Genomic DNA, 72089 nt, shown 5'->3' on the forward strand with positions numbered 1-72089 from the left:
TCATCTGGCATCAGGTGGTGATGGGCAAACTGTTACCTTCTCTGGAATGAAGAGTGCTTCATCAAGTAGTTAACATCTTCCACTTGGTAAGGATTTTAGTTCTGCAGAAGAGCTCAAAGATATTGTTGTGAATATACTTTGCATTGGGGGGGGACCAGGACCCTGCCCTCAAGGCTGTACTATTGTTTCTAGACTGCTCCTCCCTTGTCTCTGCATCCCCCCCCCTCCTGACTAGCAACTGTTTGAACCTGGCCTTTGGAACTCAGAGAAGGGGATACAGAAAGGCTTTTGTGCCCAGGAGCCCCATAGGGTCCTGCTGGGTTTCAGTATCTTTTAAAATTCATGAGGAAAGATGTAATAAGTTATATATATATAAAAAAACTCATTGCTTGAAGGAGCTAGAAAGCGTTTTATTTCTGTGATTGCATTGAACTTGTATTATTTTGCAATACAAATATTTAGTACTTAAATTGCATTACATTCCAAAGCAGTGTTGTCAAAAAGTATTTATGTTTTAGTCAGTTTTCTCCAGAAAAACAGAGCCTGCAGCAGATATAAAGATATGCAGAGAGAATTTTTTTATGAAGGTGACGTGATTATGGAGGCTGAGAAGTTCCGCGATCTGCAGTTGGCTTGCTGGAGGCCCAGAACACTGGTGACGGATGTAGTTCCTCTTCAAACCCAAAGGCTAAGTGGAGGGGAGCCAATGGCGTAGGTCCCAGTCTGAGTCTGAAGGCCTGAGAACCGAAATCATTGATACCTAAGGGCGGAAGAGGGACCTCCTGGCTCCAACAGAGAGTAAATTCACCCTTCCTCTGCCTTCTTGTTCTATTCAGGCCCTCAGTGGATTGCCTGATGCCCCTCTCCATTGGTGAGGGCCATCTTCTTGACTCAGTCTACTGATTCAGATGCTAATCTCTTCCAGAAACACCCTCACAGACATACCCAGAAATAATGTTTTACAAGGTATCTGGGCATCCCTCAGCCCAGTCAAGCAAGTTGACACATAAAATTATCTATCACAATTTAGCATAAGCTGTGTTTTGCTATTTACATATATATGTACATACAATATAGTTTTTTTATATATAAATTTATTATCAGTTTTACTGACCTTATCTATGTGATTTTCTTTTTCTGAAAAAAATATGTATGTACTTTATTTTTTAATTTTTATATTCTTCAATATATTTGTTTTTTTATACTTGCATAATCAGTTACAGAGTTGTTTTTGCAATATCTTTTTTTTGACCACACTTGCACACGTCGCTGTATTGTTTTGGAGAATGGGGTCATCTCTCAATACGTTTTATTACCTCATCAGATAATAAAGAAAATGTGACTGTTTTAAAGTGTAAATATTCCTTTTCTCTAGGAGTTTGTAGCAATTTATTATTTTGTTTGTTCATTAATTTTGAATGTTTCAGATGAAAGCACCATCAATCTTAACAGGGTTTTTGGGGTTGTTTTTAATTCAGTGATACGCTGTACTATTTATTTATCTAAATACCTTTTGCTCTTATATTCTCTCTATCCCTTAGTAGGATATATGTTACTGAGGTTGCATATGCATTTATTTTAATTCCTAAGCTCCCTTAAGGAAAAGTTTCATATTCATATTTTGCAGGAATGCTATCTTCTCAAACATTACTAAGCATATTTATTAAGTTATTTGTGTTTATTTTTCCATTAATTTCTTTCCTTAATAGATAGTTCTTTCATTAGCTCCAGCCAGTGTTCCTCTTCTATGTTCCCCTCAGATATTTGGTCATCACGGATTTTCCTGTGTAAATTTATAACAGTAGTTAGCATTGATCAATAGTAGTTGTTTAAGTGGCTTCTTTTTATTCACTCAGCACAACACTAAATATTTTTCTTTTCCAAACTGCAGATGCACTTTTACTTTATGTGATTTCTAGCTGTGGTTGTAATTATGAACTTGAGTCTGGTCTGGTTTTTCTGTTGAACAGGAAGAAATAGCCTTTTCTATGGTGATGACCAGAAGTTTTCCTCAGCACACCTCTCAGCTTCTCCTTCCAGCTTCCCAACACTCTGGGAACCTGCCATACTTGATCTCTTTGGAGAGGTATTCTGGGACAAATCCTCTAGATACAGAAAATGTTAAGAGGTAACTGGCACAGAATTAACAGCTTTCATACTTGGCTACAAGACAGTCTTCTCTAGTTTCCCAGATATTTCTTGACCTGATGCATTTAAGGACGTTTGAAATCACATTATTTTGACGTGTCTTAATTTTGCTTATAGTGGGTTGTGGAAGTTTCAGATTAGGTTTATCCTCTCAAGGCAATCTGATCTTATTGGCTCTGTATCCTTCAGAAATAACTGAATAATTGATTCTTACTAAGGACTTCTCTTGGTTTTTCAGGACCTCCAAGTCTTTAACTGTTTATTTACTATATTTTGTGATTTCTATAATCTCAATGGGATTTTTGAAGGAAGAAGAGATTAAAACATGCCCTTAGTCAGCCATTTTGAAACCCCAAGTCTCTCTTTTTTTTTTAGGTAATATTATCACAGTGAGGGAACAGAAAAAACAGTTAATAACAATCAGAGTTTAATACAGACTATGGTTCTATGAGTTATACATGGACATATAAACAGCAGTTGAAATCTAATCCCTATTAGAAGGAAATGCACATTCTTAAATGTGATTATTTTAACTTCATTATGATTAATTTTAATAAAATTACATACAGTTTTCTGGAATCCAGTTTATCATTAATTAAAATGAAAGGTATGATTAATACATCCACATTAAAAGTGTTTTTAAAAATTAAGCAAGAAAAAAATACACTAATAAAGTAAATGTGAATTTTATTAGTAAATAAGGAAAGTTAATTGGTTTGAAATAATTAGAAATAGACATATCTTAGATTTAAATTGGGTGTAGAATAGAAATCCCACAGAGAATGTAACTTTAATTCAAAAGGTAATACGGTGAGTTTTACAAATCATAACTTGAGTGTGGGTGGAAAATCACTTCAGTTTCTTTTTTTGTTTTTGTTTTTGTTCTTTTTCTGCAGTACATGGGCTTCTCACTGTTGTGGCCTCTCCCGTTGCGGAGCACAGCCTCTGGATATGCAGGCTCAGCAGCCATGGCTCACGGGCCCAGCCGCTCCGTGGCATGTGGGATCTTCCCGGACCGGGGCACAAATCCGTGTCCCCTGCATCGGCAGGCGGGCTCTCAACCACTGCGCCACCAGGGAAGCCCTCGGTTTCTTTTTAAAGTGTGCATTCCTGGTCCTCATTTCCAAATATCCTAATGAGATTCACAAGAAACTAAATTCCTAACAAGAATCCCCAGGTAATTCTAATGAGAGACACTGTTCCAAGAGAGTATGTACTCATTTTACCACTCAATAAAAGAGCTCAACAGAAATAGTTAATCGGATTTGATAATGCTGCAGCAATGCTAACTATGAGAGTAATAGTAATAATAACAATTACAAGAGCAAACAAATTAATAGCTTTATAGTTGTCAGTCTGCTATGAACTTTCTTTTAATGGTTTCTACTAATCCTTATAAAAATCTGAGTTCCTACAAATTAAGTTCATACTTCTGATAAAGAATTTAGTCTAAGAAAAGAGAAGCTATTTGTCTATGTCCTGTAAGTAGCAAGCATCAGCACTCTCTGACAGCAGAGACTTCTCCCATAATCCTCCCTGCTAGACACTTCTATTTAAAATCATAATTTTAATAGTGCAAGTTGAAAACAACATATATTTATATAATTACTATGTACCATGTTAATGTATCACATGACTAATAGAAAGACACCTTTCTGATGTTGATTCTTCCCATACAAGAACAAGGTATTTACTTCCATTAGTCATATCTTTTTTGAAGACTCTCCATAATGCTTCACTATTTTATCTATTGAATTTCTGAAATGTATTGAATGAGTTATTTCTAAATATGTAAATTTTTGTTCCATTGCAACAGAGTTTTTTTTTTTTTCTTTCTATGATGTTTCTTATCAATTTTTATTAGGAGAAGTAATTTTGGTATATGATTAGATCACCAATTTAACACATTGTTTATTTTAATTTTTTGTTACATTACTAAAATTTTCTAGGTAATGTATCTGTAAATTGTTAAAATTTTATACCACTTATGCCTCTCATATAATCATACGATAATTGAAAAAATGCATATTAATTAAGAACTGTGTCAAGCACTGCATTGAGTGTCGGAGTGAAAAAGACAAAAAGCAAAACCTTGCCTCATTAAACTTACAATTTACTGGTAATCTCAGGCATTTGCCAAATAACCATACAGAAATATAATTCCAAATTGGATAGGTTCCATTAAGAAAATACAGAAAGTTTTTTTTTCCAATATATTTATTTATTTTTGGCTGTGTTGGGTCTTCGTTGCTGCACACAGGCTTTCTCTAGTTGCACGCAGGCTTTCTGTAGTTGTGGCGAGCGGGGACTACTCTTTGTTGCGGTGCAAAAGCTTCTCATTGCAGTGGCTTCTCTTGTTGTGGAGCACAGGCTCTAGGAATGCGGGCTTCAGTAGTTGTGGCTTGCGGGCTCTAGAACGCAGGCTCAGTAGTTGTGGTCCACAGGTTTATTTGCTCCGCATGTGGGATCTTCCCGAACCAGGGCTCAAACCTGTGTCCCCTGTATTGGCAGGTAGACTCTTAACCACTGCGCCACCAGGGAAGCCCAAGAAAATACAGAAAGCTTTTAATGTATGCCACGGGGCATGTGATTAGCAGTTCAGATTTTAGAGAAATGCTGCAGTTAACTAGAAGTGTTACGGAATATTATTTTACATGGGTGGCACTATTTGAAAGCTCCAGGCATGAGGGAAAACAGGGCACAGTGGAGAGCCTAGGGCCTGGTGACTGAGGCAGAGACCACAAAGGGGAATGAGATAGAAGAGTGTATTATCTACTGCTGTGTAAGAAATTACCCCCTAATTTAATGGTTTCTAACAATAAAAATGTATTTTCTAACAGTTTTTGGGAGTCAGGGATCAGAGTGTGACTTAGTTAAGTGCCTCTGCCTAACATCAATACTGAAATTATAGTCTGTAGGCCACCTGGGGCTCTGGTCACACCTATAGACTCAAAGTGAGGAGGGATAAATCCAGTTACAAGTCCATTCATGCGGTTGTTGTCAAGTCTCTGTCCCTCGACACATGAGCCTCCTACAGGGCTACTCGACAAGGTGGCATAACATGGTGATTAAATCCAAGAAAGCATGAGAGAAAGCAGCCAAGATGGAAACCAGTCTTTTTACAGCCTAATCTTGGAAATGACAAGTCACCCCTTCTGCTATTTTATGTTACAAAGGACTCCATAAGTCCAGCCTCCACCACCCACAGCCCCTCCCTCTGTGACCCACACCACCACACACACACATGCACACTCCATCCTTCCGATCTTCTACATCTCACTGTCTATTGTTTCTGTTCCCAGGGTGACCATAAGCTGTGGCTGAACCATAAAAATCTTCACGTACGCACAAGCTGACAGTGCTTTGCAAAACGCCCATACTGTGCCCCTCTTACTCCGTGCCTGATGACTTCTTTGTTTGAACCGTTACGGGACCTCTTTTGGCACGTTCCTTTGCACAACCTGAAAGTATGTGGGAGTTAATGTCCCAAGGGATAAACTTTGAACAGTAGGATTCAGTAATTTGTTGGTAAATTCAGTCCTATTTATCCCTTCCAATAGAAGGACCCCAAATGAAGCTAGTATGGATTTTTGAGAGTAATCATGGTATTCTGCAATTTGTCTTACTTAGTGGTAGGCAGTTCAATAATCTATACTTGTATCATCTCTCCCTTCCTCCTTGCCACTTTGTCTTTCACTTCTGCTCCCTAGAAATGAACATAACTCCTCTGCCTCAGGCTCAGCTTTCTGGAAAGACTAAGCTACCAGTTTGTACTTAGAATGCTAATCTTCAAGGTGGAATTTCGGAACTGAATTTTACCCTCAACTGAAAGCAATAAGAACACCATGTAACAGTACAATCACTAAAGATTTTATGTGTCATTTGGATGAGGTATAGGTGGAAGGTGAAGAGTTCAGATCTATAATGGCTAAGGCACTTGAACAGTATGACAGCAAAAAATAATTATAAGAACTGTGAAGTGGGTTGGCTTTTTATAAACTGCTAACCATAAGAATGTACTGTAAACCGTTGTTATTTTTAACCAAATTCTAGTATAAAAATATGTGACCTTCAAAAATTAGAAGTTTGCATTCCTATATCCCTTACCTAGAGTTTCCAGGTTTCATTATTTGCTATGTATCCTTTATCTCTCACCCTCGGTCTACCTAAACATACACTCACAACAATACACATTTTGATTACATATTTATCAATTATTTAAAACTAAGTTTCTGATACTTCACACAAATATTTTAGCTTGTATTTCATTTTTCTAAAAATATATTTTATCTAATTGTAATGTAGTTATCACATCCAGAAAATTTAAGCCTCATATACAAAATGTTCTTTAATATTTATGTCATGTGTTCAATATAATAATTTTCCCCAAATATGCCACTGAATATTTTTCTAGTTGTTTTTACTTCTTAGTTCTGATCCAAGATCTAATAAAAGATCACATATTGAATTTTCTGGTCATCTAGAACAACCCATATTCCTTTTATTTTTATAACGACGTTTTCACAGTTGTGACTGTGAGAATTTTCTTCACTTACTTCCAAATACCAGGAATGAACTTGACTAAGGGCTCCAAATCCACCACTCTGAAATCCAACTCTGTGATAACACTGAGGTCACAGGTTATCTACGGGACTCCTCTTAGAGCCCATGTTGCCAGTAACAATGTCCTTTCTTGATATTGAAATTTTTCATTCTTATAGGAAGCTCTTCTCCCTTTTTTCTTGCTCACTGTCACTAGAAATTTGTCAATTTTATTGAACTTTTCAAAGAATATGCTTTTATTTGCGTTGATTTTTCAATTTCATTAATTTCTTCTCCATTCTTTATTATTTCTTTCTACTTGCTTTGGGTTTAGTTTGCTCTATTTTTCTTTAAAAATTTCTTAAGATGGGGCTTCCCTGGTGGCGCAGTGGTTGAGAGTCTGCCTGCCGATGCAGGGGACGCGGGTTCGTGGCCCGGTCCGGGAAGATCCCACATGCCACGGAGTGGCTGGGCCCGTGAGCCATGGCCACTGAGCCTGCGCGTCCGGAGCCTGTGCTCCGCAACGGGAGAGGCCACAACAGTGAGAGGCCCGCGTACCACACACACACACAAAAAATTTCTTAAGATGAAAAATTAAATTATTGATCTGAGTCATTTCTTCTTTCCTAATATAAGTATTCAATACTATAAATGACCCTGAAAGCACTGCTATAGCTGTATCCCTCATATTTTGATGTGTTCTATTTTTATCTGTATTTCATACAGACTATTTTTTCATTGGTTTTAGACTTCCCCTTTAACCTTGGGTTATTTAGAAATGGGATGTTTAATATCTAAATATTTGAGAATTTTTTAGATTTATTCCTGTTTGACTTATAGCTAAATTCTATTATGCTATTAAAATGTAGCTATGATTTCTACTCTTTTAAATTGTTTGAGATATTTTTATTGGCTTATGATATGGCCTATCTTGTTGAATATTCATATGTCTTTGAAAATAATGTGTATTCTACTGTTGGGTGAATTGTTCTATAAATGTCAATTAGGACTATTTGGTTGATAGTGTTCAAATCTTCTACACTCTTACTATCTTTCTGCCTATTTGTTCTATCAATTACTGGGAAAGGATTTTTGATGTCTCAATTATAATTTTAGAACTGCCAACTTGTTTTACTAACGCCCGTTTTTGTCTCATTTATTTTGATACTCTGTTATCAGTAATATATATATATATTTATGGTCATTATGTCTTATTGGAGAATTGACCCTTAATGATGATATACTGTCCCATTTTATTCTGGATAGTATTCCTTGTTCCGAAGCTGGCTTTTTCTGATATTAACATAGCTATTCAAGGTTTTGGGGGATATTTTCATGGCATATCTTTCTCCATCATTTTACTTTTAACTTATCTTTATCAGTATATATTAACTGCATTTCTAATAGACACAGTAGAATTGGATCTTGCTGTCTGATCCAATCTGACAATTGCAGTCTTAAGAAAGTTATATTTAAGCCATTCATAAGTAACGTGATTATGGATGTCGTTGGATAAAAACTTTACTAAATTGCTAGCTGTTTTGTATTCATTTAATTTATTATATACTCTTGCTCTGCCTTCTTTTGCATTAAATAAACATTATATAGTATATCATTTTACCTCCACTATTGACTTATTACTTATACATCTCTTATAAAGTTTGTAGTAATTTCCTGCTAATTTAAAATATACATTGTTATATTTTTAATGAATATACCTCTAATTTATCAGGTTCTACCCTCAAATGATTGTTTCACCTATCATATAAGCTCGTTAAAACTGGCCTTAATATACCCTAAGGCCAGTAGTGTCACTGTTCTTTCTGATTAAAGCTTTTGTCTTGTGGTGGAAATAAAGAGGAAGCATCAGGATGCATGTACTTGTCCCACCCACATGACTGTGTTCCCCTCTCCAGTCTGTATCACCATAGGCACTTAGTTGATTTTTCAGACCCTTTGCTGTGAGAGGCCAATGGGGTTCATGAAGAAAGAGTCCTTCAGGGCATGCAGACACCTCCAGTTTCTTCAGTGCAGTGTTGTTTCACATGGCATTGCCAGCCTGCAATCATCCTTCTTCAAGTATCTGCTCTTCTAGCATCCTACCAATTTTGTTTTGTTTTGTGTTGTTTTAAGAACGTGTTTTTTTCTGTATATAGCAGTACTATTGTATTATTTGGAACATTAGTCTTCTCTTAGATGTCACTTTCTAAGAAAGACAACTTCACATCTGACTCTGACAAACTGTAAATTCTTAAGTATGTATTACCTGCTTGAATTGTCACATAATAGTAAATGTTACACTGAAAATATTTTATGATGAAAGGTCTTTGGAACAAAATACCCTTGGAATATTGTAAACAAAGTTTTAACATATTAAACAGGGAACTTTTTAAACAGAAGTACTTAGTAAGTTTCTCACAACTTGACATAACCTTAAATACATACCTTACTTAGAATGATTGCTTCTATCATAGAACAGTCCTATGCTGAGATCTATTCCATTATTGAAATAGCTGAAAATCAATGTGTTATTGGGAGATATATAGCCAGGTGTATATTCACATTGTCAGTATGTTTTATAATAAATGCTCAAGGACTTAAAATTATTATAGCTAAGTGATTTGCCCTTGAAATTCAGGGATTACTGTTATGTATTTTGATTCTTGCATTTTATATAATAGTAAGTTCATTTGGTTCAGAGCCCTAAATGTTTCCAAATGACTACAATTTTTTCAATGCCAGCAGTTTGGAAAATAATTTCTTTGAATCTCATTTTTTTTTTATTACCCATCATCTACACTATGCCACCCAGACAAGAGAACAGTGAAGTAAAAAAACATTGTTGATTTTTTTGTTACATTACAAAGTCTTCCCATTAACATATATTCATATGGAGTTTTTTTAAGTGCAAGGACTAAGATCACTGAAAGTACAAAATAACATGCCTTAAATTTTGTTGTTGCTGGTAGATAGGCTCTGCTATAGAAATGCTGATTTGAAGGATAGTCACAAAAAGTCACAAAATCAGATATGTAAATTTTACATGGATTAGAATATATTAGCTCAAATTTAACTTAATCCTAATTTTAGAAAAGCTACAGAACTTAACAGATAGTCAAGTTAAAAGCTTATTATAATTTGTGATAAGACAAAAGATCATATATTCATACCATTCCACACTTCACAATATATAGGGCATGGAATTTCTAACACTCTTGATATCTTTGGCTTAATCCCATAAAGTTAACATTAAAAACTCCAATGTTTTTTGAGAAAAACAATTTAAACAAATATTACATATGGTTTAGGATTTACTAAATGAAAATTGAAATTCCATTCTGAAATTTAGTGATTACTGATTTCTTCAATCCACATAAAATTAATTTCAGGACACCAAGGCACAGTTCAGTCAGATGAGCACAAATTTCCTTATTTTCTCTGTTCAATGTTAGACAAGAAATATTCAAATATAAACCATACTATCTTCTGTCTGATGATAGTGTGTCAGATACAATGGTGTTCATCAACCCAATCTATTCAACCCCACTCTTTTCCTAGTCTTCTTTTACCTAAGGGAAGCAATGTAGCATGGTTCCAACAATTAGACGGAAACAAGTCACTGAGTTGAGCTTTTGGGAATGTTTTGAAGAATGGTGCAGCTCCATAGGCAGGCAGTTATGCTTTTGTCCTTAGGCACTTTATGTTTTTTCCACCCTTTCTTCTTTATGCTTGGAATAATGGCAGGTTGTTAGAAGATTATCAACCATACTATGAATGGGAGAATGGAATCCACATACTAAAAATGGCGAAGCAGGAAGACAGAATGTACCTGGGCCTTCAATGGCATTGGTCAGAAGCTGCATGTTTAAGAAAAACTTATAACAGCAACAAAACAACTAAGAGAGAAGAGGAGGATGAGAGAGGATGAGAGAGAGAGAGAGACTTAGAATGAAGAATGTTCTTTTATGTTTTTCTCCCTTGTTTGTACTCTTTCTTTGAAAAAGAAAACCATCATAGGATAAAGTGCTAAAAAAAAAATCCTCAATATTTAGTTAGTTAACTTATTCAATATGCTTTCCAGAAGAAAAAAAAAAATCATTACATGAAGTGGTTGACAGAATTGTAAAAATATCTCCCCAAGATTTTTTGTTTCCTCACTGTTCAGTAAAGCACTGATACAGGTACTGCTGAGAAGAGTCTTTCACATGGAATTAAGGTTACTAATCAATTGCTTTATATTAGGAAGGTTATCCTGGATTACCTGAGTGGACCTAATGTAATCATATGAGCCCTTAAAAGCTAAAGAGGAAGACAGAATCATCAGTCAAAGAGATGAAGCTTGAGTGACTTGAGGCATGAAAGGGACTTGACCCACTCTTGTTGGTTTGAAGATGGAGGAATGGGGCCAGGAGCCAAGGAAGGCTAGCAGCCTCTAGAAGCTGAGAAAGATCCCTGATGTCTAGCCAACCGGCAATACCAGCAAGAAAACACGGACCTTAGCCCTACAACCACAAGGAAGTGAATCCTACCAATCACTCACACAAGCCAGGATGTGGATTCTGCCTTAAAGCATCAAGAAAGGAACACAGCCATGTAGACACCTTGATTTTAGCCTTCTGAGACCCAAAGAAGCTAGACTTCAGACTGTGAAGACACTGTGAGATAATGCCTGTGTTAAGTCTCTGAATTTGTGGCAATTTGTTATGGCAACATTATGAAACTAATAATCATAGTAATACAAGAACCTGTTTAGGACATTTGCAAAAAATGTCCTGACATATTAGCCTTTCAAAATTACTTTCATCAAATTATAAGGCACAGATCAGAGATCAAAACCCTGAAAAATTACTACTAAGAACTCAGTGTTTTAGTGGAGGCAGGGAAGTAAGGATCATGAGACGCAATCAGGGTAGATATAGTGTGTGGCTCTGTGGATGGTCCTTTGTGACTGAGTTTCCAGTTGGAAGTTTGAAAAATGAATGCCAAAAAACTACACTACTTCAGAGTTTTCACTAGTGTCAGTTTCTAAAAAATCTCACATGAATTACTATAATTTCAACAAAACATTGATTTTACCAACATTTTATATTGTTGTAACTAAGATTTGAACAATAATGATATGGTTTACTGTGAAATATAGGAAATTTACAATTATGTGTTTTTAAATTTTTTGCATGTAAAAAGTAGGTTGATTGAGACTATGCAATCCCATCTATTCACTCTTTTTGTGATTATACTGAAGTGCCATTCTCTTCAAAACAGAAAAATATAGAGAGAGCTCAACTGAAACGAAAGGATTATAGTAGTATGAATTACTCATTCATATTAGTGATATATTCAATCAATCTAAAATATTAGTTGAATAACTAATTCATTGAATAACTAATTCATTGAATAACTAATTCATAATTAATAATGATTTTTATACATAAATTTACCTATATTGCCACAACACAATGCATATTTTGAATCCATTTAAATTATTTTACACACATACACAAAATAAGACTGCTGATGATTAAATTTCACCTCGAAGTATCTTATTAGGTGATTAAATAGTAGGTGGCACAGAGTACAGTGAATAGTACAAACTATTATTTCATCACTCACTTATAATAAGAAAACATTGAATAAAGAGTCAGTGTTGTATTTATCTGAGTTTCCCAAGCAAACAACAAAATACCTAATATGTAGGAACATAAAAATGCTGTTGGCGTGAACTGTATGTTAATAGTTACACAATTTAAGCAAGAACATGACCAAGGATAAATGTATAACTGAATAGTTACGTTCTGTCATTTTGATAAAAAATTTCAAAATAACACTAAAAAAAAAATCAAGCTTTATTCTTAATTATTTGCTATCTTTCATTCTCTAAACAAATATTACATGAGTACTTGCCATGTAGCAAGTATCCAAGACATTTAGGGAATGGAAACGAACAAAGAGAGTCTCTGGCTTTAAGAATTTCCTGGACATGTTAGAATGTTTGCCACATGCAATACCTGAAGATGTTTATTAGAGCTTTATTCGGCATGAAGCAAAGGGCAGAGGAGGAAGTGTTTAACTCAAGGTAAGTTGTTTATCTGATGGGGGAAAATCAGTGAAATCAGCTGAGAAAAACTGTCATGTGATATTATGGTTTAGTTATACTGAAATGGGAAATAAAAGAACATTTTATACAGAAATATTAAATTATTTTATGGTGTGCAAATTAAATTTTTTGCATTGTGGTTTTTTAAAATGGCAATGTTAATCATGAACTTAAGAAAAAATATAGGTGAAAAAAGAGAAATGAGTTATATTTTTCAGGATTGAGCTGAGGGGAATATATTCCAGGCAGTGGCAATGGAAGATGCAACTTGCAGGGCTGTGAAAACTCATGGAACTTTTGAATGATGACAGGGAGTTCAGAATCAGAGCAGAGAGGTTTCGTAGGCAGACAGGGATGAGTCTGAGAAGCAAGCAGGAGTAAGATCAAAAATGTTCTCAAATATATTGCCAACAAGTATTTTACTTCAAGCTAAGCTCTGGGAACTCAATGACAGATGTGAATTGCAGAGGAATGACCATATTTCCATTTCAGAACCATCACACTGGCAACAATGTGGAGAGTCAGAAGGGAGGCCAGAATGTGAGCACTCAAATGAAGAAAAAATGAGCATGAGCCCAATGCCAGCAGAAATAGGGTGGAGGAGAGGGCTTCAAGAAAGGTTTAGGACATAGAGTCTGTAAGACTTTCTGATTGACTTGAAATGAAGGGGAGGAACTGCCAAAGGAAGATTCAAGGACCACTCCAATTTACTGGTTAGCAAAACTTAACTTATCACACATACTTGTGATAACTATAAACTGAGATTTTAAAAAATCTTATTTATACTTGAATTTCAGAGTTAACCTAAACATTTCCTAATAAAACTTGCCTATAATTATGATTCCTTCTATTTTTTTCCTAATACTCAAAAGCAGTGATTTTACATTTCATGTAATCATGGTATAAGTGGCATGAGAAATACTAATTGCAGAATATTTACTTCAATAAGCCTTTTACTAATGTGTTTGAATATTTCAAAACATAGTTCGTGACATTAAAGAAAAAATAAAGAAGATATAGTTAATTCTAAAAGGCACCATGAAATGCAAAAGTGCAACCTATACTTAAAAAAACATTAAAACATTGAGTATTTGTCCACATACATTGCCCACTGATTTGCAGCAGCAGTAATTCATGTAAAAGCTATCATGTAATATACATGAGACTGCTTTTCTACAATCTTGCAGAAAGGATACTTGGAAGTATCCTTTTGTACCAAAACTGGAATCATTTTTCTGATGATAGGGTAAAGTAAGGTGAAGCTTTGCATTTCATGAGTAGTCAGTAAATGTAGGTGGGTGAAATCATTTATTCCTTCCAAACAGATCACAAAATGTGTTGTTCTTGATGATTTCCAACAATATTTTAAGTCCTTGAAGTAGCACACATATTTGCAGAAAAAAAAAATAATATACACATAAGCAAAGCAGGGTGAAAGAAACAAAAATTTACCCATGATCCCAATAGCGATTATATTATTATATATATATATATTATATATATATAATATATTATATTATTTGAAAGAGAGAGAGAGAGAGGATGCTAGCTAACTGACTAGGTAATCAGACTCCCTAAGCATTCTTAACCACTGATTAAGAACCACAGATTCTTAACCACTGTGCCACCAGGGAAGTCCCTCCTCCATAGTTCTTGTCCGTGTTTCTGAGGAGAAACTTATGAGAGGTTAGTGGGAAGAGGTACAGACACCACTGCTGCAGGTAGGTTCAGGGTACCATTAATACTCATCCTCTCCCTCCTCAAACACTTATACTAATTTCCTCCTACCCTTAATTATTACCACAGGATTTGGTAGCTTACCTGGCTTTATGACCCAGGATTAGCTATATAATTTTCTGTGTTCAGTGCAAAATGAAATGTAGGACTCCTTGTTCAAAAATTACTAAGAATTTCAAAACAGTGACAGCAGAGCAATAGACCAAGCATGAGGTTCTTTTAAGTATGGGGCCCTTCATTTGACCTGTGGGACTGCCCAGGTCAAATGCCCATGAATCTGGCCCTGTTGTGGCCCAAACTTAAATTTCTAAAGGGACTGAGACCTTGGTAATCACCCCCTCTGTCTGGCTGGGGTTGCTGCATCCATCCACTCACAGGTACAACTGGGTAAGTTCCAAATTTCATAATGAGAATGCATAATCATTACTGAACTGAGCATGAGGAATTGGATTAATATCAAGATTTTAGGTGTGGAAATGGTAAATAGGAGCTTAGAATTCACTAAATTATAAAACTGAAGAATGTTTCAATGTTTATGCCAGTTGAATGGTATTCTTTTAACAATGTTACTTTGTTTTCATATGTGATGGGAACCTCCTAATTCCTGAAAAGACTTGTGACTTCTGAAAAAAATAAACAATATCTTGAAGTTTTGTGACTTCACACCTACTTTATAAACTAAGTGAGCTGAAGATTGGTGTTTAAAATTCTTGTGTTCTCGAGTGGACAGCTTGTGAAAAAATTGAGGAAAAAAATAATACTTACTGGAAAATAAGAAAGTTATTTGGTAAAGTATAAAAATATTCTATTGGAGAAGTGAATATGGCCTGTACATTACTTATTAATAATAATAAATATTTACAAAGCACCTTCTAGGCACTAGGAAAAGTTCTAATTGCTTTACATGTTTTTTTATTATATGATAAATGCCCCCATTTTATGGATAAGGAAACAGAATAAGTAAATCTGGGTAAAAATTTAAGAGTTACAGTCTTAATCAGTTTTTAAAATTAATTACAAATTAATAAAATTCATGTTCTGGTATAAATTAAATTGTGTTTTGAATCATTTACTTTTAAAAATTTTGTTTTAATTTTACTCAAAGAGAAAAAATATACTCCTGAGTTTGATTAGAGAGAAAAGTGGTCACATTTCAGGAACTAGTTAATATATGATCTTTATATACAACGCCAGCACCCAGGAAGAGACTGCCTATCATAAGTTGTTTTTCTCAAAATAACAGCTTTATGGAACTATAGTTTACTTACCATACATTTTACCACTTTAAAGTGTGCAATGTTTAGCATTAGTGGTTAAGTGTTCATTGTTTGGTGTATTCACAGAGTTCTGCAAGCATCACCACTATCTCATTTTAGAATATTTGCATCACCCCAGGAAGAAATCCTTTAGCAATCTCTCCCCTGTCCTTCCTCTTCTTAACTCCTATTAAACTCCTAAGATTTTCAAAATTGAAAAAAGTCACATTGAATCCTAACCTGAGGCCCCATTTTTTGTTTGTTTGTTTGTTTTTAAGCTGTGAAAGTCTCATTTGTTTGAAGTTTATGATAATTCTGTTTTTAAGAGATTTACAATGCCAAATTGCTGAGTGTTTGATAGTAATGTTAATTTAAGTGTGTTACACTAGATATAACAAAATTCAGATTTTTCCTTATGTAGTATGTTTAAGATGGGCTGCTTGTATATTTTAACCCCTTAACGTGACTCTGCATTGAATTTCTATGGTAACTGCATTTCTGCAAAAACATAAAAACATTCAGAGGCTGTGCCCTCTCTCTCCTTTTCCTGTTGCCTTTCAGATCAGGAGAACATGTCTCTCCAGAAATCACTGGAATGCCCTACATACATTTATTATTATTGTTATTTCCATCCCCCAAATTAATATCAAAACTACCATGATAGATTTGTAAAGAAACCATTTAGGACTACTCATGAGAAAGAAAATTATCTTGGAGAATGACAGAAAAGAAAAAAAAATACAGTTAGAAGATAGGAAGTCAAATTCAAACTGTTTGGCCTAATCCTGAATGTATCATTTTCATTATATAGTCAACTTCTGCTGTGCCCACTTGACTTTATGGCTTAATGATATGATTATGCCCAGTTGATGATGAGTAGCTCTGGTCATAGGATCACCTGAAATCCTAGTCGTGTTTAAATAGAAGATAGTGGTATGTGAGAAGCTCTTACTCAAACTAAGAGTAATTTACTGTCACAGCAACCAAGATTTTGTCCCCCAACTTCAATTAGGCTATGATGTTTTATCATAATATTTCATTCCTCTCAGATTTCCTATCTTTGGTTATAGGACCAGATGGTTTCACTGGTGAATTCTACCAAATATTATAAGAAGTCATACCATTCCCTCTCAAACTTCTCCAAAACATAGATGAGGAAAGAACACGTTGAAATTCATCTTACAAGGCCATCATTACCTGATTCCAAAGCCAGACAAGAATATACAAAAAAATTAAATTACAGGTCAATATACGTGATGAACATAAATGCAAAATTACCCAATAAAGTATTAGTAAATCAAATTCAACAGTACATTAAAAGGATCATACACCATGATCAAGTGGGCTTTGCTTCTGGGATGCAAGGATGGGTCAACACTTGCAAATTAATCAATGTGATTCACCACATTACAAAATAAAGGATAAAATCCTGTGATTATCTTAATAGATGCAGAAAAAGCATTTGACAAATTCAACATCTTTTCCTAATAAAAAACTCTTAACAAAGTGGATATAGAAGAAATTTATCTCAACATAATAAAGGCCCTATATAACAAGCCCACAGCTAACATCATAATCAGTGATGAAAAGCTGAAAGCTATTGCTCTAAGATCAGGAACATGACAAGAATGCCTGTTCTCACTATTATTTAACACAGTACTGGCAGTCCTAGTCAGAGCAATTAGTCAAGGAAAAGAAATAAAAAGCATTCAAATCAGAAAATAATAATTTAAATTGTCTCTGCTTGCAGATGATATAATATTTATAATAGACTTCACCAAAAGACTGTTATAACTAATAAACAGTTTCAGTAAAGTTGCAAGATACAAAATCAATATACAAAGGTCAGTTGTGTTTCTATACACTAATAATACCTATCAGAAAGAGAAATTAAGAAAACAATCTCATTTACAATTGCATTAAAAAGAATAAAATACTTGGTAATAAGTTTGATCAAGGAGGTGAAGGATTTGTACACTCAAGAATTGTTCCATATTGAATGTTGAGCATTTTTTCATGTACCCGTTGGCCACTTGGGTGTCTTCTTAGGAAAATGTCTACTTAGTTCTTCTACCCATTTTTTAGTTGGATTATTTTGTATTGAGTTGTATGAGTTCCTTATATATTTTGGACATTAACCCTTTACTCCGTATATGGTTTGCAAAAATTTTCTCCCATTCTGTAGTTAGCCTTTTTATTTTGTTGATTGTTTCTTTAGCTGTGAAGAAGCTTTTTAGTTTGATATAGTCCCACTTGTTGATTTCTGCTTTTCTTGCTTGTGTTTTTGGTGTCAAATCCAAAAAATCATTGCCAAGATCAATGTTAAGGAGCTTTCCCTGCATGTTTTCTTCCAGACGTTTTATAGTATCAGGCCATATGTTGAAGTGTTTAATCCATTTTGAGTTAATTTTTATGAGGAGTATAAGATAGAGGTACAATTTCATTTTTCTTCATGTGGTTATCCAGTTTTCCAGACACCATTTGTCGAAGACAGTATTCTTTTCCCAGCAAAATAAGGTATCAAAGAGGTATCAGCACTTCTGTCATTATTGCAACTTTATTCAGAATAACCAAGGTATGAAAAACCTGAAGTGTCCACCAATGGATGAATAAATAAGATGTAAAATATATATGTATGTATATATATATTTATATTATATTATAATTATATATATATATATAATTCAGCCATGAAAAAAAATGAAATTCTGCCATTTACAACAACATGGATGGACCCTGATTTATTATGCTAAATGAGCTAAGTCAGACAGAGGAAGATTAAATACTGTATGATATTACTTATTTGTGGATTCTAACAAAGATAAACTTGTAAAAACAGAGAGTAGAATAGTGATTACCAGGGGCTGAAGGTTGGGGGGTTGGGGAGATGTTATTTAAGGATACAAACTTACAACTAGTAGATAAATAAATCCTGAAGTTCTAATGTAGAGCATAGTAATTATAGTCACCAATACTGTATTATGAACTTCAAATTTACCAAGAGACTAGATCTTAATTGTTCTCATCACAAAAAAAGAAGTGATAATTATATGACACATTAAAGGTATTAGGTAACACTATGGTGGTAATCATATTGCAATATATAAATGCATCAAATCAACACATTGTACACCTTAAAATTACACAGTGTTATATGTCAATAGTATCTCAATTAAAAAAGAAAAAAAAGTAATTGGTTGAATAATTTAGTTATCAGAATTGATGTATGTGTAACTTTACCACCTCAACGTGAAGCCCTGATTTCTTTCTAGTCTAAGCTTCAGAATTCAGTTTTACAGTTGTAAATTAGAAACGAGGATTTTGAAAAGTCCTACACATAAATTCATGTAGATACATATAGCACGTGCACACACACTTTGAATAGAAAATGGAATACGCAGGTGAGTAGTTTCAAAGTTGAAGATTTATTCATTTTTGGAAATTTTTAGGTAATTTTAGTCAGTTTGATATAAATATCAATATACTATATGTTGGCTGCCATTGGTCTAAAAATCTACCAGATCTTCCAGCTCCATGCTACTAATAATATCTAGTACTGTTGTGAGCTGAATTATGTCCCCCCCAAAGATATATTGAAGTCCTGAACCCAGGCACCTGTGAATGTGACCTTATTTGGAAATGGGGTCTCTGCGATTTAACCAACTTAAGGTAAGGTCATATTGGATTGAGGTGGGCCCTAAGTCCAATGACTAGTGTCCTTATAAGGAGAAAGAGACATAGAGAGGTAGACACGCAGGGTAAAGGGCCATATGATGGTGGAGACAGAGGATGGAGGGATGAAACTTTGAGTCAAGGCACGCCGAATATTTGCCAATGATCATCAGAAGTTAGGGAGATGCAATGAAGGATTCTTCCCAAGAGTCTCCAGAGGGAGCCTGGCACTGCTGACACATCAATTCCAGACTTCTAGCCACCAGAACTGTGAGAAAATAAATTTCTGTTGCTTTAAGTCATATACTTGTAGTATTTTGCTATAGCAGCACTAGGATATTAATACACATACTGTATACAGTAGTAAATAGTAGATTGGCCAGTGATATTCCAACTGGGTAAACATTTCTTTGACATATTCTTACACAGATGGGCATTCACCATACCTTAATGACTTGCAATTTATAATTTTGCTTCTGTGACAGACCCATGATATGAACTTTGGAACAACAACAACAACCATCAAAAAGTACTGGGTGAAAGAACAGTATTGTTTCTCCTGAGAGACAATTAGAAACTGGTTTCAGACAGGCTGGAAGTAGAGAATGCAAATTTTCTGTTAAAAATCAGTGGAATAAAAACATTTTATTTCAATCTCATCTTTTCGACCCCTGGCAAATGCCTAAAAGAACAAAGGAATAGTAGAAAATTCAAGATTCAATATAATAGAAAAAAAACCCTTCAATATACAAATAGAATTATACTAGCCAAAAAATGTGAAATATTAACCCAAACAAGAGTGCATGATATTTATTTTCACAGACTTCCTCAGTCTCCAAGATATTTGTACATTTCCAAAAAAAAATTAAGTATCTTATTCTGCATAATCTCTACAAAATGACAGTTAAGACATCAAGAGTTATAGGAAGGCTCTGGGTACTGTGGAATATATCCTGTTGGGACCGATATTTGCGACAGAAAAGCAGATACCTGGCAAATAATAAAACAAATTAATAATAAAAATAAATAAAACCATCTGTACACTTTCTTTCCTAGTCTGAAAATTACTTCACTGAGAGCTGAATAGAGGAGAGAAGGAAAAGCATTGCCATAGACTAAATGTTAGTGCCCCCATTCATATGTAAAAACTTAATTTACAGTGGGATGTCATTTGGAGGTGGGGCCTTTGGTTGGTGATCAGGTCATAAGGGCAGATCCCTCATGAATGAATGACACCAAACCTGCTGGCACCTGATCTTGAATTTCCCAGCCTCCAGAAGTGTGAGAAATAAGTTTCTGTTGTTTATAAGTCACCCAGTCTACAGTAATTTGTTATAGCAGCCTGAATGGGCTAAGACATGATTTTATAAGTTGAGGGGTGCTCTGGATACTCTAGCTTTCAATATGATGGGCTCTCAATATTACACTTTCCTTTCTGCACTTTCTTCTGTACTTTTGAGGGATAAACATTGCAAGCCACATATTTCAGACAACCTAGCTTTCTGAATTTCTCTTGGTTTCTGCCAATTGGAGGCACTAGATGGAATTTAGAAGGAAGAAAGAAGAAACAGAATATTATTTGCTATTTCAGTTTCTTTCAGCACCTAGAGGCTGTGACAGTAGCAGGACCATAACGACAAAAGAAGGCATCTTGCTCATGGTCTTCTTGGCATGGAACCTCCATTCTAGGAGAAGAGTATGCAGGGGTGGAGGCAAAGAAAGGCAGACCAGCTCTACAATATACAAAAATTTATTGAATTAAATGCTCACGAAATGGGTGAATTTTATAATATTTAACCTATATTTTATAAAGCCGTTTTTTTAAAGGTGATTTTAGGCAGCAGTGAATGTCAGCAACTTTGAGAGTAATTTAGCAGCAATGGTAGAGTGGGCTCCTGGTTTTTGCTTAATAGCAAAATACATTTCTAACAGTAGCAGACACAGACAGAGAGCTTACCCCTCATACTGTCAGCAGCTCTGGAGCGAAAATGGTCACATGAGCTGTAGCCTAAGGCAGTGACAGTTTCTTGATCTATGAAGAACAACCCTCCTCTTCCCTTAACGCCTTTAGCCATTCCATCACTCTAGTCACCCGTGATCAGGTATAAATTTCCCCATCCTTAAATACTGAATGGTTTTCACATCTGCCAAATGTACGCTGAATACCAAAGAAGATTTTTCTGTCACCCAAGTAATTTGTTGAGGAAAAGTTTGGAGTCAACACCTCTGAATCCATGCCCCAGATAGTCCCAGTTACCATAGTTGTCAACATCTCTGGCAAGCAGCAAAAATAATTCAAAGATGGATCATACTTAGAAAGGAAATGATATGTGCTCTATGCGCAAAACATTTTTCTTTAAATCAGTAAATGGTCATTTCTGATAAAAAGATGGTTACAGTAAAACAAAGGAATGAAAGAAATGCTTCTCATTATTCTCACAGAATTTATAGATAATATCATCTTTATAAGTAATAAGTGAAATTTGAACAATGAGAAAAAAGTATTCCAAAGAGACTTTATAGGATGTCCAAAGAATATAGGATTGAGTTGCAAAATGTCAAAATATGACAAAAAATGAAAAGCCAGTGTAGAGAATAATGCCCGTTATAGGTGGAAAAAGTTAGATGTTTATAAGTAGTTATGAGGATGACTCAGAGAGAAAGAAAGAGAGGGAGGGAGGGAGGTGGAGCAGGGAGAGAGAAAGGGGAATGTAAACATGATCACAGAAGGAACGCTAGACTTTAAAAAGGTATATCTAACATGCATTATTGATATTTTTAAGAAGAACTAAGCAAATGAAAATATAGAAAGAGTCTAAAGTATAATTTTTTCAACATTTTTCTGAAATAAAAACAAGTTGAATGTGTAGACTGAAGGGGCTCATAGATTTCCAAGAAATAATGAAACCTAACATTCATACCTACCATTCCAAATCAAAGCATATTCTGGTAAGGTTGTTAAAATTCAGGTACAAAGAAAGAATCCTAGGAGTAGGAGGGGAAAAAATCATACCCCCTACTAGTGTGAAATATCAAGATGGATTCGACATCTTCACAGTAATATTCATGCAAGGAGACAGTTTGATCAGTATCTAAAATATTCTGAGAGGAAGAATATGTGATACAAGAATTTTATAATCAGCCAAGTAATCCTTTGATTTTTTTTTTTTTTTTTTTTATTCTTTATAACTCTTTGATTTTAAAGAAAACGTTTGAGTAAAAAGGAAAAGGGTGCACGAAGTTATGCCATTTATGAATAACAAGGTCTGAAACTCCTAGGGGACAAGGCTAGGCAGTGATAAAGAAAGAAAAGGGAGAAAATGGAGCTGAAATCAACTGATTAGGTGATGAGAACTAAAGGATATTTTTTAAATTGACAGAGTAGACACCCATGCCAACCCACCCCCACTCCTGCCCAAATATGTTAAGATTAATTTTTATTTAATGAAAGTGACAGAAGCGTGAGATGGTCACATGATCAGAGCAAAGGTAGCGGGAATATTCAGCCAGCCTCCTTTGGGTTGCAGAGTCTGTTAATTTTGACTCTGTTCCCATGTGAGGACTCTTGTCAATACGCAAAGCTCATTTTTTCTAAGCTCAAAGCTTTTTCAGAATCAAGTCACCTAACACCATTCAGAAAGAACTTTAAGCAGCATCTATGTCCTTCCTGTGAAATATTTATGAGCAACTTGGATTCTGACTTTCCTGTCAAACCCACCAAAGCCTAGTCTACATTCTCTTTTAAGGACATGATGGATGTTGGAAGTGGAAATCCTGTTTATCCCCAGCCCACATCTATCTTTCTATTTTTTTCTATTTCTATAGATGATAGATAGAGAATAGAGATACAGTTAGTTTCTCACCGAGCTTATTAAAAACTCTATGTTCTTACAAGCTGTTACTTATATTATTTCATTTGATTTCCCCAATACTGTTAATAGTTGGCATCATAATTCCCATTTTACAGCATAGAAATTTCAATTCCATTAGGTTAAATCAATTTGTTTTAAATTACACAGAAATCCAGTTTTGTGTCTGGTATTAGAAGAATCTCTTTGTACTTCCCCACCCCTTACTGTAGTTGTAAAATTCATCTATTGGCAATCACATATGATAAATGATCATATGATTCCAGGGAATAAATTACAAGTGTTAAACTTAAAAATAATGGCTTGTTAGTTCCCTATCCCCACATCTTTAATGACAGAAATCACAGATCTTGTTCATGAGGATCACAGTTTTTGAAGTAAAATACTGGATTTTTATTTCTATTGCTATGACGGTATTATTATAGTAATACCAAAACAAGAAAAACACAATACACAAAAAGAAAACTACACATCAATTTCCATCATAAAATAAATGTAGAAATCCTTAGCAAAATATTAATAAATAGAATTAGCAATATATAAAAATAATTATACACCATTACCAATTGATATTCATTCTCAGCATGTAAAGCCAGTTCAATATTCAAGAATTATCAATGTAATTTACCCAATCCTAAAGAAAAAAAAATTGCATGGTCATATAATTCAATGCAGAAAAAGGGTTTGACAAATTTCACAATCATTCATGTTGTAAAAACAACAAACGAACAAAAAGCTCTCAGAAAAATAGGAATAGAGAATAACTTCTTCCACTTGATAAACAGCATTATGGAAATCAAAAACAAAAAGAAAACCAAAACCCCAAATCCCAAAGTTAACATTATACTTAATGATGAAAGACTGAATTATTTCCCTCCTCAAGATCAGGAACAAGGCAAGGATATTCACTCTCACCGCACTCATTTAACATAGTATGAGGTGTTCTAGCAAGTTCAGTAAGGCAAGAAAAATAATTAAAAGACAGATATGTAGATAAGAAAGAAATAAAATTGTCTCTATTCGCAGATGATATGCTTATATACAAACTGAAGTCTAGGAATACACATATACTCAAAAAAATACCCTTTTAGAATTAATAAGTTAAGCAAGGATACAGGATATAAAACAAACATAAAATATTAATTGTAAACCTATTTGCTAGGAATTAACTATGGGCAGTGAGATTTTTATAATCACTCAAAAATGAAATATAGAAATATATCCAAATAATCAAATATTTACAAGACTTGTCATCAAAACACTATAAAATGCTCATGAAAAAAATCAAAGAGGTTCTAAATAAATGGAAGACATTCAGTGTTTATAGATTGGAAGCTTCAGCTTGGTAACTGTTAGTTTTGCAAGGGCCATAATAACAAAATATCAAAGGCTGGGTAGCATAAATAAAATAAATATATTTTCTCACAATCCTGGAGGCTTATTAAAGTCCATGATCAAGATGTCAGCAGGGTTTTATTTTGCCTAAGTCTTCTCTTCTTTGCTCCTAAATGGCCATCTCTTCTCTGTACCTTCAGAGTCTTCCTCTATGTGTGTCTGTCCTAATTGCAAATCAGGTTGGATTAGAGCCCATCTTAATTACCTCATTTTAATTTAAATACCTCTTTAAAGACCATGTCCCAAATATAGTCACATTATCATATTGTTGTCTGGGGGGTTAAGACTTCTACACATAAATTTTGGGGAGAGTCAATTTAGCTCATAACAGTAAGGATTTCAATTATGCCGAAATTGATATATAACTTTAAAACTATTCTCATCAAAACATCAGCAAGAATTTTTGTATAGACCAGATTTTAAAATATATATGTAAAAGAACAAAGGAACTAGAAGAACAAAAAGAATTTGGAAAATGAAGAATATAGTAGAAGAAGCCAGTCTACCCAATTTTAAGCCTTATTTTTTTTCTTTATCTTTTTTTTATTACTGCTTTATTTATTTATTTATTTATTTTGGAGTATAGTCACTTTACAATATTTTGTTAGTTTCTACTGTACAGCAAAGTGAATCAGCTATACGTATACATATATCCTCTCTTTTTTGGATTTCCTTCCCATTTAGGTCACCACAGAGCACTGAGTAGAGTTCCCTGTGCTACACAGTAGGTTCTCATTAGTTATCCACTTTATATGTAGTATCAATAGTGTATATATGTCAATCCCAATCTCCCAATTCATCCTTATACTATCTTTAATAATCAAGACTGTGTGGTGTGAGTGGAGGAATAGACACATAGGCCAATAGAAGAGAACAGAAAATTCAGAAATAAACTCACAAATATGCCCAAATGATTTTTGACAAAAGTGAAAGGAACAATTCAATGGAGAAAAGATAGCCTTTTAAACCAGTGGTACTAGAGCAATCTGATAGCTTAAAAAAACTGGGCCTTGACTTGTCACACATCTTACATAAAAATTAGTATTCTGATTGTGATATTGTACTATAATCTAAGATGTCGCCAGTGAGAGAAACTGGGAAATGAGTACATGAGACCCCTCTGCATTATTTCTTATTACTGCTAATGAACCTACAATTACTTCAAAATGAAACTTTTTAAAAAATTTAAATAAAACATTTAAATCCTAACTAAGATCAACAGTCTGAATGTTGATTCATAGTAAAGCCTTTGTCAGTTTGGTGCTTGTGCTATCAACAGCAAGGCAGACTGCTATGATCAGGTGAAAAAAAGAGATTACTGTGTGTAGCCTCTCATCCTATAATACCCCACTTGAGTTCAGACCTAAATAGAAGACAGTCCTATTTACCAATCAGCTGGGGGAACACATACTGTCTATATATATATGTATATATTTCATTTTTAGGAGATTAAAGAAATTCCTAAGCTATAAAATCAAAACTATAGTGCTTAGGACTCAGAAATGTTATTTGCTAACTTCATAGTTTATGAAGATCTTTCATTATGAGCTTAAGGGAAGAAAAGAAACTAATATGTAAATTAAGCAAAAGAAAGTTATAATAAAAGAAAAACAAAGAGAAAACCCAACAGAGAAGGTAATACAATTCCAGTGGAGATCATTACAGGTACTTTTAAGAAATAAAGGTAGTAGAACATAATGATAAGCATGATTTAGAACTGAAAAATGTTGAGAATAAAAGCAGTACATGCAATTTTTAAATGGCCAGTATAACCTCCAAAAATGACAGAAACTGAGGACGGAAATTATTTTCCAAATATAATTTTAAATGATTTTTTACCAACTGAGGAAATCCTTTCAGCCTAACATTCTCCCTCAAGGGGCATTTGGATTTGAACTCCTAAAGATGGGAAGATAATTGGTATTTTATTGCTCAATATGTTTGCAACCATAATGATGAAAATATTGTTTATTTACTTTCAATTTTGAGTCAATCTTCAGGCCACGGAAAGAAGATGCTATGTTTAAGGATGGAATGAAAATCCAAGAGCTATGATAAAAATGTAACTTACACAAAGCAGATTGTGAAGAAAATTGGGTAGAGAAACAAGGGCATTAAAATTGTCATATAAAGTATGAAAACTGAATTCAAGGACTATAGAAAAATGATTGAGTTTAATTACATTGTTTATACTAAAGATAATTGACAGAAAAACCAAAACAATAACATAATTGACTAAAACAGTTGGAGAAGAGGACCTGAGTGAGTTAAATATTTATATTTGATATTGGGGGAATAATAAATGTTATCTGATATTAATAAATTCAGAAAACATATATTGTTTGAGAAGGGAAATAACCAAAATATAAGCAATTGTGAAGAACTTGTCTGGAGAGTAGACTTAGAAGTGAAGAAGTGATCTGACTCTGTTGATAGTTAATATAAAACATTCTTTAACATGTGATTTTTTAAATGAGCATATATTACTTGATAAAACCAAATACTTTAAAACTACAACCCTACTTACTTATAAGTGATAGTGATTTATATGATAGGAAGGTGCTTATTGTTGAATTGATATGAAAAAATTTAGAATAGAAGCAATTACCAAACTAGAATCATGCATGTAAACATTTTTTCTAGCATTTTTAATGTGTTAAAATGTGTTATTTTTCTTTGCTTTATACTGTTGAATTTGAAATATCACCCACCCAAGGCTCTTTGTTTTTCCCTAGTTACTTGGCTAGCGGCTGCTTCTATTTGCAAGGACATATCATGTGAATTACAAGGAAGTAAAATAATTGGCCTTCAACTAGACTAAAATTTCACCAAGTGGATTATTGTGCCCTGATAATGCCCACAGTCTAAATGACAACACTCAAAACTCAAATGTGTTCTTAATTTAATTAATTACAATTTCCAAGTTAGGAAAATTGTGTTTTGTATAAAATATTATTTCATTAAATTAGCCACAATAAAAAATAAGAATCACCTTTCATTGGGAATATACAAGAGTAAGTTTCAAATAATTTTATCATGGGAAATATTATAATAATCATTTCTAATATTTACAGTTAAGAATCTTAAAATCCTTCTGGCTTTACTTTCAAGAAAAGTCATCAGCAACATTTAAAAATGTATGCTTATGAAATAAATCATCGAATTACTCTATTTCTATGTTTAAATTCCCCAGTTCTTCTGGCAATAGAATATAAGTCACTGAAGCTTTGTTTCCAGTGGAAAGTGGCTGGTACCTCCAATCCTACCCCAGAAACCCACATTTATATAATCTGCAATAATTATCCAGGTATTTTTAGATCACTTCCATGGCTTTAATATTTACTTGTCATGTTACTTATTTTCACAGCTAGGTATCACATCACCCATCTTTACAAATATATTTATTACAAATTAAAGGATATAATCCTTCTTCTCTGACTAGTTTTCTACAATTTCTTTTTCCCAGCAACAAATATAATTAAAAATAATAATTGATCATTTGTTTTAACTTGTCAGTAGAACTTACCATTTCCTGGTAAGGACATCTTTGTTAAAATTGGATGATTTTTAAATGTGTCAAAATGATCAAGATAATAAAGGTCTTGAAATATTTGCCTTTTTTTTTTTTTTTTTTTTGCCTTTTTTAATTTAGAAATGTAAGCTATGACAGGATACAATTTCTTTCTGTAAAACACATACAAAAATGAATAGCACGTTTCAAATAGTTAACTGTTATTTCACAAGGGTCATAAAAATTAAATAATTAGATGAGGAACTCTGTTCCATTATTCAACAGGACAATTAGTTCTATCAACATTTACAAGTTTTAAATATAGATTTATAATGCAAATATATTTATAATGTACTTTTATTTTTTATAGTGTATTTTTAAAATCTTCAATTAAAATCAGTAATCAAAAGAATTTAACATTAATGATAATAAAGCATTTATTATCATTTGTTTCTTTTATTTTCATTTGTTTCATTTATGTATCATTTGTTTCTTTTATTCTTCAGTTATACTATTTCAATACTTTAAATACATGTTCAATTTTATTACCATATTTATGAATTAAAAATCTTAGTTTTGCTTAATGTCCTCCACTAGCAAGAAAACAAAAATTGAATGATACATTTCCATTTACTTATAACTTGAATTCTTTATAAATAATTTTATTTATCAAATATAAATAACTATGATTATAAATATAAGGTTTCAAAAAATGAGAAAAGCGAAGATACAGTTCATGAATTTGTGCTAATGACAGTTAATTATGCTTAAAATTTATTGTCAATTTGAACAAAAAACTATCACAAAAACAAAGTAGGACATTATATAATGATAAAAGGTCAAATCACCAGGAAGATATAACAATTACAAATATATATTCATGCAACATCAGAGTACCTAAATATATAAAACAAACACTGACAGAATTGACTAGAAAAACAGACAGAAGTGCAATAATAGTAGATGATTTCAACATCTCACTTTTAAGAATGGAGAGACAGTTACCTTATAGGGAACAATTTTTATGAGTTTTTCTTCTCTCCTTCCCTTATTTATTTTTGCAAATATAAAAAAAAAGCACAAACTGAAATAATAAAGAAAAGAAACAGAAATGAAAGAGAGAGAAAGGGGTGGAAGGAAGGATGGAAAGAAGGAAGGAAGGAAGGGAGGGTTTCTTACACAAAAGGTGACATACTATACACAGTTTTCTGCAACTTCCTTTTATCACTTAACAATTTATACTCCAAAATATACAATATATAATCCATTTTGTAGAGATCTTCCCAACTGCTTTGCGCAAGTACATAGTAATCCACTGTGTAGATATATTGCAGTTTATATAACTGTTGGATGTTGGTGTTAGAATTTTGGATTTTGGGGGTGATTTCAATTTTGTTACTAGTACCAATAATGTTACATTGAAGAACATTTGATACATGTCATTTCAAACTAATGTCAGTGTACTTTTGGATCTTTGGAACAGATTCCTGGAAGAGGGATTGATAGATCAAAGGCCAAATACAGCTATGATTTTGTTAGATATTGATAAAATCTTCTCCATGGATGTTGTCCCATTTTACATTTTGAAAAACAAAATATTAGACTGCTTTTTCCTCCTTAGCCTCACCAACAGAGTGTTATCAAACTTTTCATATATTTCAAATCTTACAGGTGACTAATGGTTTTGGTTTTAATTAGCATTTTTCTCATTATAAAGATTATAATATGAAATATATTTTCTAACAAACATTGTTCCATTGAAAATATGAAACCTACATTTGGATCTGAGTAGCCCAGGGAAGTATCCTGGGTTAATGACATAAATGGCTATTTAGTTGTAATTAATTAGGTTAATCTGAAACCATCCATTTTACTCAGGACTGCAGTTTAAAGAGATAGGAGAAAGAAAGGCAGAACAGAAGAAAGGGAAGGAAAGATGGAAGGAAGGAAGGAAGGAAGGAAGGAAGGAAGGAAGGGAGAGAGGGAGGAAAGGAGGGAGGGAGGGAGGGAGGGAGGGGTGAATTAAGCTAGGTCTGAATTAAGACAAAAAATATATTAATAAATGGGAAAGAACTGCTTCAATCAATGTAATTACCCTTGTTTGCTTGAAATCTGTGTTATAGTTTGAAGTCTGTGCCATACCTACCTTGTTAAAAAAACACTAAATTTACCTATTTTGCTCATATTCATGTTTCTCATAAACTCTGACCAGAAATTACAAATTTTAAAGTTTTACCGCATTTCAGCAGTAAAATACAATCATAACCTCAGAAATGGATTGATGTCTCTTGTTAATACATATTTTGTTCATCATATGCTGGGTAGGAGCTACATATTAGTATATATGCTCAAATTTTTATTGCATTTAACACACCAGAAGGGACATTATACAACTAATAAGAAGTGAAGTCCATGTTAAGTTATTTGATCAAATATGTTTCATGAAAACTGCCTAAGAACATCAAAACAATTAGTCAAACCCAAAATTCAATCTGAGTTAGCATTCATATTCAAAGATTTGAATTCAAAAGTAAGTTCAGAGACCAAATATTATATTTTGATTTGTTCTGAAGTGGCCATCTGCCCATATGAAAAAGCTACTGCAACCGTTTGGCAGGCAGTTTAAAGAACCAAAATAACTACTCTGTGCGGGTCAGGTTCACAGGCATCTGGGTGTTGACTTGGAAAGCACAAAAAGTAATAATCACAGCGTGTGGTACTTTACCAAGTAGCCAGCCAAAAGTGTCTGTCTAAATAGTCAAAAATTTTAGCTGTCATAAGAATCCTTTGAGGAAACTTTATAAATACCTATCAAATTTCAAATATCAGTGGCCAACATTTTTTAAAACACCATAAAGAGCTAATAAAATGTTATAGAAAAGTTATAATAATCCTGAGGTACCCATAATTTATATCCTGGCACATTTAAAAATGTTCCTTTTGTTTAAAAATGGGCTTCAAAGATATCAATAGTTTTATTTGTATATTTTATAAATATTTGTGTGCTAATCAATAGTCTGATTTTTAATTGTTTAAAGCAAATCCAATGCCACAAAGAGCTACTTTAGTCATGCCTTGCAGGAGTTCAAGGGGAATATCCTCTATCTTCACCCCTCTGCCCCTCCCCTACCTTCAAGTCTTCTCCTCACAGGTCTCTGCCTGGGAACTGTGGACCTTTGCTGTTCCTTTTCTTAGAAGAGTGGCTGTTGAAAGGAGTTAAATATGGCTCTTGGGTAAGTAAGTCTCGGTTGGAGGGCCATGAAGAAGGGTCAGCAAGAGGACAATCTCCCTTGGTGTCCGGAACTTGTAGAATAGCCTGCAATAGAGTGGACCACCAGCTGAGCTCCTTGAAGTGAGAGCTACAGGCTGGCAGGGAGAAGGGTGACCCCAGTGTCAACCAAGAAAAGTTAGATATGGCTGCACTTCAGAGAGCTCACCAGCCAGGTGATGGTCACCAATAACAGCAGGAGGATGTTCCCAGTGCTGAAATTGAGTATGGCTGGCCTGGACGCAAACACCATGTGTTGTTTTATCTTGGATTTTGTGATGGAGAGCAACCACTTCTGGAAGTGTGTGAACAGAGAGTGGGTGCCTGGGGGGTCAGCCCAATTCATATGTGCATATTAAACTCCATACATAAATAAAAGCTCTAAATTCATATAGTATGAGTTGAGGGTCTACAGGGGATGACTACCAGCCACAGCATTCTCAAGACTCAATGCATATCTGTCAAGGCTTACCAGAAAGAGATTACAGCTCTTAAAACTAAATACAACTGATTTGCAAGGCCTTGCTGTGATGCAAAAAGAAGCAGGGATCACAAAGATAAGATGGAAGAACCCAGAGACAAACAGCAACCTGGGTATTACTAATGGAAGTAGCTTATCCCTGGACTCAGTTCCTTCTATCTGCTGTCAACCCCCATCCTCAATTTGGAGGTCCTGTCTCACTTTTCTCCACCCATGGCTGTGAAAAATGCTCTATGCTGAGGAACCACAGTTCACACATCCCTGTCCCTGTCCTCAAAGCTGTGCCTAGGACTCCTCCCCACTTGGACAAGCTCATACTTAGCCCATACACTCATTGGAAAATTTCTCCAACCTATTCTGACAATTCATTTGAAAGTTGTCCATGATCTGATCCCATGAACTTAGCCCAGCCTCAGCATGTGTGTACATACTATCATGTTACTCCTGAGCACAACAGGACTGCATCAGTACCCCAACCTGTGGTCAGCTAGCAGAGCACCTTCACACCAGGGTCTCAGACAGCATAGCTACCTAATGGGCTGGGAGTCCAGTCCTTCCCAGTGAACACTATCTTACCCAAATAATCTCAGGTCCCTTCTCCTCAGGATTCTCACTCTATAAGAACCATGTCGTGGCCAAAGATATTCCTGACAGCCAATATCACACCTTGGCCTCATAACCTCATGGATATCCCTGTCACCACCTTCCATGTAAACCAAAGCCTTTCCTTAAAATATACACTATTCTTTTTTATGTCTACCAGTTTTACTCAGGATTTGATCTAGGTACAAAATGACAGTCTCATAGGTCAAGAAAGAAAAAAAAATCTTATTAACTTCACTTTAAAATATGAAAAGCAATATATGTTCTGTTGTTCATCAAAAAAATAACCCCACCCATCATCTGCAACACAAGTGTAGTCCTATGTTGTGTTTATATGCTACAGATGAATTTAAGTATGGAAACAAAACTCAGTTGGACTATTAAATCACCATTACTTGATAATAATAAAGTTTTGTTTGCTAAGATCCAGAAACTTATTTTTTTGTATCTCTTACAGAATATAGAAGATTTGACACACTAGAATTAATAAACTCAACTCGCCTTATTTAGTGAAATAAAAAGCATACTTTCAATTGCATTCCTTGTTTCTTCAGAGTAGTTTTCAGGTCCCTTTTGTGACAGCTATCATACTTATAGTTAAGCTGTTAGGGACAAAATAATAAATTCATAGTTGAGGACAACAGATTTCAACTGAAATGGAAATTTCACTGTTCTGCCTAATAGAATGCATTTATTTTGAGCATATGTAATTGCCTCTTGTATTGTTAAACATACAATGGCAATATTTTTCTTCTGAAAAAAATAGCCAAAGACAATGAGCAAAACATTTTCTGCAAAATAAAGGCAATATGCAAAAAAAAAAAAAAGAAACAACAACAGCAAAAAACTAAATACAGTTCTAAAAAGATCTAGTGAGAGGATTCAGTACTAGAAATTAGTGACAAACATAATCCACTAAAATTTTCAAAATTTACATAGCTCAAATTCTCGTCTTTTGCTAACTTACTGTGCATCTAGAAATATTTATTTTGGAAAATATTGAGCAAACTTCTTTTGCCCAGAATGAAAAACTTTAAAGTTTAAGGTGGATTACACAAAAGAACACATGCTTTCCTTTTCAAAGGAGAGTGTTTTTTTTTTTTTTGGCGGTACGCAGGCCTCCCACTGTTGCAGCTTCTCCCGTTGTGGAGCACAGGCTCTGGACACGCAGGTTCAGAGGCCATGGCTCACGGGCCTAGCCACTCCACGGCATGTGGGATCTTCCTGGACCGTGGCACGAACCCGTGTCCCCTGCATCGGCAGGCGGACTCTCAACCACTGTGCCACCAGGGAAGCCCTAAAGGAAAGTGATCTTAAGAGCTTATAATTACTTAGTAAAGGTTTTCTGAAGATCAAATGCTTTTTAAATGCCCCTTTTTTGGTAATCTCTAAATTAATTGGAAGCATGTAAAATTGTTCTAAATTAATGATAAAAAAATCAACTTCATATTTTTTAACTGGCTCTTTAAGTTTTATATTAACAAATTGTAGTTCATGATATACCTTAAAATATTCTGATAAAGTATCCAGATTAAGTTCATCCAAAGAAGAGATAATGCATTTCTACACTTGTTTGTGATAACTGGAGCAAAGACTGTGTTAAACTAAATAATGATACTTTGACAGTGTAAAGATGCAAATGTACATGAAAGTAATATTTTTCCAATGTTGAGAAGATGTATTTTATACTAGACCTGACTTAAGTCTTTTGCACAGGATATTTCTTTGTCTGGAAATGGCTTTCCCCACATAATCGCCTGGCTTACTCCTTCAATTTCATTCCTCACAGAGGCCACGCCTGACCACTCCACATCAACTGCCCCAATGTACTATGAAAACTCTTGGTCTGTTAGATTTTTTTCATAACATGAATTTTTATCTACTATGTTTATTCTTTTATTTTCCAAATATTTTATTGATTGCCTCCCTTGCCCCTGCCAGAATTCAAGTTCCTCAAGTGCAAGAACTCAAGTTTTTCTTGCTAGTTGATCAGTCCCCAAGACCTAGAATCATTTTTGGAAAATAGGAGCCCAGTACATATGTGTCAAAAAAACACTCAGGGGCTTCCCTGGTGGCGCAGTGGTTGAGAGTCCGCCTGCCGATGCAGGGGACACGGGTTCGTGCCCCGGTACGGGAAGATCCCACATGCCGCGGAGCGGCTGGGCTCGTGAGCCATGGCCGCTGAGCCTGCGCGTCCGGAGCCTGTGCTCCGCAACGGGAGAGGCCACAACAGTGAGAGGCCCGCGTACCGCAAAAAAAAAAAAAAAAAAAACACTCAATGACCTAGGAGGAATTTCAGGAAAACTTTTGTTGTCATAATCACATAAAAATACATAATGTCTATAAAACAGCAATAACTAATTAGATGGGAAGAACAGGCTGGAATGAAAAAGGAATAATGAGGCAAAAATGGGTTTAGGTGAGATTAAAAAATACTGCTAAGAAAGTAAAAAACAAAATCTAAAAATTACAGCCACACTAGAGGCCCTAAGACAACAAGAAACATTAATATGATTATAAATGTCACAGCAATAATCCTTTTTTTGGTTAAATTCCTGAATCAAAAGCAAAGTATAAAGTCTGAGTTTTAAAGATGCGATAACTATATGTACTCAGAGAGAAACAAATTACCCAAATGTTTGATAAAAATGTTAAAAAAAAATAATTATATACAAAAACTATTTAAAAAGTGATGAAGAATGAAAGAAATGTCAATTGATATTTACAAATATACCAGTCTAAATTAGGGATATGATTAGTCTGAAACCATTGAGTGTTAGAAAAAAATGATAAGAAGGTAAAAAAGAAGTTAATAAGAAATCAATGATAGTATGAAAAAGGAAAAAATTTCAACATAACAAGAAGATAATAGAAAAAGGAAATTGAGGTCATTTAACTACTAAACTGTAGACTGTTCTTTCTATGTAACTATGTTCTCACTCTATCCACTTTCTGTCTCCTATTTTTCCAACATACTTTGGACATTTTAAAATAAATTGCAACACACTTGAAAACAGATAAATTATAAGGGTTTACATCATATTTTCTTACCACAATGTTATAAAACTAGTAATTATAACAAAATGTGATAAAATATTTTGAAGTTAAAACACATTTCTGAAAGTTTGTGTAAATAGGAAAATAAAAGCTGAGTTTTTAGATTTCTTATAAATATCAAAGTAAATTATGTACCTCAAAACTCAAGCACAGGGGAGGAGTCAAGATGGCGGTGTGGGAACACGCAGAGTTAGCTTCTCCCCATGACTAGGGTGCCTGCCAGCCACTGGTAGGGGACTCTGACCCCCAAGGAGACAGGAGGAACCTCAGAGTGAACGAGTAGGATGTAGGCAGACCGATGGGGGAGAAGTGGAGCCCAGACAGGATTGGTGTCCCTTGGGCCGGGGAGCTTGCTGAGTTCCCAAGCCAATTCCCCCTCCCCTCAAAGCCCCATCCAGGCCGCATGGGTCCTGGGGACATAGGAGGGAGGCTGGGGAGATCAGGAGTGGCAGATAGGAGGGGCCCTCCAGGAGGATCAGGAGAGGAGCAGAGGGTGATTACCCTACTCACTTGGGCACAGGGAGCCTGCTGAGCTCCCAGGCTGGTCCCCTGCCCTCCAAGGCCCCCTTTTCCCCCTACTGTATTGGTCCTGGGGACATAGGAGAGAGGCCTGGGAGATCAGAGAGGCAGGCAGGAGGGACCCTCCCAGACCCCAGACCAGAGGAGCAGGAGAGGAGAGGAGGGCATTTGCTCTGCCCCTGCTGGGCTCCCAGGTGAGGTCCCCTACCCTCTGGGACCAGGGGTGGGTGGCACGCCTGGGTTCCTACTGTTCCTTGAGTATAAACCCCACCCCCCACAGCCCTCAGGACATTTTCCAGCCTTGTGGGTCCTGAGCATTGGCCCCATACACCACCCAAACCTCACCCTTGCTTAGGCCTCGCTCTCCACAGCCAAGGCCTTCCCTCCCCCACCATTTTTTTTTTCCTTTTCCCTCCTCCTCTTTTTTACTACAGGGTACTGATGTACATTCCAGTTGTTGATTCATATATATTTTTATTTTTACATTCTTTCTAATAAATCTGTTAGTTTCCTAGTCTAATTTTATTTTTACTTTGTTACTGTTCTTTTTTTTTTTTTTTTTTTGCTGCCCCACATGGCTTGTGGGATCTTGATTCATGACCTCAGGGTCAGGCGGAAGCTCTTGCAATGGGAGCTCTGAGTCTGAATCACTGGACTAACAGAGAACCTCAGACTCCAGGGAATATTCTTCAGAGTGAGGTCTCCCAGAGGTCCTCATCTCAGCACAAAGACCATCTCTACTCAATAGCCTACAAACTCTAGTGTTGGAAGCCTCAGGCCAAACAACCAGTAAAACAGAAACACAACCTACTCATTAAAAAAAAAAAATGAGATGGCAAAAAAATATGTCACAGTTGAAGGAGCAAGGTAAAAACCTACAAGACCAAGTAAATGAAAAGGAAATAGGCAATCTACCTGAAAAAGAATTCAGAGTAATGATAGCAAAGATGATTCAGAATCTCAGAAATAGAATGGAAGCACAGATTGAGAAAATACAAGAAGTGTTTAACAAAGACCTAGAAGAACTAAAGAACAAACAGAGATGAACAACACAATAACTGAAATGAAAAATACACTAGAATGAATCAGTAAAAGAATAGTGGAAGCAGAAGAACGAATAAGTGAGCTGGAAGGCAAAATGGTGGAAATAACTGCTGAGGAGAAAAATAAAGAAAAAAAGAATGAAAAGAATTGAAGACAATCTCAGAGACCACTGGGACAATACTAAATGCACCAACATTCAAATTATAGGCGTCCCAGAAGAAGAAGATAGAAAAACAAATGGTCTGAGAAAATATTTGAAGAGATTACAGTGGAAAACTGCCTTAACATGGGAAAGGAAAGAGTCACCCAAATCTGGGAAGCACAGAGAGTCCCAATACAGGATAAAACCTAGGAAAAATACACCAGTACACATATTCATCAAATTAACAAAAATTAAATGCAAAGAAAAATATTAAAAACAGCAAGAAAAAAACAAAAAAATAATATACAAAGGAATCCCCATAAGGTTATCAGCTGATTTTTCAGTGGAAACCCTGCAAGCCAGAAGGGAGTGGCAGGATATACTTAAAGTGATGAAAGAAAAAAACCTACAACCAAGATTACTGTACCCAGCAAGGATTTAATTCAGGTTTGATGGAGAAGTCAAAAGCTTTTCAGACAAACCAAAGCTAAGAGAATTCAGCACCATGAAAACAGTTTACAACAAATGCTAAAGAAACTTCCCTAAGCAGGAAACACAAAGAGAAGAAAAAGACCCACAAAAACAAACCGAAAACAATTAAGAAAATGGTAATAGGAACATACATATTGATAATAAATTGAAAGTAAATAAACTAAATGTCGCAACCAAAGGACACAGACTGGCTGAATGGATACAAAAAAAGACCCATATATATGCTGTCTACAAGAGACCCAATTCAGTCCTAGGGACACATACAGACTGAAAGTGAAGGGATGGAAATAGATATTCCATGCAAATGGAAATCAAAAGAAAGCTGGAGTAGCAATACTTGTATCAGATAAAATAGACTTTAAAATAAAGACTGTTCCAAGAGATAAGGAGGGACATTACATAATAATCAAAGGATCAGTCCAAAAAGAAGATATAACAATTATAAATGTTTATGCACCCAACATAGGAGCACTTCAATACATAAGGCAAATGCTAACAACCATGAAAGGAAAAATCGACAGTAACAAAATAATAGTAGGGGACTTTAACACCTCACTTACATCAATGGACAGATTATCCAGACAGAAAATTAATAAGGAAACACAAACTTTAAATGACATAATAGACCACATAGATCTAATTGATATTTATAGAACATTCCACCCAAAAGTGATGGAATACACTTTATTCTCAAGTGCTCATGGAACATTCTCCAGGATAGATCACATCTTGGGTCACAAATCAAGCCTCGGTAAATTTAAGAAAATTGAAACCTATTAAGCATTTTTTCTGACCACAACACTATGAGATTGGAAATCAATTACAGGAAAAAACCTGTAAAAAACACAAAAAAACATGGAAGTTAAACAGTGCGCTCCTAAATAACCAAGAGATCACTGAAGAAATCAAAGAAGAAATAAAAAATACATAGAAACAAATGACAAAACAAAATGACCCAAAACCTATGCATCACAGCAAAAGCAGTTCTAAGAGGGAAGTTTACAGCAATTCTATCTCACCTCAAGAAACAAGAAAAATCTCACATAAACAATCTAATGTTACTTTTAAGACAACTAAAGAAAGAAGAGCAAAGAAAACCCAAAGTCAGAAGAAGGAAAGAAATCATAAAGATCAGAGCAGAAATAAATGAAATAGAAATGAAGAAAACAATAGCAAAGATCAATAAAACTAAAAGCTGGTTCTTTGAGCAGATAAACAAAATTGATAAACCCTTAGACAGAATCATCAAGAAAAAGAGGGAGAGGACACAAATCAATAAAATTAGAAATGAAAAAGGAGAAATCACAACTGACACTGCAGAAATACAAAGGATTATAAGAGACTACTACAAACAACCATATGCCGAAGAAATGGACAAATTCTTTGAAAGGTACAATTTTCCAAGACTGAACCAGGAGGAATTAGAAAATATGAACAAACCTATCACAAGTAATGAAATTGAAACCATAATGAAAAATCTTCCAACAAAAAAATGTCCAGGACAGATGGCTTCTCAGGCGAATTCTATCAAACATTTAGAGAAGAGCACATTTAGAGAAGAGCAAACACCAATCCTTCTCAAACTCTTCCAAAAAATTGCCGAGGGAGAAACACTCCCAAATTCATTATACGAAGCCACAAGCACCCTGATACCAAAACCAGAAAAAGGTATCACAAAAAATGAAAACTACAGGCCAATATCACTGATGAGCAGAGATGTAAAAATCCTGAACAAAACACTAGCAAACAGAATCCAACAGCACATTAAAAGGATCACACACCATGATCAAGTGGGATTTATCCCAGGGATGCAAGGATTCTTCAATATATGCAAATCAATCAATGTGATACACCACATTAACAATTTAAGGAATAAAAACAATATGATCATCTCAGTAGATGCAGAAAAAGCTTCTGACAAAATTCAACACCAATTTATTATAAAAACCCTCCAGAAAGTGGGCATAGAGGGATCCTACCTCAACATAATAAAGTCCATATATGACAAACCCACAGCAAGCATCATACTCAATGGTGAAAAACTGAAAGCATTTCCACTAGGATCAAGAACAAGAGAAGGATGTCCACTCTTGCCACTCTCATTCAACATAGTTTTGGAAGTCCTAGCCATGGCAATCAGAGAAAAAAAAGAAATAAAAGGAATACAAATTGGAAAAATAAGGATTAAAACCGTCACTATTTGCTGATGACATGATGCTATACATAGAAAATCCTAAAGATACCACCAGAAAACTACTAGAACTAATCAATGAGTTTGATAAAGTTGCAGGATACAAAATTAATGCACAGAAATCTCTGGCATTCCTACACACCACCAACAAAAAATCAGAAAGAGAAATTAAGGAAACATTCCCATTTATCATTGCAGCAAAAAGAATAAAATACCTAGGAATAAACCTGCCTAAGGAGGCAAAAGACTTGTACTCAGAAAACTATAAAACACTGATGAAAGAAACCAAAGATGACAAAAAACAGATGGAGAAATATACCATGTTCTTGGATTGGAAGAATCAATATTGTGAAAATGACTATATAGCCTAAAGCAATCTACAGATTCAGTGTAATCCCTATCAAACTACCAATGCCATTCTTCACAGAGTTGGAACAAAAAATCTTACAATTCATATGGAAACACAAAAGACCCCGAATAGCCAAAGCAATCTTGAGAAAAAAAAAATGGAGTTGGAGGAATTAGGCTCCCTGACTTCAAACTATACCACAAAGCTACAGTAATCAAGACAGTAAGGTACTGGCACAAAAACAAATATAGATCAATGGTACAGGACAGAATGACCAGAGATAAATCCATGCACATATGGACACCTGTTTTATGACAAAGGAGGCAAGAACATACAATGGAGAAAAGACAGCCTCTTCAATAAGTGGTGCTGGGAAAACTGGAGAACTACATGTAAAAGAATGAAATTAGAACACTACCTAACACCATACACAAAAATAAACTCAAAATGGATTAGAGACCTAAGTGTAAGACTGGACACTATAAAACTCTTAGAGGAAAACATAGGAAGAATACTGTTTGACATAAATCACAGCAAGATCTTTTTTGACCCACCTCCTAGAGTAATGGAAATAAAATAAAAATAAACAAATTGGACCTAATGAAACTTAAAAGCCTTTCCACAGCAAAGGAAACCATAAACAAGAAGAAAAGACAACCTCAGAATGGGAGAAAATATTTGCCAACGAATCAATGGACAAAGGATTAATCTCCAAAATATATAAATAACTCATGTAGCTCAATAGTAAAAGAAACAACCAATTCAATCCCAAAATGGGCAGAAGACCTAAATAGACATTTCTCCAAAGAAGACATACAGATGGCCAAGAAGCCCATGAAAAGCTGATCAACATCACTAATTATTTGAGAGATGCAAATCAAAACTACAATGAGGTATCACCTCACACTGGTCAGAATAGCCGTCATCAAAAAATCTACAAAGAACAAATGCTGGAGAAGGTGTGGGGAAAAGGGAACCCTCTTGCACTGTTGGTGGGAATATAAGTTGATACAGCCACTATGGAGAACAGTATGGAGGTTCCTTAAAAAAACTAAAAATAGAACTACCATATGACCCAGCAGTCCCACTACTGGGCATATACCCAGAGAAAACCATAATTCAAAAAGACACATGCACCCCAATGTTCATTGCAGCACTATTTACAATATCCAGGTCATGGAAGCAACCTAAATGCCCATTGACAGATGAATGGATAAAGAAGATATGGTACATATATACAATGGAATATTACTCAGCCATAAAAAAGAATGAAATTGGGTCATTTGTAGAGACTTGGATGGATCTAAAGACTGTCATACAGAGTGAAGTAAGTCAGAAAGAGAAAAACAAATATCATATATTAACACATATATGTGGAACCTAGAAAAATGGTACAGATGAACCAGTTTGCAGGGCAGAAATACAGACACAGATTTAGAGAAAAAATGTATGGATACCAAGGGGTGAAAGTGGTGAGGGGGTGTGGTGGTGTGATGAATTGGGAGATTGGGATTGACATATACACTAATATGTATAAAATGGATTACTAATAAGAACTTGCTGTATAAAAAATAAAATAAAATTCAATATATATATATAATACAATTCGAAGAAATAAAGCAAAATCAAACACTAAAAATGTAAAACTTAGAATTTCTAGTGTCCAGTCAAAATTTATTCAGCATGTAAAAAAGCAGGAAAGTGGGATTAGTAAGCAAGAAAATTAAGATAATAGAAAGAAACAGAAATAAGAATCATTATGGAACTAGAACAGAAAGGAACCTTAAAACAATGATCTTTTAAATATGTTCTAAGATGCAGAGGAAATGATACACATAATGAGAAAAAGTAGAAGATATAGAAATAAACGAAATAAAAATTCTAGAGATTAAAAATACAATATCTGAAATTTTGAAAAGTAGATAAATCTGATCAGATAAAAGAAGATTAGATACTGTGGAAAAAATGAATCAAAAATAGAAAAATAATGAAAATAATAAAAAGATCCTTAGAGTACCCTTGGACAAAAGAGGGAGGTGCGCAGAAAAGTATCTGAAGAAATCTTGGCAGAAATTTTTTCAAATTAAATAAAATTTATAAAGGCACAGATTCAAGAAACTTGATGAAGCCCAAATGAAAGAAACATAAGGAAAATAGCATGCTCCAGTTACTGATATCCAGCCATAAAGATAAAATTCATAAAGGCAGCCAGAGCAAAAATTATATACAGGGAGCATAGATAGTCATAACATATTTCTCATAAAAATCAAACTGATGAGAAGAAAAATGAAATGCCATCTTAAGTTAATGAAAGAAAAAATAATTGTTAACCCAGAACACAATACTTACCAAAAATATTATTGAAAAATAAAGCTGAAGTAAGACTATTTGAGAGTAACCAAATCTGGGATAATTAATCATTACAGACATACATTAAGACAAGTTAAAGCAAATTCTTTAAAAAAGGAGACAAAATATCCCATATAAAATTTGTATTTCAAGAAGTGAGAGCATAAAAAATGGAAACATATAGGTGTATGTGTGCAAATATAAAAATTTTTTTCTCATTTTTAATCTCTTTAAAATATGATTGTTTAAAGGCAAACAATTATCATGTGTTTTTGAATTTATGACATACATAGTATTACCATCTATTACTGTGATAAGTAAACCTTAGAGTAATAAAAATGAAAACAAGGAATAATAGCAAATAAGGGAATAGCAGAAAAAATAAACAAACAGAAATAGACAATAGCAAGCAAGAATCTAGATTTAAGCTAATATCTAATATTTATATTAAATATAAATTGTCTAAAGACTCTAGTTAAAAAGATTTATGAGACTAAATGAAAAAGATACAACTATATGCTATTTATAGAAACCCATTTTAAATAAGGAAGATATTCTATTAAAAGTAATAGGATATAATAAGATCATCATAGATACAATCCAAGGAACGATGGAGAAGCTAAACTAACATCAGGCAAATAAAATTTCAGGACAGTAAATATTACAAGAATGAGTGATATATCATAATGACAAAGGATTTAGTTCAGCCAGAACAGTCAAAATCTTAAAATATACATGCACCTAAAATTTCAAAGTAAATGAAAAAAAAAGTGGACTGAAGAGAGAAATAAAGCCATAATTATAATTAGAGACGTTTAATACTCCTCTCACAATAATTGATAAAACCAAGTAGACAAAAAGAGTTAAGGGCAAATGATGATTTGATCAATACCAACTAACTTAAATGGCATTTATACAACACTCCAGCAAACAACAACTGATTACACATTTCTTTTATGTGTACATAGATCATGAAATAGACCATATATTGAGCCATAACTATATTTCAGTAAATAAGAAAGCATGAAAAAGAATACTCTTTTTACCACAGTGAAAATAAACCAGCAATCAACAAAAGATATTGAAAAATCCCCAAAGTTTTGGATATTAAATAGCATGCTTCTAAATAACAAATTGATGAATGATAGGATATTGGAATGCATTTTTAATAAAATCGAAAATGAAAACATAACATCAAAATGTATGGGAAGAAGTTAATGTTCTATTTAGAAGAAAACATATAGCATTAAATACTACTATATATAAAATAGATAACCAATTACTGTATAGCACACAGAACCATACTCAATATTTTGTAATAAGCCATAAGGGAAAAGCATCTGAAAAAGAAGATATATACACATACACACACACACACACACACACACACGCACACACATCCTATCCAAGAACATGGTATATCTTTCCATCTGTTTGTCTCATCTTCAATTTCTTTCATCAGCATCAGACTATACTACATTAAGGTAATCTACAGATTCATTGCAATTCCCATCAAATTACCAATGGCATTTTTTGCAGATCTAGAACAAAAAAAATCTTAAAATTTGCATGAAAACACTAAAGGCCCTGAATAGCCAAAGCAATCATGAGAAGCAAAAACGGAGCTGGAGGACTCAGGCTCCCTGACTTCAGACAATACTATAAATCTACAGTAATCAAAAGAGTAATGTACTGGCACAAAGACAGACTTATATATCAATGGAACAGGATAGAAAGCCCAGAAATAAATCCACACACCTAGGGTCAATTAGTCTACAACAAAGGAGGCAAGAATATACAGTGGAGAAAAGACAGTCTCTTCAATAAGTGATGCTGGGAAAACTCAAGAGCCACAAGTAAAAGATGAAATTAGAACATTCTGTAACACCATACACAAAAATGAACTTAAAATGTGTTAAAGACCTAAATATAACTTTGGATATTCTAAAACTCTGAAAGGAAAATATACACAGAACACTGTTTGACATAAATTGCAGCAATATCTTTTTGGATCCACCTCCTAGAGTAATGAAAATAAAAACAAAAATAAGCAAATGGGACCTAGTTAAATTTTAAAGCTTTTGCACAGCAAAGGAAACCATAAACAAAGACAACCCACAGAATGGGAGAAAACACTTGCAAATGAAACAACAAACAAGGGATTAATCTCCAAAATGTAAAAAAGTTCATGCAACTCAATATCAAAAAACCAAAAAACCCAATCAAAAAATGGACAGAAGATATAAATAGACATTTCTCCAAAGACACATACAGATGGACAGAAAGCACATGAAAAGATGCTCAACATCACTAATTATAAGAGAAATGCAAATCAAATCTACAATGAGGTATCACTTCACACCAGTCAGAATAGCCATCATCAAAAAAATCTGCAAATAATAAATGCTGGAGAGAGTGTGGAGGAAAAGGTTCTACACTGTTGGTGGGAATGTAAATTGGTATAACCACTCTGGAGAACAGTATGGAGGTTCCTTAAAAACTAAAAATACAGCTACCATATGATCAAGCAGTCCCACTCCTGGGCATATATCTGGAGAAAACCATACTTTGAAAAGATACATGCACCCCCATGTTCACAGCAGCACTATTTACAAGACATGGAAGCAACCTAAATGCACATTGATAGATGAATGGATAAAGAAGTTGTGGTACATATATAAAATGGAATATTACTCAACCATAAAAAAGAATGAAATAATGACATTTGCAGCAACATGGATGGAACTAGAGAGTCTCATACTAAGTGAAGTAGGTCAAAGACAAATATTATATGATACCACGTATATATGGAATCTAAAAAATGATACAAATGAACTTATTTACAAAACAAAAATAGACTCACAGACTCAGAAAACAAACTTATGGTTACCAAAGAGGAAAGGTGGTGGGGAGGGATAAATTAGGAGGTTAGGATTAACATATACACAATACTATATATAAAACAGATAATCAACAAGGACCTACTGTATACCACAGGGAACTCTACTCAATACTCTGTAAGAACCTATATGGGAAAAGAATCTGAAAAAGAATAGATATATGTATAACTGAATCACTTTGCTGTACACCTGAAACAAACACAACATTGTAAATCAACTATACTTCAATTAAAAAAGGAAAAGATATATAAGATCAGTGTCTTAATCATCTACTTCAAGACACTAAAATATAATAATCTAAACAAAAAGTAAATGTAGGAAAATAAAAAGAAAACCAAAATATCAATAAAAGGTAAATAGAGAAAAACTTTTGACAACAAATTAATACCCATTTGTGATAAAAATTTTCAGCAAGGTAAGAATAAAAGGGAATATCCTCAACTTGGTTTACCTATAGTTAACACCATTTCTATTGGTGAAAAGTAAACTATCTCTCCACTAAGATCAGTAACAAGCAAAGGATTTTTTTAACATTTAATATTGTACATAATTTTCTAACCAGTGCAATAAGAGAAGAAAAAGAAGTAAAAAGTTGATAGTTGGAAGAAAGAAATTAAACTCTCTTTATTTGTAGAGGGTGTTATCTTTTATGCAGAATGACACCAAGAAGCCTCAAAAATTTTATCTAAATTAATAAATAAATGCTGCAAGGTAGAAGTTTACTAAGGCAACAAAAAATAGATTTTTATATACCATAACAAAATATGTGAAATTGAAAAAAATACCATTTGCAATTGCATCAAAACATGAAATACTCAGAGATAAATTTAAAATGTGGCAAAGCTTTGTATATAAAAATTATATAACATTGTTGAGGATATTAAAGAGAACCTGAATGTGAAAATATATAATACATATCAGAAGATCCAATAATATTAAAATATCAATTATCAACAAATAATTCTATAGCTTCATTATAATTCCAATCAAAATTTCAAGAAATTCTTTTGTAAGGATTAGTAAGCTGATTCTACAGTGTATATGTGTTATGCAAAGAACTTATTATAGCCAAACTCTTTTGAAAATAAAGATCAAATTTAGAGGTCTAATATCTAAGTTCAAGACTTATAAAACTATAAAGATATAATTATACATCAAAATTGACAGAGTAGAGAGTTCAGAAATAGGCACACACATATGTGTTTAACTGTTTTTTTAACAAAACATATAAGGTGGTTGAATCATGAAACATTTATTTTTTGCTTTGGAACTGTTGGATACCCATGTGGAAAAATGAACCTGAGCCAATCCTTTCTTCATATAACTACAAAGTTTATCCCTAAAAGGATCATAGAATCAATAAAATTTAAACTTCTAAAATATAGGAAATTATTTTTGAATTCAATGGTTTGGAAGAATTTTCTTAGGATACATAAAACTTTAACCATGAAAAGACAAAGTTTAAAGAGTTTTACTCTTCAGAAGATACCAGTAAGAAAATGAGAAGAGAAGCCAGAGGCTGGAGAAAATATCCATAAAACATAAATCTGATGAAGGACTTGTAAATATTTTAAGCATATTTTTAGAAAAATGAAAACCACTCTGATTCTTTTGTCTTCTTTATCAAAAAAAATTTTTTTCATTTCAATCATAGAAATATCAGGATTTACATGCAAACTACTTCTCTCATATTTCCAAGCATACATAGACATGTGCCTACATGAAATATAGTTTAGAAACTTGTATTTCAGTGGCATTTTTTCATAAAGTGATTTGAACTCTAACCTTGTAAACAATGACTATTGTGGTTTGGTTACAAATAAGTATAAATAATAGTTACTCCAATTAAAGTTTCCAGATATATGAATGTCAATGACACTATTTCAATAGAAATCTCCCTTTATTCTGAGGAATGCATTCAGAAAACTAGCAACACTTTTACTTGTACACATTACATAACATTTTATTGTGTTTGTCTTGCATATTTTCAGTTTTAAAATTCTTACTGGTGTGGTTTTATTTGGCATTTATCTATGTCTTCTAACTAATATAGTAATTCAACTATCAATCCCTCTCCATGTATGTAATGGTGTAATGGGTACTGAAATCCTCCCATTTGAAGAACAAGAATGTGAATATTACATTGTCACTCATCAATATCAGAAGAACGACTTAAAAAAAAGATTTTAGACAATTACCCAACATTTCCTTTGCTTGACAACAAATGGGGTTTAAAAGTTATACTATATATACAAATATATATGTAGGAATTGATACATTTCAACTCTGAAGAAAGAAACATTTTGACAAGAGATAAAGGCATGCCTATAAAACTGTAGTAAGATCAGAATGTAATAAGTATAAAATGTTTAAATGCTATGAGATACAAAAGAAACAAATTAACTTCTGATTTGCAAGAAAATTAGGCAATTCTTTTCCAAGGAAGGGAGTATTTTCAAAAGAACAACGAGAGGTATTTTCTGCCAGAGTTAATAAGCATGGACAAAAGCAGAGGACGGGATGAATAAAAAAATAAAGATGTTGACTTGACTGAATAACACAATTTACATGAAGACACAATAAGAGCAAAAGGTGGAGAGGAAACTTCAGTTAGATTTTAGAGAATCTTGAATTCCATGGCTACTTGCTGTTAATATATTCTATATACCAAGAGAAAAATTTCAGGTTTCTTATTACAGAGGAGTGCTTTTAGGAACGAATTTTATGAAAATATATTTGCCAGTATTCAATGAAGGAGACTGAAAGTTAGAAACAATGATTTCAAAAAAATATTGCACTAGAACACATGGAATGAGTAAAGAAAAAACTAGAGCAAAGCATTGGATATAGAAATGAGAAGCCAATAGTAAGTAAACTGATGATAAATTTTGACTATGCATATGTGGAAGAAAGAGAGTGAATGTATAAGATTCTTTAAGATTTGCAACATGAGTGATCAACAATAGAAGATGAATTTACACAATTATAGAAACCAGTTTGACAATTTTAGTTGGGATTTAGAAAGATTATGAATGAATTTTCAATGTGTTTAGCTTGTGAAAATAGAGTAAATGTTATTTTAGCCAATTAAGTATAAGAGTATACTCCCTTGTGCGAGAGCACTGGAATCAAAACTAGCTGCTGAACAATCATCAACAGGATAACACTGGAACTCACCAAAAAAGATACCCCACATCAAAAGACAAAGGAGAAGCTGCAATGGGACAGTAGGAGGGGGGCAATCACAATGAAATCAAATCCAATAACTGCTGCATGGGTGACTCACAAACTGGAGAACAATGATATCACAGAAGCCCACCCACTGGAGTGAACGTTCTGAGCCCCATGACAGCCTCCCCAACCTGGGGGTCCAGCAATGGGAGGAGGAATTCCCAGAGAATCAGATTTTGCAGGCTAGCGAGATTTAACTGCAAGACTTTGACATGACTGGGGGAAACAGAGACTCCACTCTTGGAGGGCACACACAAAGTAGTGTGTGCATCAGGACCCAAGGGGAAGGAGCAGTGACCACATAGGAGACTGAGCCAGACCTATCCACTAGTGTTGGAGGGTCTCCTGCAGAGGCAGGAGGCAGCTGAGGCTCACTGTGGGGACAAGGACACTGGAAGAAGAAGTTCTGGGAAGAAGTCCTTGGCATGAGCCCTCCTGGAGTCCGCCATTAGCCCCACCAAGAGCTTGTAGCCTCCAGTGCTGGGTCACTTCAGGCCAAACAACCAACAGGGAGGGAACTCAGCCCCACCCATCAGCAGACAAGGAGATTAAAGTTTTACTGAGCTCTGCCAACAAGAGCAACGCCCAGCTCTACCCACCACCAGTCTCTACCATCAGGAAGCTTACACAAGCCTCTTAGATAGCCTCATCCACCAGAAGGCAGACAGCAGAAGCAAAAACAACTACAGTCCTGCAGCTTGTGGAACAAAAACCACATTGACAGAAAAATAGACAAAATGAAAACCAGAGGGCTATGTACCAGATGAAGGAACAAGATAAAACCCCAGAAAGACAATTAAATGAAAAAGAATTCAGAATAATTATAGTGAAGATGACCCAGGACCTCAGAAAAAAAAATGGAGGAAAGATCAAGAAGATGCAAGAAATGTTTAACAAAGACCTAGAAGAATTAAAGAACGAATACCTAGAAGAATTAAAAAACAAACAGAGATGAACAATTCAATAACTGAAATGAAAAATACATTAGAAGGAATCAATAGCAGAATAACTGAGTCAGAAGAACAGATAAGTGACCTGGAAGACAGAATGGCTGAATTCAGTGCCACAGAAGAAAAACGAATGAAAAGAAATGAAGACAGCCTAAGAGACCTCTGGGACAACATGAAACGCACCAATATTTGCATTATAGGGGTCCCAGAAGGAGGACAGAGAGAGAGAGGGGACACAAGAAAATATTTGAGGAGATTACAGTCAAAAACTTCCCTAACATGGGAAAGGAAATAGCCACCCAGGTCCAGGAATCGCAGAGAATCCCAGGCAGGATAAATCCAAGGAGAAACATGCCAAGACACATATTAATCAAACTGACAAAAATTAAAGACAAAGAAAAATCATTAAAAGCAACAAGGGAAAAATGAAAAATAACATACAAGGGAACTCCCATAAGGTTAACAGCTGATTTCTCAGCAGAAACTCTACAAGCCAGGAAGAAGTGGCATGTATTTAAAGCGATGAAAGGGAAGAACCTACAACCAAGATTACTCTACCTGGCTAGGATAGCATTCAGATTAGATGGAGAAGTTAAAAGCTTTACAGACAAGCAAAAGCCCAGAGAATTCAGCACCACCAAACCAGCTCTACAACAAATGCTAGAGAAACTTCTCTAAGTGGGAAACACAAGAGAAGAAAAGGACCTACAAAAACAAACCCAAAACAATTAAGAAAATGATAATAGGAGAGTGTATATCGATAATTACCTTAAATGTGAATGGATTAAATGCTGCAACCAAAAGACACTGGTTCACTGAATGGATAGAAAAACAAGACCAATATATATATACTGTCTACAAGAGACCCACTTCAGACCTAGGGATACATACAGACTGAAAGTGAGGGGATGGAAAAAGATATTCCATGCAAATGGAAATCAAAGGAACTGGAGTAGCAATACTCATATTAGATAAAATAGACTTTAAAATAAAGAATGTTACAAGAGACAAGGAAGGACACTACATAATGCCCAAGGGATCAATCCAAGAAGATAAACAATTATAAATATATACGCACCTACCGTAGGAGCACCTCAGTACATCAGGCAAATGCTAACAGCTAAAAAAGAGCAAATTGACAGTAGCACAATAATAGTGGGGGACTTTAAAACCTCACTTACACCAATGGACAGATCATCCAAATAGAAAATTAATAAGGAAATCACAAGCTTTAAATGACACATTAGACCAGACAGATTGAATTGATATTTATAGGACATTGCATCTGAAAAAAAGCAGATTACGCTTTCTTCTCAAGTGCACATCGAACATTCTCTAGGATAGATCATATCTTGGGTCACAAATCAAGGCTCAGTATATTTAAGAAAACTGAAGTCATATCAAGCATTTTTTCTAACCACAATGCTATGAGATTAGAAATAAATTACAGGGAAAAAAATGTAAAAAACACAAACACATGGAGGCTAAACAATACACTACTAAATAACCAAGAGGTCACTGATGAAATCAAAAAATACCTAGAGACAAATGACAACCAAAACACGATGATCCAAAACCTATGGGATGCAGCAAAAGCAGTTCTAAGAGGGAAGTTTATAGCAATACAATCCTACCTCAAGAAACAAGAAAAATAAACAATCTAACCTTAAACCTAAAGCAATTAGAAAAGAAGAACAAACAAAACACAAAGTTAGTAGAAGGAAAGAAATCATAAAGATCAGAGCAGAAATAAATGAAATAGAAACAAAGAAAACAATAGCAAACATCAATAAAATTAAAAGCTGATTCTTTGAGAAGATAAACAAAATTGATAAACCTTTAGCCAGACTCATCAAGATAAAGGAGGGAGAGGACTCAAATCAATAAAATTAGCAATGAAAAAGGAGAAGCTACAATAGACACTGCAGAAATACAAAGCATCCTAAGAAACTAGTACAGTCAACTCTGTGCCAATAAAACGGACAACCTGGAAGAAATGGACAAATTCTTAGAAAGGTATAACCTACCCAGACTGAATCAGGCAGAAATAGAAAATATGAGCAGACCAATCACAAGTAATGAAATTGAAACTGTGATTAAAAGTCTTCTAACATAAAAAAAAAAAAAAAAAGTCTTCTAACAAACAAAAGTCCAAGAACACATGGCTTCACAGGTGAATTCTATCAAACATTTAGAGAAGCACTAACACCTATCCTTCTCAAACTCTTCCAAAGTATAGCAGAGGAAGGAACACTTGTAAACTCATTCTACAAGGTGACCATCACTCTGATACCAAAACCAAAGATACTACAAAAAAAAAAAAAATCAGGGCTTCCCTGGTGGTGCAGTGGTTGAGAGTCCGCCTGCCGATGCAGGGGACACGAGTTTGTGCCCCAGTCCGGGAAGATCCCACATGCCACGGAGCGGCTGGGCCTGTGAGCCATGGCCACTGAGCCTGCGCGTCCGGAGCCTGTGCCCCGCAACGGGAGAGGCCACAACAGTGAGGCCCACGTAATGCAAAAAAAAAAAAAAAAAAAAAAAAAAAAAATCACAGACCACTATCATTGATGAATATAGATGCAAAAATCCTTAACAAAATACTAGCTAACAGAATGCAACAACACATTAAAAGGATCATACACCATGATCAATTGGGATTTATCCCAGGGCTGCAAGGATCCTTCAGTATGTGCAATTCAATCAATGGGATACACCATATTAACAAACTGAAGAATAAAAACCATATGATCATCTCAATAGATGCAGAAAAAGCTTCTGACAAAATTCAACACTCATTTTTGGTAAAAACTCTCCAGACACTGGGCATAGAAAGAACCTACCTCAACATAATAAAGGCCATATACGACAAACCCACAGTGAACATCATTCTCAATGGTGAAAAACTGAAAGCATTTCCTCTAAGATCAGGAACAAGACAAGGATGTCCACTCTTGCCACTATTATTCAACATAGTTTTGGAAGTCCTAGCTATGGAAATCAGAGAAGAAAAAGAAAATGAATACAAATTGGAAAAGAAGAAGTAAAACTGTCACTGTTTGCAGATGACATGATACTATATATAGATAATCCTAAAGATTCCACCGGAAAACTACTAGAGCTCATCAATGAATTTGGTAAAGTTTCAGGATACAAAATTAATGCACAGAAATCTCTTGCATTCCTATACACTAACAATGAAAGATAAGAAAGAGAAATTAAGGAAACAATCCCATTCACCTTTGTAACGAAAAGAATAAAACACCTGGGAATAAAGCTGCCTAAGGAGTTAAAAAACCTGTACTCAGAAAACTATAAGACACTGATGAAAGAAATCAAAGATGACACAAACAGATGGAGAGATATACCATGTTCTTGGATTGGAAGATTCAATATTATCCAAATGACTATACTACCTAAAGCAATCTACAGATTCAATGCAATACCTATCAAATTACCAGTGGCATTTTTTACAGAATTAGAACAAAAAAATCTTAAAATTTGTATGGAGACACAAAAGACCCTGAATAGCCAAAGCAATCTTAAGAGAAAAAAAGCAAAGCTGGAGGAATCAAACTCCCTGATGTCAGCCTATAGTACAAAGCTACAGTTATCAAAACAATATGGTACTGGCACAAAAACAGAAATATAGATCAATGGAACAGGATAGAAATCCCAGAGATAAAATCACACATACATGGTCACCTAATCTATGACAGAGGAGACAAGGATATACAATGGAGAAGATACAGTCTCTTCAATAAGTCGTGCTGGGAAAACTGGACAGCTACATGTAAAAGAATGAAATTAGAACACTCCCTAACACCATACACAAAAATATACTCAGAATGGATTAAAGACCTAAATGTAAGACCAGACACTATAAAACTCTTAGAGGAAAGCGTAGGAACAACACTGTTTGACATAAATCACAGCAAGAGCTTTTTTGACCCACCTCCTAGAGTAATGGAAATAAAACAAAAATAAACAAATGGGACCTAATGAAACTTAAAAGCTTTTGCACAGCAAAGGAAACTGTAAACAAGGAGATATACAGTTTTAGAAATTGACTGAGTCCCCGTGACAGTTGGCCAAAGTCTAGTGAAATTATTCATTAACACTGGCACCACACAGGTCTTTATCACCTGGAACTGTTTCATCAATGATAACCTAAGTATACTTATATCTGAAAACAGCATCTCAACTAAGGAATCTAGTTTTCGCATTTGTGGGGAAATCTAAATCTCAGTCCCCTCCTATATTCTCAGACATCGTTCAGGTTCTAATTTCACGCCTTCCTCTAAGGAGTCAGGATTGTATGGATGTTCCTTTCTTTTTTTCAATTTCATTGAAGCATAATTGACATACAACACTGTATAAGTTTAACAGTTACAGCATAATGACTTGAATACACATATTGCAAAGTGATTACCACAATAAGTTGACATCCATCACTTTATATATTCACAAATGTTTTTTCCTTGTGATGAGAACTTTTAGGTATACTCTCTTAACTTTCAAATATACCATACAGCAGTGTTAATTATAGCCATCATGTTGTGCATTATATCTCCAGTACTTCTTTATCTTATAACTGGAAGTTTGTACCTTTTGACAACTTTCACCCAATTCTTCCACCGTATGCCCCATCTCTGGCAACCACAAATCTGATCTCTTTTTCTATAAGTTTTGTTATAGATTTCATATACAAGTGAGATCCTACAGTACTTGTCTTGCTCTGTTTGACTTATTTCACTTAGCCTAATGCCCTCAAGTTCCATCCATGTTGTTGCAAATGTCAGGATTTCCTTGCTTTTTTTATGACTAAATAATATTTCATTCTCTATGTGTGTATGTATATATCTCACATTTACTTTATCCATTTATCTCAATGAACACTTAGGTTGTTTATGTGTTTTGGATATTGTAAATAATGGAACATGGGAGTGCAGGTATCTCCTTGACATAGTGATATTGTTTCTATCAGATATATACCCAGAAGCGAAATTGATGAGTTATATGGTAGTTCTATTTTTAGTTTTTTGAGAAACCACCATACTGTTTTCTATAGTGGCTGCATCAATTTACATTCCTACCAACAGTGCACAAGGGTTCCTTTTTCTCCACATTCTTGCCAGCATTTGCTGTCTCATCCCTTTGGTGATAGCAGGAGCCAAGAATACTCAATGGAGAAAAGACAGTATATACAATAAATGATGCTGGGAAAATCAGGAACTCACATGTAAAAGAATAAAACTAGACCTCTATCTTACATACTCACAGAAATTAACTCTAATGGATTAAAGACTTAAATGTAAAACCTGACACCTTAAAAATCCTAGAATAAAACACTGGGAAAAATCTCCTTGACAGGGTTTTGACAATGATTTTTTTTATATGACACCTAAAGCACAATCAATGAAATAAAAAATAAACCAGTGTAGGGGCTTCCCTGGTGGCACAGTGGTTGAGAGTCCACCTGCCAATGCAGGGGACATAGGTTCATGCCCCGGTCCGGGAAGATCCCACATGCCACGGAGCTGCTAGGTCCATGAGCCATGGCTGCTAAGCCTGCGTGTCCAGAGCCTGTGCTCCACAACTGGAGAGGCCGCAACAGTGAGAGGCCCGCGTACCGCAAAAAGAAACCAGCGTAATACATCAGACTAAAAATCTTCCGCATAGCAATAAATGATCAACAAAATGAAAAGGCAAAGTACAGAATGGGAGAAAATATTTGCAAATGATGTATCTGATAAGGGGTGAGTATCCAAAATATATAAATAACTCATACAACCTCAATAGCAAAATAATCCAATTTAAAAATGGTTGTTATTTTCAATGCTAATAGCACAACAGAATCACAAGCTCTCTGGAGAACCCCAGCAAAGCCAGTAAAAATAAAAGACACCTGATTATGTGTCATCCATTCTGTCTGCTTTCACCATTCATGCTTTTAGGCTGTAGATTTTTATTTATTTATTTTTTTGCCACACCGCGTGGCATGTGGGACCTTAGTTCCCCAACCAGGGATCAAACCCATGAGGAGTCTTAAACACTGACTGCCAGTGAAGTCCCTGCAGAACATTTTTTGAGAAACTGGTTTAAGTAAATCAAATACTTCATCTTGTTTCACTGGTATCTTCCTCTTTCCTTTAATTTATATCTTGTAAAAATTGCACTGCATTTCACAGGAGTCCTTAATCCTCACTCTTCTTCATTCTCAGTGACCTAATCTATTCTTTCTTAAAGCCTGAAGCTTTGATCATTATATTTTCTGAGCTTTTCATGTCAAATGCTTTGAAGATACACTGTCTTTTTGAAAACATCAATATATCCTCAGAATTAACATCAAATGCATTGGTTCTCAAAATTAAGGAAAAATAGACACACCTGGAAGGGCTTGTAAAAACATAGATTCCAGGTACCCACCCCTCCACTTCTAGAGGTAAGTAGGAAGGCAGCCCTCTCTTAACAAGCTAAAAGGCTCACACCAAGAACTTGCTCATGCTAGCACCCTGATCTTGAACTTGTAGCCTCCAAAACTGTGAGAAAAAATATTTTTGGTCTAAGCCCTCTAGTTTATGGAAATTTGTTATCGCAAACCAAGCTAAGACAGAGCCTTAAGAGTTTGCATTTCAAACAAGTCCCCAGGTGACAGCTGCTGAGCAAGTGGTCATAGGTGAGAACCTCTGAGTTAGTGCCCTTCTGCCTCATAGAAAGCAGCATCCCATACCCTTTCCAAGGATAGGCACCTTCGAGGTCCTTGATCTACAAATTATTCCCTTTTTCTTTTACATGTATTATTGTCTTTTCCTCCACCTCCTTGATACTTATTACTAAATATAATACAATTTTTATTACAATATTTTCTCTACATTATTGCTTGGTTTTGAGATGCCTTATTCATTTATTGTTCCTTGAATCTATATTCAACATTTCATTTCCTCACTGACATTTATCTCAATGATAGCAGAAATAATATGTTCTTACATGGAAGCCTTCTTCTAATCAAGTAACATTTTTTTCACTGTCTTTGAGTTTTTCATTACAAAATAGCTGAAACATCTATGCTTTTCCTTCCAATTAGATGAATTTAACCATTTTCACAACTTTTCAATCTCTGCCTTGAAGTCTTCTTATATCATCCCAGTCTTCCTCTAACTGCAATGCATGTACTGGTGAAGCTAATTCCTTGAGATTAAAAAAATGTGAGGAGGGAAACAGTGATTCTATAACAATTTGAATTGGAGGTACGGTGAATATTATATTAACTTCTAAGTGACATACATTTATGAGTTTGCATATTAAATGCTCTGAAAATTCCTGCAAGAGTTTTAAATGTGTTTAATTCAGTGTTTCCCAAATTTACTTAGATGTAGAATGCCTGTTTAAGGATATGTTGATAGCCTTAATGAATATTGGTGCAATGTGAAAATACTTTCTATGTAATTGCTTTGTTTTTAGCAAAAAGATAACTTTTATTTTTAATTTTCTACAGAGTGCCCAGTACCTTCATTTTTTTGCCACATCTATTATGGGTATAGTCATTCTTTGTTTATCTAATGACAGTAAAAAGAATCAGTATAGATGCGCAGTGAATTTGTGCTGATGAAAATCACCTTCATTGACAGATGCATATCTAAATCATTTTGGATACACAATCATTATGTCATCTGGCAATGTTTATTGCAGGGAACTAAGTTATATTACACAGGGATTATAATAACATAGCTAGAGTATGAGTTTGAATCTGTACACTAATCCTTACTTGTGTGATTTAAGGCAAATTATAAAAGTTGCAAGTCTCCCGAAAAGCATCAAAAGGTCAATTGTATGCCAACCCTTAGCACAGAGCATGGTAGATAATACATTCTCAACACATCACAGTTTAGCAATCAATTTTGTAATAGCTTCCAAAAGCATAAATAAGAAAAAAAAAGCTATTGTAACAGTTATGAAGCCCATCCATTAATCTACAATCTAGTCCTGTTAAAAAAAATAACCATCAGAATGCAGCAAAGATATTGCCATTAACTTCTATTTAGGAGTGTTATAAGAAACTGTGTTTGGAATCCTTCCATCTGTTTGCATAAGAATACCATTTAGTTCATGATTAACTACATTATATCATTTTATTTTTAGAATTTGCAAAAACTTTAAGTACAAGGATTTTTTGTGTTTCTTTTAAGTAATTGTTCTGTTTTTCATGCTATATTTTTGTGAATCTCATACATTGTAATATATCCCTTTTGAAATACCTATTAGCAAGGAACATATGACCCAGCAATCCTACTACTGGGCATATACCCTGAGAAAACTATAATTCAAAAAGAATCATGTACCACAATGTTCATTGCAGCACTATTTACAATAGCCAGGACATAGAAGCAATCTAAGTGTCCATTGACAGATGAATGGATAAAGAAGATGCACATATTTACAATGGAATATTACTCAGCCATAAAAGGAAATGAAATTGAGTTATTTGTAGCAAGGTGGATGGACCTAGAGTCTGTCATACAGAGTGAAGTAAGTCAGAAAGAGAAAAACAAATACCATATGCTAACATATATATGGAATCTAAAAAAAAAAAAAGTTTTGATGAACCTAGGGGCAGGACAGGAATAAAGATGAAGATGTAGATAGTGGACGTGAGGACAAGAGGAGGGGGAAGGGTAAGCTGGGCCGAAATGAGACAGTAGCATTGACATATATGCACTACCAAATGTAAACTAGACAGCTAGTTGGAAGCAGCTGCATCACACAGGGAGATCAGCTCAGTGCTTTGTGACCACCTAGAGGGTTGAGATATGTAATGTGGGAGGGAAACATAAGACGGAGGGGATATGGGGATATATGTATACATATAGCTGATTCACTTTGTTGTACAGCAGAAAGTGGCACAACATTGTAAAGCAATTATACTCCAATAAAGATGTTAAAAATTGTTAATATATTAAATGAACAAGTGATATTTTGTTGCTGATGAAATTTATTAACTTTAAAATATCAATATTCTCAGTATTGAATGGATATGGATACCTTAATAAAACAAAAGTAGCTTATAATCTTTAAAAAGTTTCAGCAAAAATCTATATTAAAAACAAAAATCTCTGTTGCTACAGGCAAAATTTAACCTTCATCAATCACAATCACCTATTTTTGCTTACTTTATGAAAAGTTTTTCGTGAATGGTGCTGTAGGAAGTCAGTTTTATGTCGGTTTTTGAAAGGAAAGGAACTTTTAAAGCAGGTAAATGAACAAAGATACTAATCTAGAACAAAGATTCTAATCTACTCAAAGATTCAGGGGTAGGCTCTTTGTTCTGCTTCTATCTAGATATATTATGTATATTATATATATATAATATATATATTATTCATTCCAGGAGTTATTTTAAAATACGCTCCAAAAAGGCATTTAAGAAAAACTTAATCTGTTTCTATATTTATTTTTCCCTTTTTTAGCCTCATTTAAGTTTTTTTAAAAACTATCATCCCTGAAAAGTTTGAGCTGATAATCTGACAGTTTGAGCTGATAATCTGACAACGTAAATACCACTGTTTTGTCCGGTTAAATTCTCCTGCAGTGTACAACTAGCAGTATCCAAAAATGAAACAATCAATTCGCTCACACACAATGCATCTTGGAATAGTATTTTCTTGTTAAAAGTCCAAATTCTGTAAAGGTTCTTAGTCCCAACATAAATTTTGGAGCAAAATCTGTGATGTAATAACTTCAAAGTAGAACAATGGGGCTCGAAGGAATTTTTGTTTCAATTCCTCTAAATTTCTTTAATCTGTCAAGGAATGAGGCCTGTAGAAATTGCAATGTGTGTGATCTTTGACATCTAAAATAATCATTGTCTCTCATTTTCAGTTAAGATGAAATTATCCTTCCTGACTCTCTGAAAAGGCCCTATTTAAATCAAACTTGTTTTTATGCTAATTGTATTATCATTGTTACTCAGTACAGCAATAATTATGTACCAGTTTTTAAAGGGGAATTTTTCTTCCCTGTTATTGATATTTTTATATTGTGAACAAAGATACATTAGTAACCCTAAGCCTCTTACTAACTTTTTCCTCACTCCACTACTGAGAAGGTATATCTTCTTGTCTGATTCATAAATTTGGACAGAATGACTAGGTTTGTGTGTGTGTGAGGGGGGAGGTGGGTTATTATCCTCAGTTTTCTACTCTCTCCCTGTATTGGAATTATATGTTCACACTTTGCCATGTGAGGTTTTAATGCTCCACATGCTTTATTTTATGTACTTTTCAGTCCCACTGATTTGTCTGTATTCACATGACTTGCTTTGGGCAAGAAAATATGGGCAGACTTACAGGCCAGTTTTGAGCCAGGGCTTTAAGAAGCATTGTTTGTTTCCAGTCCGTGCTTTAATGATCTGTCATGAAAAAAGCATGCTTAGCTAGCTGCTGGTACAAAGAGAATATAGAGACCCAGGAACAGACCTGAAACCTACTGCAGCCCGAAGCCAAACCAAGTTGGCCAGTACTCTGAAGCAGAGCCACTCTACTAATACATAGACCTGTAATAGAGAAAAACGTGTTGTTTGAGACTACTGAGCTTGGGAGTGTTTGTTACAAAGCATTGCTGGAGCATTGGTGAAGCAATTGAAGCAATACAACATGATTGTCTAAGCTTTACCCTGGAATGATAAATAACAATGTTCCAGTTACAGGCATATTCACCTGGTAAGTAAACAGTGATCTCTGCATTCAGATATATCCTGCCTGGATTCAGAAAGCATATTTTTGTTGACTTTCATTTCTTACTTTTCTATTTTCTGATTTGAATAATAGAGCATCTAGTAAACGATTGGAGTTGGCCTGACATCAAGCTTAAATGTTAGGTACAGTTTACACCCAAACATATTTTGAAAATATTTTTACATTTATGCACTGCATTATTGAAGTACATATTATAATATGTAGTAAATCATTCTGTTTTTTTTTTTTGTTGTTGTTGTTTATTTCGGTACGCGGGCCTCTCACTGTTGTGGCCTCTCCCGTTGTGGAGCACAGGCTCCGGACACGCAGGCTCAGCAGCCATGGCTCACGGGCCCAGCCGCTCTGCGGCATGTGGGATCTTCCACGGACCGGGGCACGAACCCGTGTCCCCTGCATCGGCAGGCGGACTCTCAACCACTGCGCCACCAGGGAAGCCCAATCATTCTGTTTTAACATTCATATTTAATAAATCATTGCATTCAACCCATTTATTTGATTTTTAAAAAATTTTTATTTTACACTGGAATATAGTTGACTAACAACGTTGTGTTAGTTTCACGTGTACAGCAAAGTGATTCAGGTATACATATATCATTTTTCAGATTCTTTCCCCATTTAGCTTATTACAAAATACTGAGTATAGTTCCCTGTGCTATATACAGTCAGTCCTTTTTATTTTGTATATAGTAGTGTGTATATGTTAATCATAAACTCCTAATTTATCCTTCCCCCACCTTTTCCATTTGGTAACCATAAGTTTGTTTTCTATGTCTGTGAGTCTGTTTCTGTTTTGTAAACAAATTCATTTGTATCATTTTTGTAAGATTCTACATACAAGTGATATCATATGATATTTGTCTTTCTCTGACTTACTTCATTTAGTATGATAATCTTTAGGTACATCCATGTTGCTGCAAATGGCATTACTTCATTCTTTTTTATGGCTGAGTAGTATTCCATTGTGTATATGTATCACATCTTTTTTTTGATGCTTACAAAAAAATTTTTAATTAATTTTTTAATGAAGTATAGTTTATTTTGTAGATTAATCCCCTGTCAGTTGTATTATTTGCAAATACTTTCTCCTGTTCTGTGAGTTGTCTTTTTGTTTTGTTGATGGTCTCCTTTGCTGTGCAAAAGCTTTTAAGTTGAATTAGGTCCCATTTGTTTATTTTTGTTTTTATTCTCCTTACTCTAGGATGTGGATCCCAAAAGATATTACTGTGATTTATGTCAAAGAGTGTTCTGCCTATGTTCTCTTCCAAAAGTTTTATAGTCTGTAGTCTTACGTTTAGGTCTTTGATACATTTTGAGTTTATTTTTGTATATGGTGCTAGAGAATGTTCTAATTTCATTCTTTCACATGTAGCTGTCCAGTTTTCCCAGTACCCCTTGTTGAAGAGACTGTCTTTCTCCATTGTATATCCTTGCCTCCTTTGTCATAGATTAACTGACCATAAGTGCCTGGGTGTATCTCTGGGCTTTCTATCCTGTTCCATTGATCTATATTTCTGTTTTTGTGCCAGTACCTTACTGTCTTGATTACTGTAGCTTTGTATTATAGTCTGAAGTCAGGGAGCCTGATTCCTCCAGCTCCATTTTTCTTTCTCAAGATTGCCTTGGCTATTCAGGGACTTTAACTTGTTTCAATCTTCTATAACATTAAACACAATTTAGAGCAATTATATGATCATAAACATATGCCTCTCTTTAGAAGAAATTAAAAACTGATTGACATGAATTTTAAAACACATTGAGAATGACCATTATAGCTAAACAAGTATATATTATACATTGTAGAATTAATATTAAGAAAATTATTCAAAGTGGCTCATAACTCTAAATAGTATAAAATTAAGGTGCTATGTGTTGTATGTGATACATAATGTAAAATATGATTCATTTAAAAATAAACTGTGGGCTTGATAATTTACCAAAGTTTAGGTAAACTTTCATTGACAATACAGTTTATTGCAATTTAACTAAAAAGGAAAAGTTTCTGTCCTACTGTCTAAATTCCATGTTTCTTTTTTTAATATCATTCTTATGAAGTGTCCTTGAATCATGACATAGGTAAATTAGGTAAATTTTGTATTTTTAAAACCCTAATGAGGAGACATAGTGATCTCATTCTGAACTTCTAGAAAATACCCAGTGAAAAACACTTTGTATAAAATTTGTTGGGTTCTGACATATTCTTGTAGTATTTAGTTTCATAACACAGTTGTGAGAAAATTCTTCATTAAAAATGGCATTTATCGGGGCTTCCCTGGTGGCGCAGTGGTTGAGAGTCCACCTGCCGATGCAGGGGACACAGGTTTGTGCCCCGGTCCGGGAAGATCCCACATGCCGCGGAGCGGCTGGGCCCGTGAACCATGGCCACTGAGCCTGTGCGTCTGGAGCCTGTGCTGCACAACAGGAGAGGCCACAACAGTGAGAGGCCCACGTACCGCAAAAATAAAAATAAAAATAGCATTGGCATTTATCTTCCTAAACTTGTTTACAATACCAGTAAGTATTTAAGTTGGTTCCATAAAACTATGTTTCCATAATTTATTATAATAAAATATATCTCATTTTATGTGGCATTTTTCTTTTTTCCATGAATTAACATAAAACATTGTATCAAATGACAGATGTTTCTAGAAATGGAAGCAAATTATATTAAAAGCCTTGAATGATGTTTGCAAAACTGTTGATTTGCCTATAAATCTCTTCTAAATATTTGAAAGTGTTTTAAGACAATAAAAAAATTGGAGAAAAACTAGGGAATGTAAAATAAGTAACAATTTTAGTAACTTACAAAATCTATCAAACTGACATACCATAAGACTGCTTAATCATACTGGTATATGAGTGAATAATTCCAAGTCACAGCCTGAATTGAGTATCATGTCATGATACCTACTGTGAGGTAGCTCAGGAAGAATTCAAATAAATTAGATGAATATATTCATAATCTGTATGAAGTAAATATGTGTACACACACACAAGTATTGTGTCTTATACTGGTGTTATGTGTGTCTATGTGTGTGTGCTTTCATAATCACCCTTCAACCAGTCATGTACATACAGCTTGCAGTCACACACAGTGGGAAGCATGAATTGGGTTTACAGTGAGGGTGAGGTGAGGTACATGCGAATGAAAGGAAGATATTGCAAAAACAATATTTTGATGGTTATAATTTATTTAAACAGTAGTTGATATTGACTTGTTTTCTTTACTAGTCCCTGTACTAAGCCCTTTGCATGAAATCATTAAAACCTCAAAACAATCCTTGGGAAATGAAATAAATAATATTTCCTTTTTAAATATAAACACACAAATTTATAGTGCAATTAGCCCATAAGAAATTAGTAAGCAGTAGATCTGAGCTTTAGACCCCTGTTCACCCCAAATCTTGTGCTAGTCAATCCTCTTTTCTAGATGTGTTTTCGTACCATGAACTTTTCAGAGTATGTGTGACTTCATATATGCTAACTCTTTTAGTCTTCACAGTAATTCTATGAAAGATGGCCATTTATTATCATCATAGCTCCTATAATATAAATAAAAATACACAGATTTAGAAACTTAAGACATCTGCTTCAGTTCACATGGAGAATAAGTGGCAAAGCAAAAATTTAATCAGACATTTTGACTTGGAAACCTATATCTTTAACCACTGGACCATACAAATGTCCATGTTGTAGATAATACTTGCATAGTCATAAATATAAAATTTGCTACATTAGGGAAATCAGTCAGAAAATGTGACCTCAAATTAAGTGTAATTTTTGATGTGGCTCACGGATGATGGTAAGAATGAAAGACATCTGAGAGTTTTCTATTTTCACCAATTATTCTAAGCTCTTTTTAATTTCAATACTGTGAAGTATGTTAAAAAAAACCCACAATTTTAATTGCAGAATTTAGGATTAGTTGAGGTCAGTTAAATTTCAATGTCTTGGGGCCAATCCTAAGCTTTCTGTCCTAAAATATACTAAGCTTTTTTTTTGGTTTTATATCTGTTTCGTTTTGTTTTGGTTTTATGATCATTATACATTACAGATTCCATCCAGGTTTGCTTCTGCTTCACACAATTTTTAAAAATTTATATTTCCTTGTCAAATCATTTACTTGAGATTTTAGAATGTGCTTATATCAAATTAAATATACTATTTTATAATGTTTACATCTGCATGCATTTCCCCTTTATTACTTAATTTTATTTATATTTTTGGCTGCACTGCGTGGCATGTGGGATCTTAGTCCCCCAACCAGGGATTGAACCTGTGATCCCTGCAGTGGAAGCGTGGAGACTTAACCACTGGACGGCCAGGGAAGTCCATCCCCTTTATTACTCTAAGTGAATATATTATTTTCTAATGCATTTTCATTATTTTTTCTGTTATCATGGTAATATTTTCAAAGATGCTACTCTTTGGTGTAAGGATCAATGTAATTTTTACTTTCAAATCCGTGAATTTATGCTTTCATTTATATTAATTTAACATATTAGTAATTCAATATTTTAGTACTTGATATGTTTGTAGTGTTTGTTTAATCACAATATATTTGAAGGGGAAAAAAAGCAAGATAAAACAAGTATATTACATTTCTTAGTGGCCCCTGAGGTTTGACCAAAAAACTTTTTTATTGCAGAATACGTTTAGTACTTCTTTACAAAAAATGAATTAAATTGGTAACTGAGGAAAGTATTTTCAGTTATATTTCATATTTATTTCATATTTCAGAAAAGATGTATCCTCTTATATACCATTTACTATTTTCTTTGGAAAATTTAGTATTCCATTGTATTATAATAACCTTCGTGCAATTTAAATGTAGATATATCATCTTATCGTATTCTATTATTATATTAAAACACTATCCTCTCTCTATATATATAACATAGATGTATATACACACATGTATATTGTATTCTACAAGAACCTTTTTGAAATGAAAACCAAGAGGACTGCCTATAACTGAATGACAAAAAATAAGCAACCCGATTCAAAAATGGGCAAAACCTTTCAATAAATTTCTATAAAGAAGATATACAAATGGCTAACAAGCACATTGGAAGATGCTCAATATCATTAATCATTAGGGAATGCAAATAAAAACCACAATGAGATATCACCTCAAACCCATTAGGATCACTACTATAAAACAAAACAAAACAAAACACAACAGCAAATAAGTACTGGTGAGGATGTGGAGAAACTGGAATCCTGTATAATGTTGATGGGAATGTTAAATAGTGTAGCTGCTGTGGGAAACTGTATGGCACTTCCGTAAAAACTTAAAAATAGAATTGCCATATGATTAAGCAATATCACCTCTGGGTATATACACAAAAAATTGAAAGCAGGGTCTCAAAGAGATATCTGTACACCCATGGTCATAGCAGCATTATTCCCAGTATCCAAGAGGTAGAAGCAAGCCAAGTGTTCATCAACAGAGATGTGTATAAAGAAAATATGGTGTACAAATACAATGGAATATTACTCACTTTTAAAAAGGTAGAAAATTCTGACACACAGTTACTACATGAATGAACCTTGAGGACCTTAAGCTAAATAAAATAAGCCACTCCCATAAAGACAAATACTACATGGTTCAAGTTATATGAGGTACCTTGAGTAGTTAAATTCAGTCAGAAAGTTGAGTGGTGGTTTTCAGGGGCAGGGGTAAGGGGAGAATGGGCAGGTATTTAGTATTTAATGGATACAGAGCTTCAGTTTTGCAAAACAAAAGAGTTTGGAGATGGCTGGTAGTAATGGTTACACAAAAAAGTGAGTATAGTTAATACCCCTGAACTGTACAATTAAAACGGTTAAAGATGGTAAATTTTGTTATATTTCACCAAAAATTCTAAAAATTGTTAAAAAAAGGACTTGTCAATCACTTATAACTATAGACATAATATATTTTATGTAATAGATAAGCTGTCCACAAATTTAGTATAGATAATCAGTAATGATCTCTGTGTATTGAAAATTCTTTTTTTTCTGAAGTAATAATTCGTTATATAAATAAAACTCTAAACATCTCCCCATAGGAAACGCAGAATGTTGAGCCTTAGAAAAAAGAAAAAAAGAAACAGAAATGCAGAATTAGATACATGACACAATGACAAAGAACTTGGTCACTACATTGCTTAGCTAAATAAGTATTAACTTTAAACAAATAAATAATATCAATATGTATATCTATATCTACCTGGCAAATATTTCCAACTCTCAAAAAAGTTTGTATATCACTATCAACTGCAGCATAACATAACTGAGATAAAAATAAGTGAGAATAAGGGTGAATATTTAACTAATGATTAATGAATAATATCCATAAAGATAAAATAATCACAAATTTTTATGCACCAAATATACCTTAAATTGAAATACAAAAAGGAAATTCTGAAACAATTCAGTAGAGATGTGAAAAATTCACAAAACTATAAGTTTTAAAATTCCTTGCTTTGAAACAGTAAGAAAATGTAGAATATATTTGAAGAGCACAATTAAAAGCTTGCACAAAAATGTAGACAGAACATTCTTTTCAAAAAACATTTACAAACCTAAATCACCTAAGTAGTCCTACCTCCTCAAATCTATTTGTCTGAAATTTAAAATAAAATGTCTAAATTTTATTGAATCAAAGAAAAAAATGAAATGGAAATACTACATCTAGTAAAAATAATAATATTCTTGGGAGGAGGGTAAAAAAGGGGAGGAGGGGTAGGGAGAGGACAAAGGACAATAAGGACCAAAGGGGTATTAACATGTTAGAAATTAAAAATACTCTATATTCCTCCACCTCTTTAATATTTTAGTTTAACTCCTAAGTCCTTATTAAATATAATAAGGTTAAAAAATAAGGCAGAAAGAGGAGGATAAGGAGAAGAATGAGGGGAGAGAGGATGAGAGGACAACTAAAAAGCATGGAGAGTAGAAAGTAAAGACTAAAAAGTTGCAGTGATTTACAGATGATAAAGTTTTCAGCACAGTAAATTCAAGAGAATCCAATGACAGCATATTTGAATTAATAAGTGAGTTTATCAGTTGTGGCAGAAGTCAGACAAACATACAAAAATCCATAACATTTCTATTTGCCAGAAATTAAAATCAGAAAATTTAATTTAAAAAGGATTATGTTAATGAAAGCACCCAAATAAATGATGCTTAGGGATATATCTAACAAAATATAAGATATTAACACACAGCACAAATAAGAGAAAGATAAAAAATTTGTGTGAGATTGAAAGGTACAAGTTGTTTAGATGTCAATTTCTACCAAACTCATTTATAAACTTAACAAAATTTTAATAAAATTTAACAAAAATGTATTTAATTAGGAATTTTAAATTTCATAAGGAATTATTAAGTTGCATGACTAATCAAAATAACTCTAAAAGAACAAATTAACACAGACATGCCCTATCTAATATCAAGACATATAAAGTATGGTAATTTAGAAGAATGACACTGTCACCAGAAAAGAATAAAAATCTTCACAGACTTAAACATATGCAATTTGTTCATATTTATACCAACAGACACACTAGGGAAATTAGATATTATCTTTACATTTTATGTATTGGCTTTTATTGTGAAAAGCACAATTGGAATTACAAAATACATACAAGACACATTAAAAGCCTAAAAGTGAAAAAAAATCAGAAATAACATAGAATAGGGCAGAAGACCTATATAGATATTTCTCCAAAGAAGACATACAGATGGCAAACAGGCACATGAAAAGCTGCTCAACATCGCTAATTAGCAGAGAAATGAAAATCCAAACTACAATGCAGTACCACCTCACACTGGTCAGAATGGCCATCATTAAAAAGTCTACAAATAACAAATGCTGGAGAGGGTATGGGGAAAAGGGAACCCTCCTACACTGTTGGTGGGAATGTAAGTTGGTGCAACCACTATGGAAAACAGTATGGAGGTTTCCCCCAAAATAAAAATATAGTTGCCATATGATCCAGCAATCCCATTCCTGGGCATATATCCAAGCAAAACTATAATTTTAAAAGATATATGCATCCTTATATTCATAGCAACACTATTTACAACAGCCAAGACATGGAAACAACCTAAGCATCCAACGACAGATGAATGGATAAAGAAGATGTGGTACATATATACAATGGAATACTACCCAGCCATAAAAAAAGAATGAAATAATGCCATTTGCAGCAATATGGATGGAACTAGAGATTATCATACTAAGTGAAGTAAGTTAGAAAGACAAATACCATATGATATCACTTATATGTGGAATCTAAACTATGATACAAATGAACTTATCTATGAAAGAGAAACAGACTCACAGGCATAGAGAACAGACTTTTGTAATTGCCAAGGGGGAGGAGGGGTAGGGGAGGGATGTATTGGGAGTTTGGGGTTAGCAGGTGTAAAATATTATATACAGAATGGATAAACAACAAGGTCCTACTGTATAGCACAGGGAACTATATTCAATATCCTCCTATAAAGCTTAATGGAAAAGAATATTAAAAAAGAATATATATAGGTTTAACTGAATCACTTTGCTGTATACCTGAAACTAACACAATATTGTAAATCAACTACACTTCAATTTAAAAACAGATGAGAGGCTTTCCTGGTGGCGCAGTGGTTGAGAGTCTGCCTGCCGATGCAGGGGACACGGGTTCGTGCCCCGGTCCGGGAAGATCCCGCATGCCGCAGAGCGGCTGGGCCCGTGAGCCATGGCTGCTGAGCCTGCGTGTCCGGAGCCTGTGCTCCACAACGGGAGAGGCCACAACAGTGAGAGGCCCGTGTACCGCTAAAAAAAAAAATAAAATAAAAAATAAAAATAAAAAATAAAAACAGATGAAAAAATAAATAACATGGAATATTAAATTTATGCCTAGTATAAGGTTGAATTAAACAACACTCAATAATAACAGCATATACAAATATAAGTAGATTTTTCAAATTCAACAAAATTATGGGTTTAGTGATAAAACATACCCTACATGTTTAAATATGTTTAAATATATAAAAAATTAAATATATATATAAAAAAATTAAATATAGAAAATACATAAAACAGTAAAATATGTTTAATATATGATATATATATTAAATGTTTAAATATGTGTTTAAATATATAAAACAGTAAAATACATAAAACAGTAATACATAAAACAGTAATAAACAGTATAAAACAGTAAATAAACAGTAATTTATAAAACAGTAAATAAACAGTAAAAAACAGTATAAATAATAATAAACAGTAATAAACAGTAATACATAAAACATAAAACAGTAATAACAGAAAATACATAAAACAGTAAAACATTGTCATCCAGTAATTATTTTAATGTATGTCAATATAAATGATAAACTGCAGATAAAAATTAACAAATGATTTTTAAAAATACATAAGAGAAACCAGAATGATAAAAAGATATGAACATTTAATCTAAGAATATTTTTAAAAAGTAAATTTGAAACATAATACAATAGCGCCATCTGAAGATGAATTGAATATTCATCAGAAGAGCAAACACTTATATATGACTATATAAATCTGCACTGGTTTTGTAGATAGACATTCAAATATATAGATTATATATACAGAGATACAGATAGATGATACAAAAATTCATATACAGATAAATATATGTATATAAGATATAGACACAGAGGTAGATAATAGGGAGGATAGGTAGGTAGGTAGATAGATAGATAGATAGATAGATAGGGATAGAACAAGAGATGAAAAAGACTAAAGTCCAAGGCATATAAATGGTTGCCTATGGAAGTTAAGAAAATGATTGGGATAGGGGAATTCCTTGATTATCAGTCATGTGTTATACATTTTATGAAAACAACAAATATATATGAAATATATAAACTTTTAAAACATTTATTGATTTTGAATATCCAAAGTACTATTAACTTTCTATACCTTTAAAATTTTAATTATAATAACAATTGCACTAATAAATAATAGTACCATCAGGCAAGGACCAGAGAAATCAGTAGTAAAAACAAAATAAAACTTCCTAATAAGATTAGTCAGTGGGAACAATCTTGAAATTTGGAAAAACCTTAACAAAACTAAAGAATGGGAGAATAACAATGGAGTCTAAGTAAAACAAAACTTGGTAGAACTGAATTGGTAGCTTTACAAGTTGGCCTTCCTCTCTAGCTACATTTTTTCCTTATTAATTCATGTAAATTACTCATTGATACTTCAAAATTGAAAATGTTTCCACACTCTATATAAGATATATCTGGTAACTAGTTTTCTATTTAGAGAACTGAAAATATTTCATAAAGTTTAAGAAAAAACTCAACCTAATGTTTTATTCTAATATTTACACATAGCCAGTAAATGTAGCTTGGTTTATAAAGGCATGCAATTATAATTCAATTATTATTCTCTTCAGTAAGATTTTCCTGAGCAAAGTATTTAAAATATTTTATGAAAATACATTACAGTTTTAGTTACTTTCTTCACATGAACACTTTGAAAATATACTTAGTTCCAGGCTTCTTAAAGCATTTTGATACAATATCTCTCCTTTCTTCAGTACATTACATAGCATCAGATTCACAAAGTATACACAAACAGTACTTTTAGAAAATATAACCAGTAGTTATTATAGAATATGAAATCAAATATTTTAATTTGCAATATTTGCTTAAAAGTTTGGTATTTTTTCCCAACATGGACTTAATGAGAAATCTAGAACTGTATTCTAATTCTACTCATTCAAAATATTTTAGCATTTTCATTTCATGTATTTCCTCCTCCAAAGCAGTGAGTCCAAGCTAAAATGAACTATAATAGATTTTATGTATTTGATTCTTGTACTAAATACTAATAAGTGGGATTCATTAGTTGCAATGCTTGTACAGTCTTCAGGAAATAGACAAAATATACATATGTATTAAGATTAGGTTTTTTAGAGAGAATGATGTTTGTGGATGACATCTGTATTCATCAGAGTTCTCCAGAGAAACAGGATATATTGATATACAAGAGGAGATTTATTATGGGAATTGGCTCATGTAATTCGGGAGGTTGAGATATCTGACTACCTGGGATTTGCAAGTTGGAGATCTAGGAAAGTTGGTGGTATAATTCAGTCAAAGTCAAAAGGGATGAAAACCAGGAGTTCTGATGTCCAAGGGCAGAAAAATGGATGTTGCATCTTAAGAGAGTGAGAATTGCCCCTTCTCTGCCTTTTAGTTCTATTTGGGCCCTCAATGGATTGGATGATGTCCGCATCCACCACCACATTGGTAAGGCAGATTTTCCTTATTCAATCTACTGATTTAAATGTTTATTTCTTCATGAGACTTCTTCATAGACACACCCAGAAATAATGTTTTACCAGCTATCTGGGCATCCCTTAGACCATTCAAGTTGATACATTAAATTAACCATCACAGTACCTCATAACATGTGTGTACCACAGTATATTACACAAAGTTGGTGTAACTGGCAATCACTGGAACAATAATTTGCTTCTATATCCATTGTTTTTAAACTGATAATTG

The 72089-nt window shown here is 34.0% G+C and overlaps 1 pseudogene; it reads left to right on the top strand.

Moving 5' to 3' along the window:
* Window positions 1-598: 598 nt before the first annotated feature.
* LOC116755039 lies at window positions 599-32359 on the top strand (annotated as a pseudogene).
* Window positions 32360-72089: the final 39730 nt, after the last annotated feature.

The sequence above is a fragment of the Phocoena sinus genome, chromosome 6 (genome assembly GCF_008692025.1).
Source record: "Phocoena sinus isolate mPhoSin1 chromosome 6, mPhoSin1.pri, whole genome shotgun sequence".
Lineage (NCBI taxonomy): Eukaryota > Metazoa > Chordata > Mammalia > Artiodactyla > Phocoenidae > Phocoena > Phocoena sinus.